The 72,089-nt window shown below is 38.6% G+C and overlaps 1 pseudogene; it reads right to left on the bottom strand.

Moving 5' to 3' along the window:
- Positions 1 to 47,992: 47,992 nt before the first annotated feature.
- Positions 47,993 to 64,658, bottom strand: LOC105941640 (large ribosomal subunit protein eL21-like; annotated as a pseudogene).
- Between the last annotated feature and the right edge of the window lie 7,431 nt (positions 64,659 to 72,089).

Here is a 72,089-nt window from a genome sequence, read left to right as displayed (position 1 = left end):
CATCTATTCTTTGGTGTGTTTTTCTGCTCTATGAAGAAGCTTGGCTCTGAAGACTCTCTTTGAGTTCAGTAACAGAAACATAATCAGGCTTTAGACCATAGGCGGAATGAAGACAATCATGAATTCTTTAATGCTCTCTACCGAAGAGAGTTGCGATCTCTGTCCTTCCTAGTGAGTGTAACTGGGTTTTCTGTCTGCATTGACCAACAAAACATGGAAGTAATTCTGGCACAGTTTTTGGACTCAGGTTTAATAAATTGGCAGTTCTATTTCTTACCTTTTAGAACACTTGCTCTTGGGTCCAAGCTAAAGTTTTCAGAAAACCCAATCATCCCTATGCAGAATTCCAACCCCATAGAGAGGCCCAGAGAACACAGCCTTGTTTCCCAATTGAAGTACCAGCCAACAGTCAGCAGCAACTTGCTAACCATGGCATAAAGCATCTTGGAAGTAGATCCACCAAACCCAGTCAAATCCCTGGCTGACATCATGTCATGAGGAAGAGAATAGTCATCCCCACCAAACCTGGCCCAAATTGCAGATTTGTAAGCAAAATGAATAATGTTGTTTTAGGCCACTAAGTTTTCCTGTGGTTTATTACACAACAAGAAGCACATTTCATGTCAGGAAAGCATTTTAGAAAGTAGGTAAAGGCTGAAGGAGGAATGAAAGTTTAGCCTCTACATAAAGTGAAGAAATTCTTTCTATCCATCATCTGCATGTTTCTCTGATGTCTAGCACCTTGTCCTTACGTCTTTTTTTTTTTTAAATATTGTGAAAGAAAAAAGTTAGCCTTCATCCAGAACCATCTGTCCTGGTTACATGTGGCTGGTTGACTCATATGGCTCCTTAGACCTCAAAACATTAGGAACAATGACTAAGCTAAGCAACTGAAGAGAGGCTCACATGTACTAGGCAGTTTGTTTCCAGAATGCCTGTTTGCCATTTGTAGCTAAAGCTTCAAAAGTCTTACAACAGAGCTATTCCTCAGAAGATGTTTCAACTGATCCATTTTGACTCTAAATAGCCCTCACCCCTCAAAGTGTTTGAGCAACTTGGTAGATATTTGTGCTTGGCTCACTTTCAGTGGCAAACAGACAAGAATCAAGATAACCTGGTCAGTTAAGTCAACTGCTTATTTAACATCTGCCTATGGAAATAAAGGGAACTTCAAAAAGTTCATAGAAAGATAAAATTTAAAAATAAGCTTATTTATTTTATTTCACCAGCTGTAAACAATGACCTCAATTGCCTTGTACCTACTATGATACTGCTGAGAGAGGATAACAGGTATTCTGGGCCAAACCAATGCTAACTCTGTGTTAACTACACAAGTGTCCCAGAGTAGTTGCCATTCTATTTTTTTCCAAGGTCTGGGAGGAAGGAAGCAGAGTGCCTGCAGTGTCACCATGGGTGCAGGCCTGCCAGGGTCACTCCACCACCATTGCTGCCACCACAAGCGTGTGTCAGGGGGCAGTACATTGCTATGGCTCAGGGTACTGGTGATAGGCCAGATTTGAGACCACAGAGAACTTGTTTGACATATGTGAAACGATTCCTGGGAGATTCACAGATCAAGCTGCTGAACCTACAAGTAATTAAGGGAGCTGAGATGGAGTGGAGCAGAAGGGGGAGTCTGGCCCGCCTCCTGACTTAGGCCAAAGCACGCACCCACAAGCATAACAGCCAGGGACAGGGAAAGACCAACTCGGGCTAGGTTGCAGTACCTGCTGGTGCTTGCAAGAGCTCAGTAAAATAAGCCAACCCCAAAGGAAAATATCAGATGTTTTCTCTGATATAAGGCAAACTTCATGCAAATACAAGATTGACAGATAGCTAAACATGTATGTACTTATATTCATCTAGAGGAACTGTAATAGAGACTAGCATACTGAGAAATAAAGATACAGTGCAGTGTGCACCTGTACTCCCCCTCCCCAAAAAGATAGAAGCCTAATCAAACTGTTAAATAAATCTTGACAATAAAATGCTGGACTCTTTACCGTTGTCTATAGCTACAAAGTCATGATACACTTAAATGGCAGAATGATAGACTTGTGACTGTAGCTGAAGTACTATATATTATTGTAATAATGTAGGGGGAAATTGGGAGAGGGGAGCAATTAATGAGGAGAATGGAAAGGAAATCCCTGAGCCTATGGAACTGCATCATTAAAAAAAAAAAAAAAATGGACAGAGAGCAGGACTTGTAAGGGAGCATGTGAGACCCGAGGCTGGGGGCAGATCAAGTCAGACTAAAATATTCACCAGTGCACACAAGAGCCAGGGCTGGAGTAGGCTTGGTTGAGGTCCTAGAAGATTGCCCTGACCCCCTGTCCTCCCCACCGCCCATCACTAGGGCACATGTGAGCCAGTTCTGAGGCAGGCTTGGAAGGGATCCTTAGGGGTCTTCTGACAAGGCTGCAGCATTCACCGGTACAAGTAAGGACTGGGACTGAGACAGGCTGGGCCAAGCCAGTTCACAGCTCCCACTGCCACACATGGGTGCAGGGTCTGCACATGGATCTGGTTGGGGTTCTTGAAGGTCACTGACCAGGTTGCAGCACCTTCTATCACATGCAAAGCTGGGTCTGATGACAGGCTGGAATAAGTTGCAGTACCCACTGGAGCACCACAAGAACCGGATGTCGGGGTCAACCCTGTAGGGGTTTTTAAGAGTCAGCCAAGTAGGGCCACTCAATTTGATCCCCAACCTCAGGGAATGCCACATGAACATCTGTACAAAGAACACATATTGTGGGACTGGACAATACCCATTGCTGACTCCATACAAAGAAAGACAACATACTGCAGTGTACATGAAACACAGGACAACCAGCCTATCAGATTCAACAGAAGAACTTGAATTTTTCACCAAAAGATGGAAAGAAGAACAGGATGAATAACGAATAATGCTACAGGCCAAATTCTCCTCCGAGCATCGAAGGCTTTGTACAGACTGAAACATAGACAGCTGGTAAGCATGGGAAGTCATAGCTCATACCTGGGACAGCAAAATCAAAACCATCTCGGAACAACTGAGATTACTCAAATAACATTCTTCACCCCAGCAGGATCCCTGGGACAAAACTAGTGCATCACCTCTGCTCGTGGACCCTGATGTGGTCTGGCAGCAAGGAGCAATGCAACATCACACCCTTTCCCCTCCACCATGGTCATGGGAGGGAGGACAGGGTCTTTTCCCTCCTCCTTCTCCACATTCCTTCCCTTCCTACTCAGAGACCTGCGTGGATCTGCAATCCCCTCACTTATGTAACAAACATTTTAAAATAAATAAATTTAAATAAATAAATTTGCTGTAATGCAGAAAAATTGAAACTCATGAAGTCTTTATAAGAAAAATTTCCATAAACTTTTTGAGGACCTCTAATGCTTGTATCTCCCTCCCAGTCAATCTTATGGTGTTGTGATAGTTCAACTGCTTGAGTCCTTCTCTGCTCTCTCTTAACACACACAAACACTCACACACACGCATGCATGCACACACACAATTTCTATCTCTCTGGATCTGATTTCAAATAAATAAACATTTCTAGAGCCATCCTCTCTCATGAGCACACTGCTAAGCTATGTTTCTAAGGCTTCCCTGAAATTGGGTAGATAGGACGGACTGATCTGTAGCCAAAACGAAGAAATATGAAATATGTGTGTAAAAGTATGCAATGCCACTCCAAGAATGAGCTGTCACAACCGTCATTACCACTACCACTATTCCTAGCAGCTGAGCTTGACCGTGCCCTGCAGGAATTTGAAAACCTTAGGGAGAAGACAGAGAGCTTAGCAACCTGAATCACAGAATAATAACACAGAACAAAGACATCACTCCACCTGTCTTATCTATTCATTGAAATGCAGGTGGTCATAAAATAAACTGAGTTAACAGAGCACTGTATTAAAATATAGTAGCCCTCCCTCATTCAATTTTGCTTTCCTTTTTTTTGTTGTTGTTGTTTCCACAGTTCTTGAGGTCATGTGGCCAACTGTAATCCAAAAATATTATATGGAAAATTTTACAAATAAACAATCTGAGAATTTTATTGTAAATTAACTTGTTTGCTCTTATGGAAAGCATGATGAAATGTTGCCTGTTCCTGATCCATCATGCCCAGTAAGTGATCATTTTATTGTCTGGTATATCAGCACTATGCCCATTATTACTACTTTATTTATAAGATCAACTGTTGTGTATCCTGGTGCTTGTGTGCAAGTAACCATTAATTTGCTTAGCAATGTCTCCAAGGTACAAGAACATAGAATTGGGCCTGGTGCAGTGGCTCAATGGCTAAATCCTCACATGGCAGGCACTGGAAACTACTTCCCTGCTTATGGTTTGGGAAGGCAGTGGAGAATGGCCCAAGGCCTTGGGATCCTGTACCTGCATGAAGACTTGGAAGAAACTCCTGGCTTCTGGCTTTGGATCACCTCAGCTCCAGCCATTGCCACCATTTGGGGAGTGAACCAGCAGATGGAAGATTTTTGTCTTTTCTTCTCTACATAATCTGATCTGCCTTTCCTAGAAAAATAAGTACATAGATTCTCACAATTTTATGATACTATATTGTTAAAACTATTGCATTTGGAATTTATAGGAAAAAAATAGTATATAGTATTTATGGTTGGGTGAGAAGTATCACTATGTCCCTAAATCTGTAAATGAAAGATGTGAAATTTATCCACTTCATATAAATAGAAAAAAGCAAATTGTCACAAATGAATATTAATCTAACTGTAGAAATGACAAATGTAAAATACATCACCATTTTAGAATGTATTTGTTTTAATTTTTGAGACATTTCATATTATCAATATATATATATTAACCACGAACTTTTAAACAATTTTGTTATTGGCCTGAAAATGAATAAATTACTTTCTTTTGAGTTCTATATGTAATTGTATCAAATTAAGTCATAAATATTATAAGCAAAAACAAAACAAAACAAAAGCATGTGGCCAAATGTTATCTTCAGGGAAAGAGAGAGAATAAGAGAAGAGCCCTTGCAGTCACTGTGGATTAGCCTTTTGTTTTTAGAGATTTATTTATTTTTATTGGAAAGGCAGATCAGACTTACAAAGAGAAGGAGAGATAGAAAATACTTTAATTCACTGTTTCACCCCCCAAATGGCTGTAACAGCTGTTGGTGAGCTCCTCCGAAACCAGAAGCCAGGAGCTTCCCCTGGCCTTCCACACATGTTCAGGGTCCCAAGGCCATGTGGGCTATTCTCCACTGCCTTCTTAGGCAACAAGCAGGGAGTGGGTGGGAAGTGGAGCAGCCAGGACATGAACCGGTGCCCAGGTGGAATCCCAGTGCCTCCAGTGTGATGATTTAGCTATTGAGCCATTGCACTGGGTCCTGGAATAACTTTTTAAGCATCTGAGTGATGAATAATTGGACTTAAGAATCTGTTCAGTCATTTCCAGTGTTCTGAACATACAGATTATAGCCAAATAACTCCAACCTTACACCTAAAGAAAAAGCAAGCCTTCTATTCCTGGGTGAAGTCTAAGGATGGAAGTACGAATTGCAGAAAAAAACATATAAAAAAGAATGGACAAAAATATTTTATTAGCATAGGCCATTTATTTTGTTGATTGCCTCCAAATTCTAGCATCTAATTCCTCAAGAGACAAAACCAGAAGTGATTAACTAATTTGCTTACTTTTCCCAAAATTCAATAATCTCTCTGCATTAAACACTTTATATTTCTAGTCTGAATTATACTTTCTTTGATAAAGATGTCAAAATCAAAAAGCCACTTAAGAAACAGCTTTCTGAAATGCACATAGCATTTATACTTTCATAGAAAAAAATTCATAAAAAATGAGTGGGAAATTGACCCTCTTAAGCAGGGCATCAAAGACAAAAATTGTAAAGAAAGTGAATTTCCTGTAAGATTTATTTATTTTTATCAGAAATGCAGATTTACAGAGAGAAGGAAAGATCTTCTAACCACTGTTTCAGCCCCCAAGGTGGCCACAATGGCCTGAGTTTAGCCAATCCAAAAGCCAGGAGGCAGGAGCTTCTTGCAGGTCTCCTACGCTAGTGCAGTGTTCCACGGCTTTGGGCCTCGACTGTTTTCCCAGGTCACAAGCAGGAGCTGAATGAAAAGTGGAGCAGCTGGGACATAAACTGGTACCTATAGATGGTACCTATATAGATCCTATATAGATGGGATCCCAGCACATGCAAGATGAGGGTTTAGCCACTGGATCACCACACCAGAACCAAGCAACTAAAATTCACACTTAAAATCAAACCTATGTACATCACAAAATAGTGCACAAAATACTTAAGATAATGAACTTTGGAAAATATTTGCAAATAATATCATCAAAAATATTTGATATCTATAGCTACATTTAGAGAGTTCTTAAAATCAGTTGTAAAATATAACTACAGAAAAGAAAACTGAAGCAAAGAAAAAAGGAAACAAAAGTCCTAATATTCCAGCATTATTAATATTTAAAAGTGGAAATTCACAAAATATTTTGTATTTAGTACTAAGATTTTGTTAAATACTCTAATTTTGTTAAGTCTAACATCCAGAAAATGTGATTTTCTCATGCACCCTACTACAAATTTCTAAAAAATGACTTGTTAACACCTACCAAAATATCATAAAAGTTTGACACAACTTATCCTATTTAATGAATCTTTATACATTCATTTTTCCTATGGATGAGATTTACCTTATTCACCCAAAGATCTGTGCACCTAAAGACACCAAGATGATAGAATTGCACTTGCATCCAAATCTTGTTATTATCAATTATTAACCAGAACAATTCTCATACTTATTTGGAAGTGAAGCTGTCAACAATAGAACTGAAACATACTTTATTAGGCACTCATGATTTAGTCTAAGAAGTTTCCCAGCAAATGTCTTGATAATTAAAGTGTTCCTGCCTATGGCATCCAACTTGTGTGAAGCTCATATCTTGAATTAGAGATCATTAGTGACTTTTTCCTGTCTGCTCATATAGTCTTGATTTTATATATATAAATGTTTACATATTTGTGAGCAAGGCAAACTAGAAATAGATAGAGTGCATGTCTCAAATTTTCCGTCTCAATCTCCTGTGTGGGTGGCAGAACCCCAGTCACATGGGCCATCTCCCACTGCTTTTCAGAGTGCACATTATCACCCTGAGAAAACATGAAGTAAAGCCAGGACTCAAACCCTGGGGCCTCTGAAATGAGTTACAGACACTATGCCAAATGCCCCTCCCACCTAGATAATTTCTTAATATGATTCCAAAATGGTAGTTCCTCTATGAGCCTATCTTTCTGTATAATTATGATTTTTCAATGAAGTGTGTCGACTCTGTTGTGGATTTCCACATAGGTACTTTATGCACAATTCTTCTCTCCTTTTTAGCATCCCTGTATCTTTTCTAACACAGGTACTTAACTTCAAGATCCAGTCTTTGGGATATCATTTTCTCCTATCTATTTTATCCTGAGTATGTCAAATGAATTTTGTATGATAATTATGTTCCTATATATATCTGAGGCAGAACTATATTATGGCTATTTCTTACTGATTATTTTCTTAGATGAATTATAGTAAACAATCCTTATCTACATTTTTATTTCGATAATAATCTGTATCAGAACTTGCTTAAAAAGTGTTCTGCATTCTGTGCTGCATCTCTTGAATTCTTAGGATAAAGAAAATGGCTCAGCAAAGAAACCAAAGAAAATACATCCCAAGGAGAGAGACCTAAAAATTTTAAGAATCAAACTCAAGGTATAGGTGAATAGAAAGCTGAGGCCAAATTAAAGGAAGTGAAGAAATTGTATTGGCAGAATGATTAAATAAGAATAAAATGTTGCACATAAAAGATTGATCCAGATCTTCCAAAAAAGAGGCAACAATAAGAAACATGAAAATTTCAGAATATTGCTTCCATAAGATTAAGGGGAACATGCCATCACATCCCAAGGTGAAAGTAACAGGTCAAAATGTGTAGTAAATATTCACTGAAAATAAAAACATAGCTGGAAATAGATGGCAGAAATAGCAAAGGGATATACTATCTTACTAATATATCAGACAATAAATACTGGGTCCGGTACAATAGCGTAGTGGTTAAAATCCTCGCCTTGCACACCCTGGGACCCCGTATGGGCACCGATTCTAATCCCGGCTGCTCCACTTCTCATTCAGCTCCCTGCCTGTGGCCTGGTAAAGCAGTCGAGGATGGCCCAAGGCCTTGGGACCCTGCACCTCTGTGGGAGACCCAGAAGAGCTCCTGGCTCCTTGCTTCGGATTGGCTCAGCTCCAGCCATTGCAGCCGCTTGGGAAGTCAACCATCAGATGGAAGATCTTCCTTTCTGTATCTCCTCTCTGTATATCTGCCTTTCCAATAAAAATAAATAAATCTTCTAAAAATAAATAAATCCTACAGCGTTTCCACATCATTTTTTCACTAAATCTTCAAAAACCAGATAAGTCATGGTTTCCTTGAGTTTAAGCAATATGTTAATTAGCTAAGGCCAACCTTTCCCAGCTGAACTCTAACCATGTCAGGCTAGCCTAAATCCTATGTTTATGATATTCTGTTATTTTACAAATTCAACATTCAGAAATCAATATTGATTAGCCAATATTAAAATTTTGACTCTAGTTCTAGGTCTCTTATCCACCACTTCTTGCACATAATTCATCAGTTACAGGTGTCACATACACACTACAGTCAGAATAAAAAGTAAACTCAAGTTTCAAGTGAATAACCTTGTGTACATGACAGTCATATTGCATGTTTTGCCAAACAAGCCAGTCTTTAGGCAAGAAAATTCACCATTAGTTTTCTTGCTACAGGTTACAGCGTTCATCAATAATATTTGGGCTGTTGGTTAACCTGAGCTACCTTTTATGTGAATGAGACTTTACTGCAGATTGAATTTGCTGTGCACGTAATAGAAACATTTTTGTCCAACTACTTAAAGGGATATCCTTCATCTTAGCATAAGTAACACTCGTTTTAAGGCTAATATCTGCTAGTTCTATGCTAACTTCAGACAGTTCCTTGGAGTGTTGTTTGTTTTTAATCTACAAGGAAAGAAGTTATATATTTCAGGGCTTCGCAACGCCAAATTTTCTAAAAACAAACAAACAAACAAAAAAACGTTATTTTGCTAGCAGGTTATGTTCCCTCTTCTGAAACATGGCAGTGTATGGTAGAGTGTTCTGAACCCAAAGCTGAAATAGAAGCTGATGATAAGGACATTTGGTCTTGCTGAGTCTACTTGGGCCACAGAAGGCAAACCTTGCTTTTCTTACACTTGCGTTATCCTAACAATGTGATCTAAGATTTTCATCAGAATCCAGCTCTCTGAAACTTAAATTCAAAGCTCTAAATCTTTGTGGAGAACCCCAGGCTTCAGACAAAATTTCCAATCCTATTATACTGAAGGAAAGCTGTTTCTAATCTAGTACTTTCACAAACAACATTCCTTTTATGTGGTGCTGAGGAAGTGCCAAATTCTGTACTTCTGAGTACTGTTTTTGCAATATACAGGATCAGATTCTGTGGTAGGGAAAAGCTCCTTTTACTTTTGCCATGATTAAGAATATTTCTTAACTAAACTATATGAAATTTTCCTGTTCTTTAGCAGCTTCCAGGCCTTTATCCTGTTCCATCTCTTACAAAATATAGGGGGAAGAACACTGAACTGAAAATGAAGTCTTCTGCACTTACTCTTGGAACTTCTAACCATGGACGTCACTAAAGCTCCATGTGCTTCCCAGTATGCCTCTAGAGGGGTTCAGATGAGCTTCATGGTTTCCAAGAGGTTGTCCTTGGGTTGTAGACAGCAAGTGCTCTAGAAAGAATAAAGACTTGTCTGCCACGAAGAGGAACTGGAAAAGGGGTAGATGGGGAGGTAGAAGCAGAGAAGAGGAAAAGAAAAAAAGGAAGAATAAAAGTAGAAAGAGAAGGAAATAAGAACTGAGAAACAAGTTCCACCCAATGACCTGCCTGTCGCTTTAACCCATTAATTGATGTTTTTTGTGAAATTGTACATAAATTTTAATTTTGATTACAAAAAAGAAAAAATGATGAAAAGGATAAAATCATTGAGCACAGTGATCTCTAAAGTCTTTAGAATGTTGAAATTCAATTAATAATCATGATATCTACCTCTAGTTAATCTTTATTTCCTGTTATGTATGTGTCAGGCATAGGGTAAGACATTTCTGTTCACCATTTTATGACAAATCTGCAAGGTATATGTTCATTTTTCCATTTCTCTTTGTTACGGCTTCTATGTTGTTGCATAAATGTCGAGACTTTGCACCATGATCTGTCAGGCCCAAAGAGCTTATATTTCTATCATAACTACAGGCTCCATATTCTAAGTTAAATTAAAATAAATCTCAATGAAGTTAATTGTAATATTAGCAGGATGTGGTAAGCAAACTAATACCCCTCTGTAGATGTCCAAATTCTAATCCCCAGAACCTGTGGAAGAATCTTTACAAATGTGATCCTAGGGTTTTGAGATAAGGAGATCAGTCTGGAAAACCTCTGCAGGTATTATGTAATCACAAAGTTCCTTATAAAGAAAAAGTCAGGGGCCCGGCGGCGTGGTCTAGCGGCTAAAGTCCTCACCTTGAAAGCCCCGGGATCCCATATGGGCGCCGGTTCTAATCCCGGCAGCTCCACTTCCCATCCAGCTCCCTGCTTGTGGCCTGGGAAAGCAGTTGAGGACGGCCCAATGCATTGGGACCCTGCACCCGCGTGGGAGACCCGGAAGAGGTTCCAGGTTCCAGGCATCGGATCGGCGCGCACCGGCCTGTTGCGGCTCACTTGGGGAGTGAATCATCGGACGGAAGATCTTCCTCTCTGTCTCTCCTCCTCTGTGTATATCTGGCTGTAATAAAATGAATAAATCTTTAAAAAAAAAAAAAAAAAAAGTCAGGAAAATAAATTGGCTAGGCAAGGAAGGAAGAAGAAAGAAAGAGAAAAATAAAGATAAAATGAGAAGGGGGCGAAATATAATTATATTCATTATAAGAATGGTTTCTGTGAACTATATTTAATTTGTTAAAAACTTACCAAAATTTTTTTATTTTATTATTTTATGATACAGTTCCATAGGCTCCAGGATTTCCCGTCCCTCCTTCCCAAATCCCATTTCCCACACTGATTTCCCTATATTATATACAATAGTGTAGTCCTTCATAAACCTTCATAAGTTCATCATCCTGCTATTTAAGTGTATCCTGACATTGTAGCTATGGACAATGACAGAGAATACAGCAAATTTTAAAGATATGGCATGAAATCAGACCAGAGTGTTGCAGCATGAATAAGACTCCACCAGCCACTGAGGTTTTCCAGAGTGAGGGATGGAGGAGCCAAAGAATGAGGATAGGCTATAGAATCTGACAAAACTAGGAAACAGATTCTCCCATGGACCTTCCAGAAAGAATGCAGACTTCTCAGTACCTGACTTCAGCTGGATGGGATCATTTTGCCTTAACTCCAGGATCATAGTAATACATTAACATTGTTAAACCCACTAAGTTTGAGTGATTTGTTACAATAGCAATAGAAAAAAAGAAAAATCCAAGAAATCTTGAGTATTTATCTGTAATTCTCTTTAAAGGACTCTAACAATGACATTATGGTAATGTGTGTATTAGGTCAAATTATGAGCCAGGTAAAAACTAACCTGCTATAGATTTACTGCATTTCAAGTCTTGCCTGCCATTGCCTTGTCAGGGACAAACCAAATGATTTTGCAGGTCTCTACGGTCCAGAGGCCAGACATTACCCACTCCTACATTAAGAATTTTGCTTCAGATGGGGTCAGCTGACTGCATATTCTTAAGGCCACACAAAAGAGTTGGTTCCTAGGTGACCAATGATACTGGTGTCAGAAGCATTTCTACTGGTAACAGAAGCACTGATGCTGGTATCAGAAATATGACTAGTTTGTGGTTCATGTCAAAATAGGATCTTATTGGCGAAATCAGTGGCTTGTTAGTTAGCCAAGTAAATGTTAGGGATATATTCTCATCCGGTAAATTTGAAGAAGTCAAGATATATGAGTTGGCTCATATATTTTAGAGGCATTTACTGGCCTTGCAGCATTTAAGGACCCCAGAGAAACTATCAGGCCCAGCCCTTCAATCTGGCTTCATAGCTAAATGATCTGTTGGAGGATCCCTGGTCTCTTCACATCAACTCTAAGCGAGGCAGAACCCTGCCTCCAAAATGCCATCATTTCTTCCACGATAAAACCATCCTTGCAAGGTGTTGTTAGTGCACAAAAAATCCAAAAACTAGGACTTCAGTACTGCATGTATGAAATATTTGATGCTAGATGGCTAATAGATGTTTGTTTGGTCCAAACTGGAAAACACATATTGACTGTTTCATGACAATGTAGCAAAGCTGTGGGGAAATACTTAACATTTATCAGCCTAAAAGGTTTCAGCAACAGACATTAATGAACAAAGAGAATTAAAAACAGAAAAATTAAATTGTTCTGTACTATTTTGCAATATTAGTTCATTTATAAGAGCTATGAACCTTTGAAAATCATAAAACTAAATCTTGCTATTCATTCGCAGCAGTAAAGATGGGTTGAATTATAAATAATAGGTGCAATAGTAAATAGTGAGACTATTATTTATTAGTCATGAAAACTTATCTGGATGTTCTTTCATTAAATTATGTCTTAGGGATTTCAGCGGAAGAAATGTGTCACAGATCTTCACACAGAGCACGTGCTTCCAAGAGGCTCTCCTAAACTGTCACTGCACTGTTTTGAGTTTTAACCATCTGTTGGGCAGTCGTGAGACCAACAGCGTTTGATCAGTGTTCTCAGTGAAAAGCATTTACACAGTTTACAGGCATGAAAGTAAAAAAAGTCAAGGAAAAAATATTTCGGTCAGGGGACCTGAAGAAAGTAAAGACAAGACAGCCAAGGGCTAACAGCGAAATCCGGTGCATTGAAGATCTGGTTGGTTTTAAATGACCACTTATTTTAACACTTTTGTGCACTCCAATAGGGGAAAAAGCCAGAAAGGAAAGTCAAGTTGGATAAAATATATTTGTCAGAGTCTTCATCATTATGGAGAGCTAATGACATTTAGGAAGGCATGAAAGTACATGGTAGAAGACATGATAAACCAGATTTCCACACACATTTGAAAACCACCCTACCAAATGTTTCATTGCAGCATGCTGTTTCAATTCTGCTTTCTGCAATATTTTGAGGGGAAGTTTCCAGGCAAAATACCTCACGATGGCTACTAAGAGGCCATATGGAAATAATGAACAGAGTGTCTCTGCTTCCACACACATGAACCAATCTAAATGAGTTGATTAATGTTGTCAGACTTCTCAATCAAAACGAGAAAGGGTGGAGTCAGTTGCTTCTTTGTTTAATTTCATAGAGTGTTAGGTTAGAAGGAACCTAAAAACCTATCTTTTCCAGCCCTTTTAGTTTGCTAGAAAATTAGTTTATCTGGTATCATATAAATTTCAAAATCAATCAACTGATAAATTTTACCATTGTTCTAGCAGATTTATTTGATATATTTACACTTTTTGGATATTAACCTTTTATGAAAACTTATACAATATAGGATAGCAGTCCAAGGAGTCATGTCTTAATTTGACAATTTGAAATAACAACAAAGGGTATTTCCATTATTGAGGCACATTTTTGCTTCTGTTCAAACAGTACATGCAACGTGACCTTTCCCACTTGCCTGCCTTCGTCTGTAATCTACCTGCCTGAAATATCATGATTCCAATTCTCTGTCCAGCCAGCTTTGAGCCATCCTCTACTGCTTTCCCAGGCCACGAGCAAGGGGCTGGAAGGGAAGTGGAGCAACCAGGACATGAACTGGTGTCCATGAACTGGCATGTGCAAATCAAGAATTTAGCCACTAGAGCCATCGTGCTACACCCTCCCCTAACCCCCATGACATTTCTCACAGTGACTTCACTAATGTGTTTTCCCACCAACAGTGTATAAAAGTTTTCAGTGTGTATTTTCTGAACAATTTATTTACTTTTAGTCAGTGTCAGCAGCACCTTTAAATGCCACAAGTTGTTAAGGTTGTGACAGTTTGCAGAGGTAGAGGTATGAGTTTGAGGCAAACATAAGCATCCTAGGGTATGTATCTTCAGCTCCTGGAGAATTAGGTATCAATCACTAGGGCATGTGATAGCCAGACTTATTCTTGGTGCTGAGGGTTACAGAGGATGTTGTCGCCTTATTCCACTGAACAAACCTAAGTGCTGTTGAGGCTTATGATTCCAACAGCTGTAATTCTATCACTGAGATGTGGAAGAGACATAAACCCTGCTGAAAAGGCATGACTGGTACTGATTGCTTGTAACAGCAGAAGCCCTAGTCCCAGAGCTGGGAATTGTGTAGGGGGTCTTTCTTCAGTCCTACAATGCGAGTGTAAGATATGCTAGGGATTTTGCTCTGGCAGATGTAGTCCAGAGAAGTAGAATGTACAAGCAGCTGTTTCCCTAAGACCCAAAAGGTTGGCTCCAATGATTCTATGGAATCTGATACTAGTGATCACTCTCCTATAGAATGTTATGAAATCATTACCCAGTTGTTTTGGAAATGGTGGAAAGGAAGTCACCAGCTTGGTTTAAAGGAATACAGGTAAGGCTCTTCAGATACCACAAGTGAATCTAACTTAGTTCAGTGATTATAACACCACCAGTAACAGACCTAGATGTGCAAGGCATGGATGTACCTTCCCCCTTGCTCCTATGCAATATGCAAGGACAGTGCTGGTGCTTGTGCTCTAGGCTCCAAGACTGTGAGCTATCAGGAACGAAGACAACTTCCTCAAGTCTGATCATGTTGGATCTTTTAGTGGCTGATGCTGCTGGTCCAGAAGCCAAGAAGAACCCACCTGGATCAGGCAAAGTGAGCCAGCAAGCATGATTCCAGGACTTATTCTGAGAATTCCCGTTTCCACGGAGCACAGATGGTCTGTTCTCCACCCTGAAAAGTGCACTGTCTCTTACTCTGGTGGCTTGTGGTTACCGCGAGCTTACTCATCAATCCTTAATCACAATGAATTCAACAGCAGCTGTACAAAAGCATTTTGGGTAGATTTGGGGTAAATGAAGGCAATGTCAGTTCCATTTCTGAAGTATGGCAGCCAACTCTCAGACTTGAAACCAGAAAAGGCTGTGGTATTCTCCTGTAGTCAGGGTCGCGGGTCCATACTATCGGTAGCAGCCTCAGCACCTTTTTCGCTTTTCCAGACAAGATGACATTCCTGGCTGGGGGCCACTGGGGTAGAAGCTATGGCCACCACTGGCAGAAGCAGTAGTGTATCTATTCTTTCTCTCTCTCTCCCTCTCTCTCTCCTGACTTATGGACTCTCTGTGGTTTTGGTCACTTCTTTAAGAAAAATTCCCCTCAATAAATCCTTTGAAAATGCAGGTCTACCTTCATTCTTCTGGCATTTTTCTGTGTTTGAGCTGAGTGCAACTGCTTTCCATTCAGCCATCAACAATATATATTTTATTTCAGAAAAAAACTTAAGTCCCAATGTGATTTATTCTTTTTTGAGGCTTTACTTCTACATTATTTCAATGGGTAACAACAAAACAAATAACAATATTTCCTATGTGAATTATTCTGGCACAATCATTTTCATTGATTTTTTTCATATGGATTTATAACTAACAAATACAATAGAGAACACTCAAATAACTTCCATAACTGTGATTTATATTTTGGTTTTCCTAGCAAATGTTGTAAGAATGGCTCCCTAAAGTTTTTGAGAGCATGTAACCATTATTAAAAAGATAAATGCTTGTTTTTTAATTAAAAATATTTGTGTGATTTGTTGACCTTGAGGGGGAAAGTTGTGGCCTTGACCCCCAATCCAAGTCTATAACTGAGATTATGAATAATGAAAGCCAGGACTACAAATGTCATCACTCCCTGGAAGAAATTGATTCAATAATGGCAATTTGATTTATAGGCACAGACTCCCAACATCAAGTTATAGGATCAAAAAAGTCATAGGCCGACGTTGTCACATAACAGTTCTGTCACTGGTATCCCATACTCGAATGCCAATTCTAAATCTTGCTGCTCTTCCTCCAATCTAGATCCCTGATAATGCACCTGGTAAGGTAGCAGAAGGAGCCTCAAGTATTTGGGCCCTTCTCACCATGCAGGAGACACGGATAGAGTTCCTTGGCACCTATTATCAGGCTAGGCTAGCTTTGGTCACTGTGACGATTTGGGAAGTGACTCAAGAAATAAAAAGAGTCATTCTCTCTCTCTCTCTCTCTCTCTCTCTCTCTCTCAATTCTTCTCTCTCTCACCCATCTGTGTTTGTGTCTTTTTTTTTTCTTCATCTCTCTCTGTGATAAAGACAATAGATTTTTTTAAAATCGTACATTGTCTTCTAAGCATGTCAAAACCACTGATGCATGGTATTTAAGTATTACAGGTAGTCAACAGCGTTATAATATCTTAGTTGTCGTACCAAAATGCCATAAGCCTGCCAAAATAGATAGATAGAGATAGAGATAGAGGAACAGAGAGAGAAATATATTTTAAAAATTATGACGAAATACTGAAGAATCTTCCTTTGGCAGGTAGGAATAAGTGGAATATAATAGCACAATAAGTTGATGTCAAGAATGCTAGTTTTCAAGGGAGGCTACGTGAAAAATGTCACAAAGTTTGTGCCTTACAATAGCAATTTATTCTGTCAAAGTTATGGAGGCTGGAGGTCCAAAATAAGCTTCACTGAGCCAAAATCAATATTCTGGCTTAACAGTACTCCCTCTGGAAGCTCTAGAAGAAAATCTGGATTATGTCTCATCCAGTTCCTGATGGCTTCTGGCATTCCTTGCCTTATAGCCATATTACTCTAACTACTCCTTCTGCGATCACACTCTTTTAAGTCATCTCCTTGCTTCTTACATGCACTTATATGTTTATATTTAAGGTCACACTGAAAATTTAGGTAAGGTCTTCTTTTCTCAAATCATTGGTGACATCCATAAAGACCCTTTGTCTTATAAGGTAATCAATGAATAAGCTACCAAAAAAGAATCACTTCTTTCAGAACTTTAATAAAATATGCACAACAAGCAGGGAAGTGCTTAGTGGTTAAAAAAAAGATCTGCCAAATTTCAGAATTTAAGAAAACATCAAGTCATTAGCTGACAGACTCAGTGTCCACACATAACAGATAACACAATACAAACATAGTTTTTAAAAGCCACAAAACAAGCAAGTCAAAATAGCACACATAGGAAAGGAAAAATTTGGCTTCCAGAGCTACAACATTATACTACTAAAATATTTCATTTTGACAACAATTTAGCACAAACTAATTGAAACAAGAAAATAGGTCCCATTCATAGGAAAAATTAAGTTATGTACATAGATTATGGTCCCATCAAACCCAGACACTGGATTTGTTAACAGGCTTTGAAACAACCAAGTAATTGACAAAGAACGGAAGGAAACTAAGTTAATGGTGTTTCATCTCTGGGACATCATCAAGCATTATAACTTAATATGCATAACGGAAGTCCCAGTGGAGGTGAAGAAACAAAGTGAAACAGAATATTTGTGAAAAAATAAAGGTTGTGGGCGTGGCCTAGCAGCTAAAGTCCTCGCCTTCAATGCGCCGGGATTCCATATGGGTGCTGGTTCTAAATCCGGCAGCTCCACTTCCCATCCAGCTCTCTGCTTGTGGCCTGGGACTCAAAGGCAAGGGAAGGGACTGAGCATATGCTGAGCTGGGAGTGAACTCATTTCTGATTCAGTGAACTGCAGCAACATGGCATACAGGTTCCACCCAAGACAGGTCTGGGTAGCCCTCAGACCTGATGGTCAGCAGATCAAGGACTCTAGTAGTGGTACGTCAGGCGCCATGTTGTACACTGTGGCAATAGCTTTAAGACTGCAGGAGAAAACAGTGAACTGCACATGTGCTGGTCTCGTGAGAACTCACTGAGTTCACTGGATTGCACTGGTCCTGCAGGAAAATAATATCAACTGTGGCATCGTATGGATCAAAATAGGTCCGTGTGGCACCCAGACCTAACGGCCAACAGGTTCCAAAATGATCAGTGCCACCAACAACCTAACTATATAGAACTCCTGGCATCTCTCTAATCCTGGGACCTGCTCCAACTGAAAGTGGGAGAAAGGTTGCAGAGACAATGGTGCAGCCTCAACACAGTATCACAAGAGGTGGAGAGTGGTGAGCCAGGAGCTGGGTCTGTGGAGACCACGGTGGAAATCTAACATAAGAACCCAGACCTGGAACTCGCTGAAGGGAGTGGCACAAGTGGCTGCAAGCAAAAAGTTGTGTACCAACCGCAATAAGTAAAATTGCATTGTAGACCTGTAGGTGACACAGCTTAGAAACCTGCCCCAAGGAGAAGACTCTGCTAACCAGAAGTACAATGACCAAGAGCAAAAGAAGAGACAAAGGCACAGTGAATACTACCAAAATCTCCCCTGCAAAGGAGCAAAACCCTATGCCAACCTCAGAGTTAACTGAGAAAGACATCGAGAAAATGGGGCACACAGAATCCATAAGACTCATTTTAAAGCTTCTGATCAACAATGAGAAGCACATACAAGAGTTCAAAGAATTTAAGGTAGCAATAAAGCAAATCAAGGCTGATATATCAGAAATTAAGAACACAGTAGAGCAAATTAAAAGTACAAAGGAGAGCCTCTAAAATAGAATGAAGCAAGCAGAAGAAAGAATCTCAGAATTGGAAGATATCTCCTGTCACCAGGGGGAAACAACCAAAAAGCTGGAAGCAGAGCTAGATCCAGCCAGAAAAAAAGTGTTCAAGAATTGAAAGACACTCTTAAGAGACCAAATATAAGAGTTATGGGAGTCCCAGAAGGTGCAGAAAGAGAAGCTGAGTTTGCAAATGTATTTAATGAAATAATAAAGGAAAATTTCCCTAATCTGGAGAAAGAATTGGGAAACTAGATCCAGGAGGGGCATAGAACTCCCAACAGGCTTGATTAAAAGGGATCCTTCACCAAGACACATGATAATCAAGCGCTCTTCAATCGAACATAAGGAAAATATCCTTAAATGTGCACGTGAAAAACATCAGTTGACCTATGAAGGAATGCCGATTAAACTCACAGGAGACCTCTCACAGGAAACTCTACAGGCAAGAAGAGAATGGAGTGACATATTCCAGATTCTAAAAGAAAAAAATTGTCGGCCTAGGATAACATACTCAGCAAAGCTTTCTTTTGTCTTTAAAAATGAAATAAAATTCTTCCACAGTAAAGTTAAAAGAATTTGCCTCTTCCAAACCTGCCCTACCAAGGATACTTCAAGATACTCTCTTGACAGAGAAGAGGAATAGCACCTACCAAAACCAAAGACAAATGTGAAGAACATCCCAGTAAAAGGACAACAGAAGACCAAACCAATGAACAACCCATTCCTAAAATGACAGGACCAAATTACCATCCATACATATTGAACTCTGAATGTAAATGGCTTAAGCTCAATCAAACTTCATAGATTAGTAGACTGGATTAAAAAAGAAAATCCATCTATTTGTTGTCTAGAAGAGACACACTTCACCAACAAAAATCAGCAGAAATTATATCATATGGGTTTTGTTGTTTTCTGTTAGTTACATCTCTTCAAAACACGTTCTTATGATTAAATCATTCAGTGACTCAAAGATCCTACAGTAGCATCATTTTCTTCAAGAAGGTTCTTGATTTTCATTTCTTCAGCTACATGTTAGTCATTTAGTAGCATGCTATTTAACTTCATGGTGTTGTTAATTTCTTTTTTCTTCCTGATGTTGATTTTGTTGTGTGGCTTTTCATTTACGGGGATGTATAGCAGCTGTGTAATGGAGACTGTCATATCTAGTAACATGTCATTTAACTTCATGGCATTGCAAATTTCTATTTTTCTTTCTATTGCTGATTTTGTATTATGACTTTTCATTTAAGGGGATGTACAGAAGCTGTGAAATGGAGACTAACATCCGGATGTGAGGATACAATGTAGTATGCATTTCTACTTCCAGACAAAGATGGACTTACAATGAAACTGTTCACTATATCTTGACAATAGGATTCTGGACTCTCTGCCATTGTCCATGCCCACAATGATGGACATATAACTGAGTATGAAGAACTATATTTTAGTAATGATATAGAGAAATGAGATGGGGGGAGGGAATTGTGGCTGGGATAAGGGAAGTGCCAGGAACTTATGGAACTGTATCATAAAATGATAATAAAAATAATAAAATGTAAAAAGAAAGAAAGAAAGAAAAAAGAAAGAAAGAAAGGAAGGAAGAAAAAGGAAATGAGTATTGCTGCTATTTATGAAATCATTAATTTATCTGCATAGTTTATAGGGATAATGCTGACTTGCATTGTCCTTTATCTGGTGAAAGGTAGTTGCTATCACCCATAGATCTTTAGCTAGTATGTGTGAGCAATAAAAAACCCACTATTTCAATTCCTGCTGGAAATCATTACCTAGCTTCCCATTCTATTCCCACTGAGAATCACTTGTTTATAGGTTAAATCTAATGGAAAATATTCATGATATTGCTCACTTATGTAATACTTAAGTTCCAAAAAGTTTCATTTAAATTGATTCATTTAAATGAAGCACAGTATTCAGAGTAAATCAGTGACAAACTCATCTACAATAAAGAACACCAATATTGTTTTAACATTTATGTTAAACTGAGTGATTTACAAGCTTTGTCTCCTTGAATGATCAAACACCTCAGTGAGGAAAGTAATAACCAAATTACTAAACCCACGATACTGATAGACAAACCTAGTCTTAGAAGCATGAGATGAACCATGTCAAATAACAGTCAGAAAACAGAGAAGCCAGAGCTTGCAGGGTGACATAGTGTATGAGGCCACTGCCTGTTGCATTGACATCTCATATGACCACGGGTTCAATTCCCAGCTGCTCCATTTCCAATCCAATTCCTTGCAAATGCAGCTGGGAAAGTAGAGGATGGACCAAGTTCTTGGATCACTAGCAGAAACGCCTGGCTCCTGGTTTTACATCTGCACACTTTCTGCCCTTACAGCCATTTGTGGAGTAAACTAGCAATGGAAGGTTTTTCTCTCTCTGTCTCTCCCTCTTTTTTTAAACTCTCTCATTCAAATAAATGAAAGAAAGAAAGAAAACAGAGATGTGAATATTTAAATCCAAGCTAGTCTAGTCTTAGGCCACAATCTTACTCATTACAGTATTCATATAACTGATTCTTTTAAGTGAAGCAGACAGCTTCATTATTATCTGCTTCTTTCATCACCAAGGAAAATTTTTGAAGATTAAATGGAATACCACCAGGTGTGAACTATATGCTAAATAAATTGCAGTATTCTTTCTTAAATAAAACTTCATGTTTCAAACTATTCAAAAATAGCTGTCTCATAAATATTTAAATTAGGAGAAAAATCTGAAGGAAAAAATTATAATAATCCTCATTAAGACTACTAAAAGACATGTTATTACTGAGCTACATTACTGCTATAATAACTCTCTCATGGGATGTGGTTTTTCACAATAATTACTTGAAATTTTATTATGTAGAAGAAAGATGACTTTTCACAAAGATGCGTACCAGCGTCCATTCATTTATTGTTTGGACACTTACTGAGTTTGCACAATGTGACAGGCACTGCCTTAGATGCTGGTGACATGTGATAAATAAGATGAACATACATGTTACCCATGTTTCCATGTATTATTTGTACAATCTATTTGAACAAAAGATCACTCTTCACTTTCTTTTTAATGAGAAAGCTGTCCGCTTTATTTATACAGAAGCAGTACAAAGTTTTTTCTTAGGGGCATTTTGACATAGCTTCAGGGGGGCACAATTTACAACTTTTTGAGAAATGATTGAGTAAGGATTCCACATTCCTTGCTTATCTTGGCTTGCCAGTCTTCATCTGCTCTCCTCAGGTCTGGGCTATAACCTAGGTGCCATCTGTGTCAACCAGACCCCTACTTTGAATTACGTATGAGTTAAAAGGACTGGGGCCTTGGTCTATGGGGATCGGGGTTATTGACATTAGTTGGCCATTAGGTCTGTAAGCTCACACAGTTTGTTAACCAAACAAGTAAAGCAAGGCTAAAAACGGCGGAAAGAATTGCAGTTAGCAATGAGCTAAGTTACTCTATTTAAGTTTCAACTCTACAATGGATGAGTGAGTGTTTCCAAAGACAATTCTACAAATTGTTTCAGTATTAGACAAGGCATTATCCATTCCAACGTTGCAACCAAGAGTTTCTCAGTAGACAACACATCTTATGCAGTAATACACTCCTACTACAATTCTTATTCTACAACTTATCTATCACTAAATGGGAGAAATACATCAAGAGAGAAAAAAAATAAAGATCTAAGACAAAAAGTTTTAAACATTACATTCCTCTACAACTGCAGGTTCTACAACTTCATAAGTGATCAAACAATAATCAAAAGTATATCTTTATGATGTTAGTAAAATCATCCTATATTTCCTCTAGCTAAAAATTTATGAAAACAACTAAAACAACTACATTTTCTATAGTCTAAAAAATTTCAAGGACAGGCTAACCTTTAAGACCACAGTAACTATATTTTTTGCCTTAGCAGGATGGCCTTTAGGGTCACAGTAACTATATTCTTTGTCATAGCAGAATGACCTTTAGGGTCACAGTAACAGGATAACTTTTAGGGTCCCTCTTATCAAGCCATTTCCCAGAAAGCATGCTAAATATCTGGGTCATATTTTATGGCAATGGGTAAACAGCACAGGCTTAATTATACTCCTGTGTGTAGTTAAAGGCCCACTCACCAGGACATCCTCAGTAACATTAACTCTTAAGCTCATGTTGGTTGTAAAAGCCATCTCACAGGGGCAGACAATGCCTCAATAGATTACAAAATTCTTAGTGGGGTGGTTGAGTGCCCATGCGAAAGGGGGTGAAAACTGCGTCAAGGTGGTCAGAGATGAATCCACTGGGCCCTGCCAAGCAGCTGGAAGCTCCCCGGTCCCTGCCAAGCAGGGAACTATTCTCTTCACACCTTCATGTTATTCACACCTACTGCACCAACCCCATCAATCATGGACTCCACCAGAGAGTCATAGCAAGGTTCCATCCACTTTATTTCATCTTCCAAGCAAAATTCAGTTTCTGCATGACCTTAACATGAAATCCTCATATGGACTCATGTGAAGATATAAACCATAAAACTAAAATAATTTACAGGCAGTATTATAAAATATTATGAAAGTTATCCTAATCTCAAAGATATTCACAGAAGCATATTTGTGCATTTCCAATGATAGACAATTTGCTTAACCAGTGTCAATCTTCATTATACTGTTTTTCATTCTTTGAATTAAACTTCTGAGTTCTAATTTTGACACTATTATTAAACAGAGATAGAGAATCTTTTTTATTCCTAAGGTATTTGAATGTTTGTAACATCATTTGCAGGATATACAATATAATCAACTTAAAATTAGCCTGCTATAGATTTGTTAAATTTTGAATTCACCCTGGGGACTCAACAGGCCCATCGCAAAAGGTTTAAGGTCTTAAACAGTCCATGGACTAAATGTCACCCATCCCTGATTTAGGAAGCTGTGTAAGGCTTCAAATTTCTCATTTCTTCAATTGTATTGTGCTTAGTTTATACTATATCTGTAGGATGACTTCCAGTCAGCTTTCTATGGAGGAACTTCCACGGCTGCATTTGTCATTTGCATTTCAAGTAGTCACTTACATTGCCACATGAATTGCTTTGGAACAATGAGAATTAATCAACTTTACATAACATCTTAGTCACAAAGTCATAGCATCTTGGAAGTAAGTTTTAATGACCATCTAATCCAATGGCAGCTGAGAAATTATCATAGTGTTGCCAGATTCGTGTGAAGGGTAGCACAAGAATAAAACATAGGCAAGTTCAATATAAGGATTAGAGTTGTATTAAAAAAAAATGTACAGGCAGAGGCTAGGTCATGAGACCTTTTGAGGGTCATGAGAAAACTGAGGATGAATGGTTAAGAAAAGAAACTCGAGAGAAAAAGGAATTAATATTGTTCAGAATCTAGAGAAGAGGGTCAAGGTTAATCATGGAAATGAAAGAAAAAAAATTTCTTGAGAAGTTACTGTAGTGAAAACAATAACTAAAACAGAAACTAGTCCTGCTAACTTAGACACCTTTTGAATGCATAGTACCATACTCATTACTCATATTACCTCATTACTGCCCATATCAAAGTTGTGTGATACATTGTGTTATTGTCTCTCTTTCAAAGGAAAAAAATTAGGTACAGAGTAAGTAACCAAATGCCTTAAGCCATGCCCTAAGAGTTTCTAGAGCTGATATTCTTATTTTGCTTATTTTGGTCTTCGCTTTTAACCTTTTCCATAATGAAGAATATTTAACTTCATAAATGAACAGGGCACATACTGGGCAAATGCTCATCTGATGACCTTCATGTTATGAGTGAAAAAAAAAATCATCTGCTCAATGAAAGGTCATGGATGAGACTGGGAACTGAGAAAATTAGGAGTGGTTCACAAAAGTCTCATAAAAGTAGAAAAAAAAGGACCCTGCTGTGGGTGAGAAACAAACAAACAAAAAAATGCTAAGCATCATCAGTGGCCCAAGTAAGTTTAGAACATTTGTGTCAGTAATGACACCATCGATGTGATTATGCAACAAATTTCAGCATTTCTCAGAAACTCAGAAGCATGAAGCAAGAAAACAAACCATTAAGCTATAGCTGGGGACTGGGAAAGGGAGTGGGAAAGACAGTAAATGTCTTAAGGGATTGAGGATGATGGCTGAGAATATTTGAAATGATTGATCATTGGTCCAGGCCAAGTTGGAAAGGAAGTAATACTAATGAATTTCTATTGAGTTAAATTTAGAATTAAAGGCACTTCCTTTTCAGTACATATATATAGAAACTTTTGGCATTTATCTTATCCATTTTATTTTCAACCCTTAATTATAAAAGGAACAAACTACATTACAGTTTGTCCTTTAGTTAGACATCACATACATATGTTACATAGTAAGTACATTCTGTCAAGAATCAAGACTTTTGGAACTAGTCCTAGCTCTGTTGTAGTGAACTATGCAAGCAGCTAAGTCACTCAGGCATCTTGTGTCTCGGTTTGTGCCTTGATTCAAAAGAGAATGAAAATGGAATTTAATGATTGAATAGCCTGTTTTATTTCTTCCCTTTAATGCCATAATAAAAAGTAAAATGCAGAAATCTGTATGTTAGTTTTCCAGCTTCATCCTAACTGTAAACTCACTGCCCTGAACACATATTAAAACATTTTTAAACCAAAGAGTTGCATATGCATAAATATTATGCTCATAGTTTCAACCACTAGAGAGTGAAACATGTTCTACAAGATCACTAACTCCTAAAACTTCTCATTTTTAGGGTCTCAGTAGTCTTAAAATGAAATGACAGAGTTGGATGTTACAGTAACCACTTCTCATCACAGTACCTGTATTCAAACTGGCTCATGGCTCTGACTCCACCCGGCTGCTTAAAGCAGCTCCTGGAAGACAGTGGTTATGGCTCAAGTGATTTGTTCTTGCCACCTGTCTGGGAAACCTGGATTAAATTCCTAGTTCCCACCTTTAGTGTCAGCCCAGCTACAGCCCTCAGTCACATTTGGTGAGTTCACAAGTAGATGAAAGCACTCTCTCTTGTTTGTCTTCTCTGTCAACTAAATAAATAACTGAATAATTTACGAATTATATGACAATCCACATCATAGGTCCTAAAATAATATCTAGTTTCAGTTTTGGCAACATTCCCCATGAGTCTGTATTTATTTTTCCAATATTTCAGTAATTTGACTTCCTTTCTGTATCTTTTTCTTTCTTGTGTGTCATATGGATTTTATGAATATTTATTTACAAATATTTACTACGTGCTTTCTGAATTTAAAATTACATTAATTCTGAATTAATTGATTTCTTAAGAAAGGTGTTCATTGAGTCTAGAGCTTTCAGGCCTCTGCTGGACTTAAAGAGGAAGAATACCCCCCCTGGAAGTACATCTAAGGGTCCTTAAATTTCCCTGTAGCTGTATGGGTAACACCTCATATACTTGATGGGCACATGCCCTAAATTGAAGCAGACCTGACTTCAAATACTAATTTAGTCACTTTACTGCTGAAATCTGGGACAGCATGCTCTCCATATACCCATTGTGACAGAGTTTGATTGCTTTTTAGTGATGCCAAAAGGATTAAAATACCCAAGGTAAGCTTTGGCACAGGTTGTGATGCCTCTAGTGGGCTATCCATGGAATTGCTTCACAATTTCATAATATATTGAAGTGGTGGGAGGTGAAACAGATCTTACGATGAGGGGTTCGGAGAGTATTTCTAATGGGAAGAGACTGATTGAAAAAAAATAGATATAGTGAATGAACAAGTGGTTTTTTATACAGGAACAAGTAGTTTTAATACATGCCAGAGACTGTCTTTCCCATTTGAGATATATGCCGTAAACGTAGTTCTGCTCTCAGAGAGATATGAAGAAAATCTCTCTGGCATGCATTTATACAATCCTAACAGCTGTCAGGAGTCCCAGTCCAGGAAAACTTACTTTGACTTTAAACCACAGTTGTATTTAGGATTTAGTTGTTTATGGAGGGTGAGGTGGTCTCAGCAAATTTCTTGATAATAGGGAAGCAAGAAGCCTTATCAGGGGAAAAAAAATACCTCATGGACCTGCTGCCGTGGCCTAGCAGCTAAAGTCCTCGCCTTGAACACGCCTGGATCCCATATGGGCGCCGGTTCCAGTCCTGGCAGCTCCACTTCCCATCCAGCTCCCTGCATGTGGCCTGGGAAAGCAGACGAGGACGGTCCAAAGCCTTGGGACCTTGCGCCCGTGTGGGAGACCCGGAAGAGGCTCCTGGTTCCCAGCTTCGGATCGGCACAGCACCAGCCGTTGTGGTCACTTGGGGAGTGAAACATCAGACGGAAGATCTTCCTTTCTATCTCTCATCCTCCTCTCTGTATATCTGACTTTGTAATAAAAATAAATCAATCTTTATAAAAAAAAAATACCTCAAGATGACACCATATCCAGTACAGACACCAACTCAAGGTTGGAGAAAGTAGGATCTTGAATTTATAGCTAGGTTTATTCTTTATATTCCAAAACTTGAAGTCAAAGGAAGAAAGGCATGTAAAAAGGAGGTATTAATAAAATGCAAAAACTAATTCACTGCACTGGGATATTTTGAGGATAAGATGGTGCCTTTGAAATTAACAGTCTTGTGGGTTGACTTTCTGCATAAATTAAGATTCAGCATCTAGTCCAGTTTCTACCACACAGTAAATATTTCACGGATAGAAGTGAATAGATGAGTATTGAGTTCCTTCTTCTATGCTTTGTCAACTCCAGAAATAAAAAAGCTAAATAACATAGTTTCTATCATTGAGTGACTACAGTTAGTACTTTTCAAGAGTGTATGTGATTGGGTCCGGATCGATGGCTCAATGGCTAAATCCTCACATTGCAAGTGCTGGGATTCCATGTGAGCGCCAGTTCACATCCCGGCTGTCCCATTTCCCATTCAGCTCACTGCTTTTGGCCAGGGAAGGTTGTCAAGGATGGCCCAAAATCTCAGGACCCTCATGTGGGAGACCCAGAAGAAGCTCCTGGCTTCGGATCTGCTGCATCTGTTGCAGCTATTTGGGGGGTGGAAGATCTTTCTCTCTGTCTCTTCTCCATGCATCTGATCTGCCATAGGCAAATAGTTATAAATTCATAAAACCTGGAGAAATTAAATTTAATGATGGGATTAGTGTGGACTTTGAGAGAGACATTTACAAATGAGACTTGAAAGGTGAGGAAATCAGAAGGAGAGAGGGGGCTTCCAGATGCTTACAACTTTTTATAAATTGGAGCATTAATGGCTCAACAATGCATGCTGAGGATTAAGACTTCCTTCTGTATTGATGAGATCAAATGGTAAAAATATCATTTTTTATGTTTTCTCTAACTATCCTGAAATAGTTTATGTCTTTTCATTACTATCTGAATATTCTAAGTGCTTATGTTCTGAGTTCAGGATTACCAAGCATCACGTAACCCTCCGTAGGTGAGTTACATACATAGAACCAAGTCAACTGTTTCTCAGTTCTCTTTCCTTTGGAAAAGGTTCTTCTCTAGGAAGTACCTTTGTCAATTAGGACAGTAAAGCTCTGCTGCATCCCCTCTGCATGATCTCCAGCAAAACCTGCACAGTGGTTGGGTAAGAGTTACATGTTTCCTTAGAGATGGACGAGAGTCAGAGACAAGATAAGAAAAGAAAGACAGGGAGGAAGCAAGAGTAGCAGAGCAAGAGGAAGGAACAGCGGAAAAGGAGAAGGGTGGAAAGGGACAAAAGAAGCAAGGAAGATTGAGATCGTTGAAAATGGGAAAGAGAAGAGGGAAGAAAACAGACACCCTAGTAAAAGAAATATATATATACGTAAATATATATAATTATATCACTAATTATCATACACAAAATTCATATCCTTTCATAAGAAAAATAATTGTAACTATTTGACTCTAATTTTAAGTTCTCATTTTTTATGTTATGATGTTTCAACATGAAACAGATTTGGTAATGTTATGAAATCCTACCTGCAACAACAGAAAATTATGAAAGCCATGGAAACAACTATCAGCAATGTAAAAAAAAAAAACCCCACTGGCAAACCCATAAAGAAATCTTGAAGTTGACTTCTCTTTTCAAACAGCTGGAGGGTATGATTTGGAGTGAACAGGGAAAACAGCTATTTTTCGGGAGATGTCTTCATCATTTTTACTAACATTTTGTTTTACTCTACAAATTTCCAAATTTTTCTCTCATACAATATTCACCTTAAAACTCCAGGACTAAAGTAAGAACTTGTGGGACTCAACTGATTACAGAGAAACTTGGAACAAAAACCTTAAATAGACCACTGAATGAGCTATTGTCATCATGGTTAAATACTAACATACCTAAGAGGGAAATTTCCAGACCCAACGGTAGCTCTGTTTAACACCTTGAGAAATGCCAAGCTGTTTTATGAAATGGCTGCACTTTAACAGTGTTCTCGCAGCGTCATCAGCACTCAAAACAGCAGAGGACACTCTGCACAGTAAGGATAGCAGGGTTCTCCCGTCAGCCATGTAATTATCTCTCTGCCATACATAGCCCTGAGAGTGAGTGTTAAAATGAAAATTACCATGTTGTGGTTTAAGTTTGCAATTCGATAATGACTAATGATATTGAGCATCTTTTCATGTGTTTAGTAGACACTGGCATATCTTCTGGAAGAAATGTTTATTCTCCTGTGTACACTTTCATTTGTCCTTTTATCACTAAAAGGTAAGATTGTTTTATATTTTGTAGATGCAAATAATGAATCAGATAGATAAATGATATTTTGTCTAAATTTACAATCCATATTTTTATTTTCTTTTAAAAATTTGGATGAATAGATTTATTTAACATGTTTCTAATTATTGGTGTAAAGTCGTTCACTTGTCTGTAAGGTCTGTAGTAATTTTTTTCATGCTGGTATTAACATTCTGTGCCCTTTTGTTTTTCTAACTGGGTTTTTTGAGGTATTCATTTTTTATGATTATTTCAAAGAAAAACTTTGGTTTGTTTGATTTTTTTGATTGGTTTCTGTCTTCAGTATAATTAGCTATTCCTCAAGTTTCTAGTGGAGAATATTAGAGGAATTCAAAGCCTTGTTTTATATCTCAAGTTAATTTTTATTTTTAAATATATGATCAATAACATTTTTGTATATTCAAGATATGCAATGAGATGACTTCATAAGTGTATATATTACATGATGATTACCACAGTCAAATTAATTAACACATCATAAGCCTCTAGATTTATTATGATGATGAACAGGATAAGAAAACTTAAACTCTGTTCTCTTGAATTTTTTTGTGGTATTAATGAGTAAGGATGTCAAAGCTTTTTATTCCATCCAACTCCCTAATAATGCACCTGGGAAAGCAGAAGAGGATGGTCAAAATGCTTGGGCTCCTGCACCACATGGAAACCCAGAAGCTACTGGCTCCTGGTTTCAGACTGGCCCATTCCCACCATTGCAGCCATCTGGAGCACTAGCTTGTGGATGCAAGGTCTCTATTTCTCTCTCTCTCTCTCTCTCTCTCTCTCTCTCTCTCTCTCTCTCTCTCTATCTCTCTCTAAAACTCTGTATTTAAAATAAATAAATAATTTCATTTTAAAATGTGTTCTTATTATATTTCAGGTAAAAAAGTTCTGGCTGTTCTGCATCCAATCCAACTCTCTACTAATGTACATGGAAAGCCACAGAAAGCAATGGAAGCTGGTCCAGGAACTTGGGTCCCTGCCATCCCTTTGAGAGAACAGAAGAGTTTCTGTCTTCTGACTTCAGTTTGGCCCAGCCCTGGCGCTCTCGGGAATTTGGGAGGTGACAAGAGTGAATGGAAGATATCTCTTTCTTCCTAACTGTATTTCTATATATAACTCTGCCTTTCAAATGATAAGTAAAATAAATCTTTAAAAACTCGAAAGGACATGAATATACACTTTTCCACTGAAGGCTATCAGTGGCCAACAAATTCATGAAAAAGACCCCAATTTCATGGATAATCAGCAAATGTGAATCAAAACAATAAAAAAATAACACCTCACATCTATTGAAATGACTACTGTCAAAAGACAAAAGATAACAAGTGCTGGTAAAGGTACAGAGGGGAGGGAGCCCTTGGACACTGCTGATGGGACTGTAAAACTGTGCAGCCTTTATGGAAACAGTATAAGCATTTCTCAAAACAAAAATTAAAACTAGTGCATGACTCAGCAATCTTATTTCTGGTTCCGAATCCAAAGACAATAAAATGTACACCTTCTCTTTATAAAAAGATAAAGATTTTTGGAAGACTTACAGAAAAGGATAAAGATTCAAAACAAATTTTTTTCCAAACTTTTTGAGTATTTTTAAAGATCCATCTTAGGGGTCATCAGATGGTCTGTCATGCACATTTTCTAAGCACTTTAACATGCATCTTCAGCTTTTGGATGCAGTGCTGCATAAATGCCAATTAGGCTTGAGTGGCATCATTCTGATTTTACATATCTTTGATGATATACAAGAAATTCTCAGCAAATTTATGAGAAAAATGTGTACCATAAAAAATGATTTTCAAAAATTCTTGCACCAAAATAGACTTAGCTTTTAAGTCCATTTTCCACAGATAAAATAAGTATTTTCCCATGGCTATAACTTTATCATTTTGACTTATTTCTCTAGATTCAAGTTTCCCTCTAAGGTATTTTCCCTTTAATACTTTTGGTTGGCTAAAAATTCTATTTTGGTTTAAATGTAAGTGTATTTATTTTCAATTAACCTTTGGCATTTATCTTTATTGAAATGGAATTGTTGGTTGAAAACTGTTTTTTTTCTTCAGCCCTCTAAATATATACACCATTTAATGTGTTCTGTTGCACATTCCAATGAGAAGTCATCTGTAACCTAATCATTATTTTTCAGTATATAAAGTGCTGTTTTTTTCTCACTGCCTTTACAATTTCTCTCTTTATTGTTGGCTTTTGGGTTCATTCCTTCTTTTCTTCCAGGATTTATTCATTCATTCCTTCCTCCTTTTTTCCTTCCTTCCTTTCTTTTTCTTTTTCCTTTTTTTATTTTTTTCTCTCATCTCTTTCTTTCTTTCCTTCTTCCTTCATTCTTTCCCTCCTTCCTTTCTTCCTTCCTTCCTTTCTTTCTCTTTCTTCATTTCTTTACTTCACATTTTGTATATAGTTGCCTGAGGTTCTTGGATCTCGCACAGTTAAAAAAAAAACATCAGATTCAATAAACTTGACTCCTTGTCATTCTATCATTTTAGTCTAAATGTCCTTCTGGTTTCTGTTAACCCTTCCTCTGTGTTCCTTAAGATTTCCACGCAGTGGTTTGGGTTTACACTGTGGATTCTCATCAGTGATTTAGGCTTACACCATCAATTTTGTTTTGGTTCTGTGACATCCTTTGATATTTCCTGCTTCTTTTCCCAATGTGAGCTCTGACTTTTAGAACATTTACCTAACAAATCTATACGTTTTCCACTGCCATTTTCCACAGGAACTAGTATTTTTATTTTATCGATAGTGTCATTTGAAACATGAGCAATATTATTCTTAACAACCAGAAAGTGGAAATGTCATTGAAATTTTGAACAGGTTAATAAAAGGAAGCATATCCATATTATATAATGTTATTCAGCAGTAAAAAAGAATCCAGTTTTTTCTTTTTTTAATTTTTATTTTCATCATCAGTCCCATAGTCTCAAAGATTTCCCCTGCCACCCTTTCCATTCCTTCTCTCCCAATGTTTTCCTCTATGTTATTACAATAATATAGTCCTTCAATAACAGTCACAAGTTCATCATTGGATATATATGAATCTCAAGAAATACAATGCTAGTGAAAAACGCTAGTTACAAAAGACTGTATAGTATATGGCCAATATCCTTTGAAATACCCAGAGCAGGCAAATCTACAGAAAAAGAAAATATGAGTTCTTAGGGCTAAGGGCAGTGAAGACAGATAGGAGCAGGAGGGACAGAGGTTGTCAATGCGTGTATATATATATATACATATGCTTTGTGTGATTATTTTGCCCACAAGTGGAATAAAAAGTTGGAATAAAACTCGTTAGAAACATATACAATCCTACCCTCAGCTCTCTGTTTCATTTGGGGAAAACTCAAATGTAAACCTAAAAAGAATTACTGTATTTCTAGTGGATTTAAAGAGATTACATTTTAAAATATTTGGAAAGTGTACAAATAATAATTCATGCCACAACCCCATTCAACTCACCTGACTTGACCTGTACAAAAGATAGATGAATGTTGTATGACAACAGCATTTCACTTCTGCAAATTTAATCAAGTAATCTAAATATATCTACTATTCTAGATGTTTCTTGACTGAAGTAAAACAATATATCTTCTTTTATGCAGCTATAAATGTTTTTAGCCCTATACCTGTTAGTAAGACTATGAAATGCAGTCTTTATTCAGTTGTCAGGGGTAGCAATGTACCATTATGGTTATACCTTAAAAGTATAATTGGGAAAAATCAATGGAAGGAAAAATTGGGGGTTACATAGACCATTCTCCAAAGTGGCACAGGGTATGTAAATATTTGTGCCGCAAGTAAATACCAAAGAGCAACCACATCAGAAGAGAATTTTAATAGCTAGATTAGCCATATGACCCATTTTGTGAATCTCAAGCAATTTCTTTCCACAATGGAAACATAAACAAAGGAATGAAGGCTTTATTTGAGTTTAGTAATAGAGTCTCTCACTTGCAAAGACACAGATATAATGGGTAGAAAAAATGTCAAGTTGCCCCTTTAGTATGCTTTCTGTTGCTTTATCTGAATGCCACCGTCTAGGTAACTTACAGAGTGAAGAGATTCTTTTAGCTCGTCGTTATGGAAGTTCAGAGTTAAAGTCTGCATCTGGTAAGGGCCTTCTTGCTGGTAGGTAAAGGAAAGATCAACTCTGCAGAATTCCACTGTGGAACAGGGAATCATACGGAGACATGGGCAAGCTCGTTATCTTGAATTTATTTTCCTCTCCTTTAAAAGCTGTTAGTGCAATCATAACCGTACCATCCCCATCCCACCCCGCCTACTCTCCATTACTTCATCTAATTTTAATAACCTCCCAAAAGCCCCACTCCAGATTCCATCAACTTAGGCTGTGTAGATTAGGTTGCAATGTGAATTAGGGAGGGATGAATAAACGGACCTTAGCACATGCCAACAGTGGGACCAGAACAAACCTTTCAGGGTGCCACCATCTCTCAAAAATGCTGGTAAGACATGTGGTGTCACAATGTATTATTCTGAACTAATTCTGCCAGAGGAAGGTCAGAACTTCATTCTCACAAGCATGAAGTCTCTGAATATATTTTTGCCCTCTCATGCCCTCAATAATTTTGCCAATAGATGGACTTAAAGAATGTGTTAATCATCACCATCATATTCCATCCTTCATTGCTTCAAAGAAGTGAATTCATTGCAGAGTAAATTATGTATACCAAGATTCATATTCACAGATTTGACTTTCAGATGCTTTTCAACCTTCTCTTTGAGACTGCTGGCCTAATAAAGCTGGGGAATGATCTTTTGAAGACTTAGTTATGAGACAAGCTAGCTGGCAGCAGTTATCATTCAGGATGCAGTTTTTCTTAACCCAGGAACCACGGTATGATCCTATTTTTCTCACAGCTGATTCACAAGTCTGAAAATCAGGGTCCTTAGTGACCCTCAGGCTGAAGTTTCTTTTCCATTCTTGTACTTTTGCTGATTTAGAAATATAAGTGACTGATTTAGAAATATAAGGTATGCTTCTACCACATAAGACATGAACAGCTCCATCGCAGTACAAACTGAGACTACTATCTGATCACTTTTTGTTCACGCAATAAAAGAACAGAAAGTAAAAGGAAAATAGAGTGACTTTCTGGCTTATCCAGAGAAATTTTACTTACTATTACACAACAGAAGCAGGAAGGAAATATATCTAAAATGAAGAGGTTCCTTTGGAGTGCATCTTAATAGTTCAGGTTTTGTGCTTAAAGTCAACAGAAAACTAACACAACTCAATGGAGCAGGGCTACTAATGGCCCCGATTATTCAATTATGTAAATCTGAGCCACCATAGCATAAAAAAAAGATGACATCTGAAGTGCTACTATGTTTTTGTTTATATTTTTCCCTTTTCCCATTTCCCTTGTACCAAGCATGAGATGTGTTAGTAAGGCATAATTATGCATTTCAGTATTTAAGATGCAACATGTCAAAAAGTTGCTCAGAAGAGGAGGGAAGATAGATGGGTAAACTGGGACTTTGTGTAAACACTGCTAGGGAGGTTAGCCTGCTTTTTGATTGTATGAAGAATGACTGCATATGTTAACACAAGAAAGGTTCTGTCATTCAATGTATTTGGATGTTATAAGGCACGTGTATAAATGACAACATTCTGGATTGTGCTATTGTTAATTTGGCTAAACTTCAAACTCTGATTTCCAGACTCCTCTGCCCAGTATGGTATGTAAAAGGGAACAATACAGTAGCAATAGAGTAGGAGCCATATAAAAAGTAAAGAACCTGGGTTTTGTAAAGAGGTAACTAATTTATCGAATGAACACAACTAATAACTGACATAGTTAGATTTCAAAGTCACTAACGAGGTAAGTGCCCACCTTGCAAAGTCCAGTGACATCAGAACAACAGCCAGGAGCCCTGAGCAGTTCGAAGAAACAGAAGAACAGTAAACTTCCTTCAGGACACGGGAGAGGAGCTTTCTCTGGTCCTTGACTGGTTCCGACTTTGGGTCCCCACCCTGTCTCTGGCAATGACCATCAGGATCGCTCCAGAAACCGCTCAAAACAAACAAGCAAACAAACTAGAATAGGTAGTCAGAGAACAAGGAAAGCTTAGAAACAGACAGGAAACGGTCAGCAGGGATGCACTTATAACTCACTGGGTGGGACACAAAGATTGGTTACTCCTTAATGGAGTATTGAAGGTTTCTCTGCACACCCCTCCTAAAATTGTTCACCTAAACTGTTGACATATGTCTTGTTAGAGTTATAGAGTTAGACTACCTGAAAAACAGCCAGGTTCAGCAAAACCATGCTTCAATGCTATGAACTGCTAAATACTAAAATTAAAATAGACACGAGACAGCTGAATAGTAATCTATATCCATTTTACGGTGTAGAGAACCTGGTTGTATATAAACTAATAATTGAAATGTCAATGTAGAAGTCACAGGATGTGGTTCAGAACTTGCATTCTTTTTTTTTTTTTTCTCTTTTAACATATTGGTTACTCAATACCATGTCAACTAATTCCACAACATTATAAATAGCTACTGATGTAATGTTGGGGCTTTTAATTGATCGGGATGATACTCTGCCAGCTCTACCTTCAGACCAGAGATGGTCTCCCCAAGAAACCGTTGAACTTATCTGGACAATAAGATGCTGGACTTTATGCTTGGTATATGCTTGCAATGAAAGAATCTCAACTGAATTTGAACTGTGGTAATGCAACAAGGTGGAGGAATCCACCATCTGGGGCGGGGGGGAACCCAGTGCCTATAAAACTGTGTCACATAATGCAATGTAATCAATAAAAAAAATTAAAAAAATTAAAAAGTAAAAAAAAAGACTTACAGCAGTCCTGTGACCTTAAGGAAGACAAGTAAAGAAAAAAGCAAGGTTGGCTTATATTCATTTGGCACAAAAATACTGAGAAGAAAAATGCATTTAGGTAGGTGTGGACAAAGAGCCCTATTTGCTCAGCTACAGACCAGATGTATTGATAGAATGAACAATACCATTACTTGGACACTGACCCATCTACAATGTCAGGGTGACCTGGAGTAAAGTTTTCACCCAAAACCAGCTTGATATTTCAGTGTACATTTTGTTTAAGGTATATTTGTTTCCAACTTGCCACATCTCAGGAATTGGAATTCATCAGAAGGTTAATGATCCGGTTGGTGGGAAATTCTTAGTGTCCCAGGCTAAGTCAAGATCAATGTGAAGGAGTTAACTGTTGTAAGGTCATCACTTTTGAAATAACAGTAAGAATTTTCCCAGATTTTCTCTCCAATTCCTAGATTTAGGTCCAAACAGAAGTCATCATGCTATTCACCAAGCAAAAGATATTTTTGGGTATTCAACAAGTAAATGATGACTTTTCAGAGAATGACAAAGGCATGAATTTCAGTATTGAAGATACTTCCCATCAAAACAACTTATAATACATAAATTAGAAATTGCCTCAGGCTCGGCACCGTGGCCTGGTGGCTAAGGTCCTCGCCTTGATCCCATATGGCCGCTGGTTCTAATCCCAGCAGCTCCACTTCCTTTCTATCTCTCCTCCTCTCAGTATATCTGACTTTGTAATAAAAATAAAATAAATCTTAAAAAAAAAAAGAAACTGCCTCATTATTTTTTTCAGTATTCTATTATGGAAGAATTGCAGAACTTAACTGCAACATAAAAACCTTGAAGGTTGCACAAGCAGTGATTCCAATTACATTTTTCTCAACCTGTACAGAAAAGAAATTATTCTTAGACACTGATAATACATTTTCATAAACTTAATTAGGTAGTAGCTTCAAATCCAACTATTGGTCCAGATATTGCTTTTTTACAAATCAATTTTTTGCATTTTTTGCTCCTACTAACCAGTCAAGTCATTTTTTTCTCCAAGCTTTTTAGTGAAGACCATGAGAAGTGATTTTCTTTCAGTTTGCAAGATGAGAAATGACACCTTAATGATCACACCTTGAAAGAAACAAAATTGAAAAATCTGTGAAAGGCAAGTCTACAAATTGTACAGATAGTTGTCTGTTTTTAGAGAACAGAATGTGTGGATATTTGTGTCCAGTATGAATACTCGAAAAAGAACAAACTGAGCAGAGGAGAATCTTAATAATTAGATTAATAGAACAAGCTATATCGTGAATCTCAGATAATATCGTTCCCCCAAATGGCACATGAACAAAAGGGATAAATGTACATTTTTTGTTCCATGTTTGTCTGAGTCTTTTCCCTATTCAAAACCTTATATCCATTGCCCAAGATATTTTGTCAACATGTTCAAAAACCTAGCATTCTGTTTTAGAAAATTTCTTCATTGCATGTCTTTCAGACTCTGATTTACTTATGCTTTTTTTCTTATGTCCTCCTGATGTATCTTTGGGCTTACTCCTTCCTGATTTCTTGAACTAAATGATAATCTTGTCAATTTTAGCCTATCTTATTTTCTATTGGTTTTAATTAAAGATGTAAGTTTCCCTCACAGTTAGTACTTCCCCTCTGCTTCACAAAGATTGACCAACATGAATCTTGACATAGTGTTTTTCAGCATCATTGAGTTATTAGTATTTATTTCCACCATGATTTACTTTTCAATTCAAAAACTATTTTGCAACATTATGTAGTTTCCAAGTATGTGGTAGGCTATAGGGCATTTTTGTTTTTGTTTTTGTCTTTTTGAGCTTATTTTTGTTAATTTTTAAATAACAAATTGAAATCAAAGAACATTGCTACTATTATTCATTTAATATTTATTGAAACTTCCTTTATGGCCTAATAAAATAAAACTGTATTTTTGTAACAGTGCTTCATTACTCAAGAAGACATACTATTTGCTTATTGTGTTTATACAGCAAATTGCAGTCTCAGGATTTTAAATAGATTTTTTTTCTTTTCATCTATTAATAACTTCTAAAAATAATGTGTTAAAGTATTATCTAATTGTTCATTGATCTGTTTCTCTACACACATTCTGAATGTACATGCATTCTGTACATTCTGGCCTAGAACTTTAAGTACATATAAGCTCATTATAGTTTTGTACATATACATGAACACACAAACACACACATATATATATATATATATATGCCTAAATTTATTTCTTTTGTTTTCCCTATTACCTGTACATAAAGTATTTTTAAGACTACATTGTCGGGGCCGGTGCACTGACTCAACAGTCTAATTCTCCACCTGCAAGGGCTGGCATCTCATACAGGAGCTAGTTTGTGTCCAATCCACGTCACAGTTCCCATCCAGCTCCCTATTTATGACCTGGGAAACCACTAGAGGATGGCTTAAGTCCTTGGGATTCTTCACCCATGAGGAAGACCTGGAAGTAGCTCCTGGCTTCTGGCTTTGGATTGGCTCAGTTGTGGCCATTGCAGTCAATTGGGGAATGACCCAACAAATGGAAAAATCTTTTTCTCTGTCTCTTCTTCTCTCTGTAAATCTTCCTTTTCTTATAAAAATAAATAAATCTTTTAAAATGTGGTGTTGTGTTGCCTTAAACTCTATTTTGTCGATTATTAAGGGGTTTATACTAGATACCACTTAATAATCAACTTATAGCTAACCAGCATATTTTTTTTTTTCATCCACAAAAGCCAGGGCCAGGACAAGCCAAAGCCAAGAGTAGCAGTTGTATCCAATCAGCCAAATAGGTGGAAGGGGACCAAACCCTTGGACCCTCCTCCACTCTGCCCTATGCCATTTAGAGAGAGCAGAATTGGGAGTGTAACGGCCAAAAGCAGAACTGGCACTCATTCACTTGGAACGTTAACATAGCAAGTGGCAGCTTTGCCTGCATACCAAAACACCAGCTCCATTACCCATTTCTTAACTGGATTGTTGGTTTGATGTGTTAGTTTACTGAGGTCTGGATATTAATTCTTTATTGAATGCATTGGCTGCCAATGATTTCTCCCATCCTAACAGCTGCCTCTTCAAATTGTTGATTGTTCTCTCTGCTATGTAGAAGCTTCTTGGCTGGCATGATCCCATTTGTCTATTTTTGTTTTTGTTGTCTGTGCTTGTGGGGGCTTATCCAAAAAGTCTTATCCTACTCCGGTGGCTTAAAGCATACCTCCTATGTTTTTCTCTTGTTATTCAATGATTTCTGATCTTAAAGTTTAGATCCTTGATCTGTTTTGAATTGATTTTTCCAGAAGATGTAATGTTTGGGTTTTTCAAATTACTGTGTGGGGAATTCCAGTTTTCCCAACATCATTTGTTGAAGAGATTGTCACTCCTCAATGGCTAGATTTAGCTTATTTGTCATATTTCTTAGATACGGATGTGTGGATTCAGTTATGGGGTTTCTATTCTCTTCCATTGGTCTGCCTGTCCATTTTTTGCACCATACTAGGCTTTCAGATTACAACAGCCCTGTAGTATGTCTTCAAATCTGGTATTGTGATGCCTCCAGCTTTGTTTTAATTACCTAACAATGATTTTGGTGTTTTATTTTTCTGTTTCCATGAATATTTTAGGGTTGCTTTGTATAGTTCTGTGATGAATACCCTTGGTATTTTAATTAGGGTCATATTGAATCAGTAAGTTGCTTTCAACATTATGTACATTTGGTTATATTAATTCTTCAATCCACAAACAGAGGATTTTTGCTTTTTTTATGTCTCCTATTTCTTTCATTCATGTTTTGTCATTTTCACTAAGGGGATCTTTCACATCTTTGGTCAGACTTCTACCATGGTAGTTAAATTTTTTGTAGTTATTGTGGAGGGGATTGACTTTACAAGTCCTTACCCAGCCAGAGCATTGCAACGTATAAGAATACTATTAATTTTTGTGGGTTGAATTTATGTCTTTCCACTATGAGTTCTAATAGTCTCTTAGTGGAATCTTCGTTTTTCTATATAAATGCTCATATCATCTGCAAACAGGATAATTCACCTTATTCCTTTCTACTTTGTATCCCTTTGATTTCTTTTTCTTGCCTAATTGTTCTGCTAAACATCCAGAACTATATTTAATGAGAGTGATGAGAGTAGGCTTGCTTGACTGGTCCCAGATCTTAGTGGAAAAAAATGCTTTCAGCTTTTTCCCATTGAATAGGATGGTGGCTGTGGGTTTTTCATATACTGTCTTGATGGTGTTGAGGTATTCTTCTTCCAAACTCAAGTTGCTTAAGTTTTTTAGAGTTACTGTACTTAATTAAATGTTTTCTCTACATGTATTCAGATAACCACATGTATCCTTCATGTTGTTTATCTGGTGTACCGCATTCACTGGTTTTGGATATTGAACCACCCCCTTCGCATTGCTGCAAATGACTCCAACTTGATCTAGAAGGATAACCTTTTTTTTTTTTTTGATGTGTAGTTGGATTTAATTTGCTGGTACTTTGCCGAGGAATTTTGCATATATGGCCACTGGAAAAATTTTCTTATTGTATCTTTTTCTGGTTTTGTAACTAAGATAATGCTAACTTCATAGACGTCTAACAGGGTTCACACCCTCATGATTATTTCAGTTAGTTTAAGAGCAATTGAAATTAATTCGTCCTTTAAAGTTTGGTAGAATCCAGCAACAAAGACATCTGCTCCCAGAGTCATCTTTCTTGGGAGGTTCTTCATCACATATTTAATTTTGGTCTTCGTTATTAGGATATTCGGGCTCCCTAGGCCTTTGTTCTTCAATGTTGGCAAATTTTATATGTCCAAAAACCTATTTCTTCCAGATTTCCAATTAATTAGAATATAGCTATCTGTTATATAAAGTCAGATATATAAAGAGGAGGGAAAGATCTTTTGTTTGCTGGTTAACTCTCCAAGTGGCCACAAGGGCCAGAGCTGAGCCTATCCAAAGCCAGGAGTCCCAAGGCTTTGGGCCGTCCTCCACTGCATTCCCAGGCCACAAGCGGGGAGCTGGATGGGGAGCAGCTGCCCGGACAGGAACTGGTGCCCATATGGGGTCCCGGTGCACTTAAGGCAAGGACTTTAGCCGCTAAGCTACCACCCTGGGCGCCCTAATGATTCTGTTTTGTTTTGTTTTTAACATCAGCAACAATTTATAATGTCATGGAATTAATTGACATAGTATTGAGTAACCAACATGTTAAAAAAAACAAAAAAAATGCAAATTCTTTACCATATCCTGTGACTCCTTCATTGACATTTCAATTTTAGTTTATACACGACCGGGTTCTATACACATTAAAATGGCTATAGATTATTATTCAGCTGTCTCGTGTCTATTTTCGTTATAGTATTTAGCATTATACAGCGGTGAAGCAGAATTTTGCTGAAGACCCCCCAATGATTCTTTATAATTCCATGGTATCAGCTATTACATTCTTTTTTATTTCTGATTATATTGATTTGAGTGAGTCTTTTTTTGATTAGTTGTACCAGTGATATATCACTTCTCTTTTTCAAAATCCTGCTTTTTATTTTACTGATCTTTTGTATCTTTTCTGCTTTAATTTTCCTTTTTGTTTTATTTATTCTCTCATTTTAGCTGTTTCTTTCCTCCTGCTAATTGTCGGGTTCAGTTTGTTCTTGTTTCTTTATGTTCTTGAGATACATTAGATCATTCATTTGATGCTTTTCCAATTTCTTGATGTAGGCATTACTTGCTATAATCTTCCCTTTTAACAACACACTTCCCATATCCCAAAAGTTTTGATGTGTTACTTTATCTTCATTCATTTCCAGGAATTTTTTTAACTTCTCTTTATTTTTTTCTGTAACTCTCTGTTCATTCAGGAATGTATTCAATCTCCATGTGTTTGCGTACTTTCTAGAGTCCCTTCTGTTGTCAAATTCTAGTTTCACTACGTTGCGGTCAGAGAAAAAAATGCATGGTATGATTTCACTATTTTGTTGTTATTGTTGAAATGTCTTTTATGACCTAATATGTGATCTCCCTTAGTGAAAGTTCCACATACTGATGGAAAAAATTTGTATTCTACAGCTGTGGAATGAAAGGCTCTGTAGATAGATATTAATTTCATTTAGTCAGCAGTATACATTAGTTCTGTTGTTTCTTTGCTGATTTTTGGTCTGATTGATCTGCACATTGATGAACATGGAACATTGAAATCCACTATTCTTATTACTTTGGAGTACATGTTTCTGTTGAGATCCAGTAACATTTGTTTTATAAAACTGAATACCCTGGCACTGGCCATATATACATTTACTATAGTCATGCATCCCTGTTCAATTGACTTTTTAGGCATTACATAATGATCTTTTTTGTCTCTTCTAAGTTTTTGTCTTAATGTATCCTTTGTCTTATATGAGTATAGTGACTAGTGTTTGCTTCAATTTCCCACATGAACAGAAAATTGTTTTCTATTCTGCTACTCTCAGTTTGTGTGTATCTTTATTAGTGAAATGGCTTCCTGTAGTCAACTTTCAAATGAATCTTATTTTTATCCACTCTGCAGTTATGTATCTTTTAATTATTACATTCACATTTAAGGTTATTTTTGATAAGTAATGAATTGTTCCTACTGTTTTTCCATATTTGGTCCTATTGTTTAATCTGAATCTCTGATGTTCTTTCACTAAGGGGCTTTTGGCCTCACACTCTTTCATGACTTTGGTTGCCTCTTTCCGTTTCTATGTATAGCACAAAATTAATATCACTTGGAAGGCTGGCTTGGTTGTCAGTTTTTTCAAGTTTTGTTTGTATTGGAAGGCCTTTATTTTACCTTTGCTTACAAATTAGAATTCTACTAGGTAAATTATTCTATTTGATAGCGTTTTCCTCCCCTCATATGTAGGGTTTCTGCTGAGAAATCTCAGTCTGACAGGAGATCCTATACAGGTGATCTTACATTTCTCTTGCAAATCTTACAATCTTCTCTTTTTATCATTAAAGAGCAATGAGATCCCCCCATGATATGTAAAACTAAAAATAGAAACTGCACTTATTTGGGTGACACTATTTTTCTTCTGTTAGTTTAAAAGGTAAGCATCCAGTTTTAATTCTTATAGTCCTTACTCTTAGCAGAAGATTGTTTATTTATTTTTATAGTTTATTTGAAAGACAAAGCTTTGGGGCAAGGAAATCTTCCATCTGCTGGTTCATTCCCCAAATGGCTGCAATATCGGCCAAAGCAAGGATCCAAAATCTTCATTCAGGTCTCCCATAAAGTTCAGGGGCTTTGTGAGTTGAGCACTGTGCTTGGCAGTAGAGACAGAAATGTCAATACACAGACATGATTTCTGCTTCATGGAGATTATATTGTTTGCTGAGCATCAGGGTGAGGGACAGGTTAGCATGCAAGTGTACATGTATGATGTCTTCAAGTTAATATGGAATGATGATTTCAATATAGAGAAAGCACAGAGTGACAAAAAATGTCCAAGTAAGGGTCTCTTACACAAGTTTAAATAACTAGATACCATAAGAAAAATCAGCATCTAGACGGAAATGAAGGGGAAAGTAGCCATAAGGAGAACTGAGGTTACAGAGAAGAGATTTCCAGATAGCATATAAAAAGCAAGATTTGATGATAAGAAAATTTATTACATTTTTTAATATTATATCATATTGTATTTTCTATATTTATAGGTCTGGTGACCAGAAGTTAAAATAAAATTGCCACTCCTGTTTTTTGTTTCCCTGCTCCATTTAATTTAGTTGTGAGAATCTAGAATGTCAAGTAAATGTAGGAAAGCATAACAAATGAATAGCCAACACTAGATTTACTTAATGTTTGTGGGGAGGAATCTTGAGGAGGGGGTAAAAAAAACCCCAAAGCCTATGGAACTATACCAAAAACTAATAATAGAAAAATAAAAAAAAACTTTAAAATCATACTTTGGAATCTTCTTTATCGAAAATAGTTAAATATGTTGGCAAGTGTGTCACAAAATAAGTGCAAAACACAGATCAATCTGTGTCAGTGTTTGCTAGAAAATAAAGCCATTTCGCTAAAATTGCTGATACTGACAAAGTTATTACCAATATTTTATAAAAGTTGAGCAAAGTTAGTTACAAGATAGTTAATCTAGCCAAAGTACTTAGAAATAAGCTGTCTTTCAATAAAAGGGGAATCTAAGGTTCTTTATCCCTTCCTCTTTTCCAAAAATAATGATTTCAATCTTATTCTGAATGTAATTTCTTGTTACTTTCCAAGCATTGTTTAATGATCTCATCTACATAATATTTACACACAAAGGAATAAATTATCAGCACATCTTGTACTGAGGCAAAGCAGGACGCCCAAAGCAAAAAAGATTTCAGAAATTATTTTCTACATTTTTGTGTGTGATCTTTTATTGTTTCTATTCTAGAGAACCCTGATTAATATACATATCATATATATATATATATATATATGTATGTTTGTGAGAGACTTAGCTCATTTTGTGTTACTGTTTTTAAAAATCTGAATAGGATACTTACAAGGCAAAGAAGCTTGTTTGTATTTTAATCATGAACATCCAAACATGTCTGGACTATGTCACAACGTGATCTAAACTGAATGAATACCAGCCACATGCAGAAACATTTCGAAGTTCTTCTGGCACACCTAAATGTTCATACATAACCTAAAAAGGTGCACATTGCTGGGTGCTCTTATTCATGTGTATCATCATCAGCTATAATTTCTAAAACTACAAATGCTCCCAAGCATGTCTTTTTCTTTTACATCCACACACATAAAATAGTCCCTATTTCTCTCTACCATTTTTCTTGACATGTGTAACCTTCTTGATCTATCAGTTTACTTTGTCACTTAGTCTAGGAATAAGATAAAGAAAATGTTTCATTACTCTTAATAAATGGTGATTGGCATTCAGGCTCAGTGCCAAGGAGACCACATGCAGAAGCGGGGTCTGAAGTACTCCATTATCCACATCCCTTCACCTGTTGTGACGAAAAATTATGAGTCTAGTGTTTTCAAATGACCGTAATGTTTTCTGGAAGGCCATAAATACACAAGGTTTTAAAAACTCACTGTTTTTAAAGCTAGAAAATAATTTAAATTTTTCTAACACTCTAACGTTTTAATGAAAAATATCAATGATCAGGTCTTACTTGCAGTGGACCCATTGGAGACTCAGAAAAATGTTTCAGTGTTTCAGTTGCTCATGTGATTCTATCAAAGTCTAGCGTAATTAAGACACATAAACTTGGGCCCAGCACAAAAGTCTAGTGGCTAAATCCTCAACTTGCATGCTCCAAGATCACATATGGATGCTGGCTCATGTTCCAGTTGCTCCACTTCCCATCAGCTCCCTGCTTGTGGCCTGGGGAAGCAGTCGAGGATGGCCGAAAGCTTTGGGACCCTGCACCTGAGTGGGAGACCTGGAGGAAGCTCCTGGTTCCTGGCTTTGGATCAGTTCAGCTCTAGCCATTGCAGCCATTTGGGGGGTGAACCAGCAAATAAAAGATCTCTATCTCTTTCTCTGTAAATCTGCCTTTTCAACAAAAATAAATAAATCTCAAAAAAAAAAAAAAAGACACATAAACTTAAAGAGTTCCAAGACAATCATCAAACTCTAGTGACAGGTAGTTAAATTCTGGGTTCTTAAGCTCTCCAAAGAAATATCTGCTTGCCTACTTATACAGCAAACAACAGATATCTGGTCCAATGTTAACATAATCTCATTCCAGGCAGTAATAAATGGAAAAGTTATTATCCTTCTCCCTTCAATCTTCACACACATTGAAGCTCCTTATCTTCCCCTCCACCTCTCATCCCCTTCCTTTTCTGTTTTATCTGAAAGTGTGTCAGTCCTGTATCATCTTACAGCTTCCCAGTAGTAAGAAAGTCAGACTACTCAAAATCAACAGGTTAAAAACAAAGCGATAACCTGCTAGCCAAGGGAAACAAGGAAGATGATTAATAAAATTCAATAATGTAGTGACAAAGCTAAAGCAAATTTTTCTCAACAGCTTCCTGGTATCCAATGGTCTAACTTTATATGGCTGTGCAGAACGACTACTCTTTAGGAGTTAATTTATAGTCATTTCATGAAAAAACAAAGATGCTAGCAATTCTAACTTCTCCATAATTAAATAATCATTTATCAACATTATCTTTTGACTTTTAAGTATTATTAGTCTTTCAATACAAGTACCATTTATTTTACCAAATTAACCTTTATAATATGATGAAAAACACATGGTGTAAGTCACAAGTGAACTACATTTAGAAAATGATATTGCAAACTTATTAGGTTAGGGCCAAAATTAGTTTTTAAAGTTCTTAATTGATTGACTAGCATAAATCAGACAGATCCAACAAAGTGTGTGAAACATTTTTTAAAGCATAACGTTATCTTCAAATAATGCTTTTGAGATGGGACTAAGAAAGCATCATAGGTCCACCAATTCACTCTTTTTTAAAAAAGATTTATTTTATTTTTATTGGAAAGTCAGATATACAGAGAGGAGAGACAGAGAGGAAGATCTTCCAAACGATGTTTCACTCCCCAAGCGCCTGCAACTGCTGGAGCTGAGCCAATCCAAAGCCAGGAGCATCTTCTGAGTCTCCCACACAGGTGCAGGGTCCCAAGGCATTGGGCCGTCCTCGACTGCTTTCCCAGGCCACAAGCAGGGAGCTGGATGGGAAGTGGAGCTGCCAGGATTAGAACCGGCACCCATTTGGGATCCCAGTGCGTGCATAGGCGAGGACCTTAACCACCACGCCATCGCGCTGGGCCCAATTTACTCTTGAATATTATCACTTAGTGTCAGGTTTACCCTACTCGTGGTCACTGTCTTCCAAAAAAAAAAAAAAACAAACAAACAAACAAATAACAAAACTCAGGAATCCAAGTCTTTTTTTTTTGTTGATGTTACTTGTTTCTTGCATTTTATGGCAGTGAGGTTTTTGTCTAGATGTAGGAGTAGTCTATAATAAAAACACTACAGATATTATCCACTAGTTACAGCTTTCAGTATAGTAAAAAAAAAAAAAAAAATCAAGTCTTTCCAGAAAAATGAACTTAATTACACCACAGCATGTAAGCAAACAGGGGCAACACAAATAGATTCCCCCTCATTCAAAAAGGGTTTTAGAATTTTCAGAGTTAGGGTAAAAAGGATTAAACTGAGTGATGGAACAGCATGGGTGAGGAAAAGATGCATTTGGTCCATTGCGCAGGTACATTAACAGACTTTGCTGTACTTTCGTGCTCAAAGATGGCCATGAAACCATCAAAGGGATGTACTGTTTAGTGTTAAAATTGGTTACAAGGGAGCTCTCTGGTCAGCCTGAGTGGACCTCAGCAGAATCCAGCCTACTATTGTGACTGTAACTGCTTCTGGATGCTTCTGTCTGGGTCTCTATTAAAAGATAGCTCAGTGAAAGTGTACCAAAAACAACTATGTGATAACAGGCTGCTATGCGATTGGTCAGCAAAGGACTGTTTTTCAATTAATGTAATAGGCAGCTAAAGGAAGCTTGCTTTTAAGCAGAGGAGAGGAATTCCTTATTGTCCCACAATTTTATGTTGTTTCTCTTTTGTTTTGTTTTGTTGAACAGTTCAGAGGTCTTTTATTTTTCTTTTAAGCTCATTATACCATGAATTCATAGGGGATGGGCTCCAGCAACTCAGGCCCCTTCCCACTGCTTCTGATAAAGGAAACTTCTCTGGGTCCAGCAGGCTGGGCTTTAGTGGAACTCGGGTACATTTCTCTTTGTCTTGTTTCTTTCTTTCTTTCTTTCTTTTTTTGGCCGTTTGCCTTCACCTATTTCAGGAAGCTGTCTCAACTCGGAGAGTGTCTAATATATTCCATATGCACATTTATTCTCTTGGCAAAAATTGTGCCCATAATTTGTTTGTTTACAACAGGGCCAACAGCATGCTGAATAACACTGTGGACTCTTCCAGTTTTGCTATGTTAGCATTTGTGGAGCATTCCCTTTTGAATAGTACCGAGCCCCTTGATGTACACAATGTCACCCTTCCTGTAAATGCACGTGTATCTGGCCAAAGGAACAACTCCATGTTTTCTAAAGACCAGAAAAACATGTAATGTGTGCCTCTTCTCTTACCCTTTGTGTTTGTCAACTTGGGAAATTCTTGAAGATGCCAACTCTAGTCAAAAACACTGTCCCATAGCATCATATATAACCAGCCACAATGCTTATCATTTCACAAATGTCAGTTAGTAGTCTACTATGTACCTGCAAATTACACTGCACTAGGTACTAAGAATAAAGTGATGAACCAGTTCTTACATAAATATTCTTTATTGGGTACTATATCATATTTAGTATTTTTATTAAAAGATTAATTTTGGGCCCAACATGGTAGCCTAGAGGCTAAAGTCCTCAATTGCATGCACTGGGATCCTATATGTGCCCAGTTCTAATCCTGGCTGCCCTTCTTCCCATCCAACTCCCTGCTTGTGGCCTGGGAAAGCAGTCGAGGATGACCAAAAGCCTTGGGATCCTGCACCTGTGTGAGAGACCTAGAAGAGGCTCCTGGCTCCTGGCACACCTCTGGCCATTGCAGCTGCTTGGGGAGTGAATCATCGAATAGAAGACCTTCCTCTCTGTCTCTTCTCCTCTCTGTATATTAGACTTTCCAATAAATATAAAATAAATCTTTAAAAATAAATAAATAAATATAAAAGATTAACTTTGAAACACAAAAGCAAATCATTGCTTATTGTAGATATTTTTGTAGTCTACATTTTCTGTCTGAATATTTAGAAGTTTCACATATGCAGAAAGGACACCCAATTAATAGCATTAAGTACATATTAGAGGTAGGTATGTAGTGATATATTAAGAATCTGAAAGCCCTAGAGACCTATCATTTAATCGAGCAGTTCCTGAATCAACTAGCATAGCATATTATTAACCAGCCTTTTACCCCCAAGCAAAATGCTTGTATACAGAAAACATTAAGTTTGAAATAGCCCTGGGGGATATTTTATTTTAATAAAAATATGTATCTGTACACACACACCCATGTTGTGTATGTATGTCCTAATTGTTCACTGAACAATCCTAGAAACACATAAAACTTCCATGAACACAATCAACTGCAACTAAACAAATCCAGAATTTCTTGCAGAACTTGTTAATTCCAAGTCTGGGACAAAAAAAATAAAAGGAGAACCAGGACTATCTGGACCCATTGGACATCAAGAAAATTATCAACAATGCTCAAAAGCCAACTTAAGGAGGATACCACTAGTTGAAGATTTGGGACAATCAGAATCTCAATTAAAATCATGAATTAAAGTCTACTAGATACAATTAAATCCATGAGTACATCATAACAACTTTAGATTTATAAAATGATGGCCAACCAATTTACTTTTTTGAATAATGGTTGAAAGAAAAGGAGTAATTTCCTACCTTTCTCAAAACATGAAACACTGAGTAGCCAAACAGTTGAAAAGAGGAAGCATTTCTTTACTTTCCAATTGTAAGATGATAATGAAATTATAGAACTAGGCTTCCCCATGTGAAATAATAAATTAAAATTTTGAACTGGGAGTGAAATGAGCTGTACTCATTACCATCAATAGCCTTTCAAAAATTGGGTGTCATCAGTTCACTGAATCCAGCTGTCAGTTTGCGAGAAATGTACAGAACAGGTCCCAGAGAAATGGCTCAATTGGCTAATCCTCCGTTTAAAGCACCAGAATCCCATATGGGGCAAGTTCATGTCCCAGCTTGCTCTAATTCTTAACCAACTCCCTGCTTATGGCTTGGAAAAACAGTGGAGTGTGACCCAAATTCATGGGATCCTACACCCACGTGGGATACCTGCAGAAGGCTCCTGGCTCTTGGCTTCATGGTGGCTTATGAGTGAATGGCTTCATTGTGGTTAATTAGGGAGTGAATCAGCAGATGAAGCATCTTTCTGTCTCTTCTTCTCTCTAAATCTGCCTTTCCAATAAAAATTTAAAAATCTTAAAAAGAAAGAAAAAATATACAGGGAACATTGGAATATACTGAACTGTACCATGAGTGAGCAGTCAGTAAACTCCAGAGCTGGGAAATACCAAATGTGAAGTACAACAGCCCAAGTTATCTAAAATACCTATTGTAAAGGAAAAATAAAAATCAAAGATAAAGTTGTAGAAGAGTTTCAAAGTAAAGTCACTTTTAAAAATTTTTTTTTACTTGATTAAGCAATCATCCTGAAAAATAGAACCATCCAGGAAATGGCAACTCTAAATGTCAGTGGTGACTTTAGGAAAGGAAAGGAAATTGTAATTAACATTTGATGTATAGAGTGGCTCCTGAAAGGCTGACAAATCTCTATTACTTAGCCTGGTCAGGACTTACAAGGTCTTGACTCATTATTTGCATTGTAGCATGTTTGCATCAGTTTCTTTCAGAGATTCTGTGGCAGACAGCAGAGCACAGGTATCACGGGGCTAAGGCAGACCTCTACCCCTGCTCTTCTGGGAAGGCTGTGGTTGATGGCCCAAAGATTTGGATCCTGCCACCTATGTGCAAGACTGGCCAGCTCTGGCTGCTCTAATCCATATGGAAGTGAACTACCAGATTTTTAAAAAATCTCTCTCCTCCTCCTCCTGTTCCCTTTCTTCTACTTCTTATTACTTTTCCCTCTTTCAAAAAATAACCTTTTTTAAAAAAGAAATTATGACTTTTTTAGTTTTTCTCAAGAAACATGTTGTTACTATAAAATCTAAGATTACAGCAAAGTCATTTTCACTTGAAGTATTTTGCACGCATAGTGCCACATGAGTTACACCAAAGATGGTGATAGAGGAAGGTCTTGTGCCGTATTGGGTTAAGTTCCCACCATTAACATTAATATAGGTCACATCGTGGGTACTCTCCTTCTGATCCAGCTCCTTGATAATGAACCTGGGACACCTCAGATAATGAATGAAGTGCTTAAATCTCCACCACATGTGTGAGACCCAGATGGAGTTCCTAGATGCTGGCTTCCACCTGGCTCCCAGCCTCTACTGTGGTGGTCATTTGAGAACTGAACTAGCAGATGTTTCTCTCTCTCTCTCTCTTTTTCCCACATATATGTGTTTGTGTGTGTGTGTGTCTCCATATCACTCTACATTTAAAATAAACACACAAATCTGAAGAAGAAAGAAGGGAAAAGTATAAAACAATTTGTGGTGCATGAAATGGGAGAATGAGCCACAGCTGCCAGGACAGCCATCCAGAGAAGCATATGTGCCAGAACTGAGCAAATCATTAACTAGGAAGTGATGCAAAAGGTTCAAGAGCCAAGAGAGTTTAAATGAACTAGGACTCAAACTGGAAAAATGAAACAGATGGAATGTTGCAGAGATGGATTGTAGGTCAAAACTGGGAAAACAGAGATAAGGTCAGTTTATAGTAACACTGAGTCCAGTACAGAAATAAACTGAACACAGCCCAGAAGAACTATGACAAACAAAAGGCAAGGACCCCTAGGATTTTTTAAATAAACAAAAAATATGGGTGGCCCAGATATGATTTTGAAACTAGAGGGAACTTCAAGATTTTAATAGGCATGAGCATGGAAATGGCCTCTTTTAGGGAAAGATTTTTTTAAGGCCAAGATTAATACAATAGCTATAAATAAAAACAAAAGCTTGAAAGTCAACTTTAATCAAATGATGATGACCATTTGTTCCACCTTTTCATCTTTTCAAATATTTATTTTATTATTTTATTGGAAAGGCAAATTTATAGAAAGAACGAAAGACAAAAAGATCTTCTATCAACTGGTTTACTCTCCAAGTGGCCTCAATGACCAGAGCTAAGCTGATCCAAAGCCAGGAGCCAGGAGCTTCTTTCAGGCGTCCCACACACAAGTAGGGTCCCAAGGCTTTGCATCATCCTCTGCCGCCTTCCCAGGCCACAAGCATGGAACAGGATTGGAATTGGAGCAGATGGGAAATGAACCGTTGCCCATGTGGGATCTCAGTGCTTGGAGGTGGATGATTAGCCATTTGAACCATCATGCCAGGCCCTGTCCCACTTTTTATAAATCAAAGGACAAAAAACACACTGCTTGATAATAATATCTCAAAACACAATAAAATTCAAAATAGCCACTTTTGTTTAAAAGTAAGCTGATTTGTTAGCTGGCTGGTTGGTTGATTGGGTTTTTTTTTTTAACTATTTATTTTATTTTTATTTCTAAGACAGAGTTAATGAGAATTGCATTGAAGGGAACACAGAGAGAAGAGGTATTCCATTCAATGGTTTAGTCCCCAAATGGCTACAATGACCAGACATGAATCAATCCAAGCCAGGAGCCAGGTCTAACTCCTCAAGGTCTCCCACTTGGGTGCAGAAGTCCAAGGACTTGAGTCATTTTCCATGCCTTCACAAGCCATAGTCATGAAGTTGGTTTGAAAATGGAGCCACCAGAAAATGAACCAGCACTCATATGGGAGGCCAGCACCACAGTCAGAGGATTAGCCGTAGGTGCCACTGCACCAACTAGGCTGGGCGTTTTGATTTCCCTGAGTCAATACAATATTTCAAATGCAGTGTACCTCAATACGTACTTAACAAGCAAATTTAAAGCGTGATTGTGTGTTTAACCTATATAACGTTCTTTTGTCATGGGAGAAATTTCAGTCTGTTTGATACCTAAAGCACCTTCCAAATTATAAAAGAATTTTTTTTCACATAAATTCCCGTATAACTGTGATCAGAAAAAGAAAAATTGAATTCCATTAAATGTTTTGAAAGTGGTTCAATGTAAGAACAAACAGTCCTTTGGATCTCAGATTTCAATCTTGAGTGATATTTCATTCAAATATTTCATTCAAATTTCCAAAATACTTCTGCCACATGTACCTTGCCCAGAGCTGGCTGTGATAGAACCTCTTTAGCTCCTTGCTCAAGAGTCAGAAAGTGACCAAACCACTTACACAAATAATAGATACAAAGGGATTGCAGCAACTAGAAACTGCTAATTTGCATTTTCAGTCAATGGACACATAAAGTGAAAATAACTTCTCATTTGACAGGATGTCAAATGTGATGTTTTTAATAGATAAAGCTAATACAGAAGGGTGATATCTGGGTGTCACATATATAGGAGAGCAGGATACATCAACAAATCTTATCATCAATGTATATCTTAGAGGAAAGATATTATTTATTAACTGAGGACTAATTATTAGTCAAGGACTACCAAATAGTATTTTTTAATTAAAAAATTAATTTTTTTCTGCATGTCGTTCACTAAATTATTACATTCTTTAAAGAAACACTCACAGTGAATAGCATCAGGTATTTCGTAGAATGGTTAAGATACCACTTTGCTGTCTTCCTTCCACGGGTACCTAAACACCTTCATTCTGTTGGGTGCCTAGGTGGCCTCCAGGGGCCTAAGGGTTCATGCTGAGGGCTTATGGACTGGAGCAAGCCTGGGAATTCCCACACATGTCTGGATCTCAGCAGGCAGGGGAGAGGGGAGAGGGGAGAGGGTTTCCAGGTCGCCATGCTGGCAAGGTGAGCTGGTAGAGAGGGTTTGAGACTCATTAACATGCTTGAGTCCTGGCTGGGCAATGGGGTGGGGTCCCATGCCAGCACGTGTGTCTGAGGACTGGCTCTGGTACCCTGGGTGGGTGGGTGGGCATGACTGCAGGCCAGCCACCCCACTAGAAAACCAGGTTAAGGAACCCATGTGCTCACAGGTGTGAGGGCATGTGGATTGCTCAGGGAAGATGGTATAGGATGTGTGCAAAAAGGGACCATTAAGAGAATATGTTACAGGTTTGGAAGGACTTCTGGGGCACTTCTGTAGACAAGACCATTATACTTGCAAGTAAATGAGGCATCTGAGGTCAAGTAGTTTCAAGGAAGGAGAAGAACTTTCTGTGTCAGACAAATGAACTCACCTATATGGGAGACTTGAGGTGGGCTAGTAAATATAAACCACTGCCAATCACCACTCACAAGCACATACTAAATTTAGGACTGGGAGGCCCACTTAGCAGGGCTAGATCACAGTTCCCACCAGTAAGTATTGGAACAGAGGAAGGGCAATGTTAGCCTGGGTCATGACACTAACCAGCAGGCAGAAGAACCATGTCTGGGGACATATTCTGTGGGGGATATGAGGGCTCACACCTATGGAACTACAATATCCACTGCTTTTCTCAACAGCTGGGAATGACGATGGGCTCATCTCTGTATGACCATTGAACCTCAAGCCACTCATAGATACTGTCATTGGAATAGGGTAGGCTGGTCTAGGATGCAGCACTCATAGGTGCACCCAAGAATAGTGTGGGGCGGGCTGGGCTACCAAATCCACCAGCACACACAAAGGTTAAGACAGCAGTGGCAGACAATGTGAAGTAGGGGTGTAGCACTCAGTGGCACAGAGGAGATCTATGTCTGGGAGTGAACTTTGTGGAAGAACTTGGGGAACTCCCCTGATGGGCTGTAGCTTCTGCTGGTGAAAACATGATTTAAACCTAAGTGTTATTCAGGCCAGGATAGGCTATTCCACTTGTCAGCAAATGTGTGGGCTGGCTCAAGCAGGAAGAAAGGGGAGGAGAGGAGAGGATAGGGATTGGACCAGGAAGGATGGGACCAAACCTTAGCACACTGGCACATTCAGGAGCTGAGATATAGTGAGAACCAGAGTGAATGCAGGACAGGCTGGGCTAGGTCTCACCAGTTGAACCACATGAGAGTTGGGTCTGGGGTGGAGCTGGCAGGACTGGGCTATAGCACCTAATGGTAAGAGCCAGAATGAGTGTTGGCAAGGTAGACAAGGCTGCTGTATTTGCTAGGACAAGAGGTGGATTATATCAGTCTGGACCAAGGACCCACTGGTGGGCATGAGATCTGCAGCTGGAAAGAGATGTGCTAGAAGAGCTTGGGGTACTGAAATCCCTACAGGTGAACACAAGAACTAAGACTGGAAGCAGCCCAGACCAGGCCAGGTTACAGTACCCACCAGCATCTGTGTTTGTCAGGTCTGGAAGTGAGCCAGGCTGGACCAGTTCATAGCACACACTAGCATATTTGAGAACCAGTACGGGTTGCAGGACAGACAAGGTTGGACCACAACACCAGACAGTACATATTAGTGCTGGGACTGGGGACAGTCCAGTCTGGGCTAGGTGTAGTACCCACAAGCATGAGCTGAAACTGGGGACAGGCAGAGCTGAGCCAGGCTGCAGCATCCATCAGCAAATGCCAAGGTGAGACAGGCCACACCAGACTGGGCCATAGCACCCACCAGCACACGTAACACCTACCACCGCCCCAGGGAGGGGCAGGGCTGGTAGGAAGGCAGCAAGCACTCTCCTGCTGGGTTGCTGGGCCCACTGGTGAGCGAACTGGGCAGGGTTACAACACCCATTTACCTGCATGTGAGCTGGGTTGGGGGAAAGTCAGGGTGGGCTAACTAATTGTATCTACTGATACGTGCATGAGCCAGAGTAAGCGCAGGCTAGTCAGACTTTTTGCTGCATCAGCTGACAAGTGCCAGGAATGGGAGCAAATCCTGTCATTAGACTGTGAGATATGGGGAGGGCATGAGTCTAGTAGGGAAACTGGACACCCCTCTGATGGGCTGAACCTCCCACTGGTGACCGTAAGAACCAGGGCTGGTGATGGCCCTGGATGCACAGGTGATAGCACCGGTTAGCGTAAGTGTGGGCTGGATAGCATGGTCAGTTGGGCTGAGCTAGGCTGTAGCACTCATTGTTGTGTACAAAAGCCAAATGGGATGCAGGACAGACCAGACCATTCTGCTGCAGATATCAGCATACACAGGAGCCCAGACTGGAGGCAGGACTGGTAGAGGGTTATTGGGGATTGTTCTGACTAGATTGGAGTTCCTAGTGTAAATGAAAGCCAAGTATGTGGTGAGCAGGGTTAGGTTGGGCTGCAGTACTGATCAGTTTGCGTTAAGAGATTGGCCTGGAGACATAACTGACCCAGTAACTGCAACCAAACTGCAACCCCGCTCTGGCTGGCACATATAGGAGTTGGTTCTGGAGTCACTTCAAATGAGGTTTCTTTAGTGACTCCACCAACTGGACTGCTGGACTCAGAACTCCAACCATTAAAAAAATAGCAGGATCTGTGGTCTGACTATGGAGTGCATGTGTCAGAACTGGGTCACCTCAGTTGCTGAAGATGGTGTAGTAGATGGCATTATCAGATACACATAAGGGTTATGGAAGTCCACTGGGGTCTGCAAAGGACATCTAGTACCATAGCAGAGGATGAACAGTGTAACAAATTAGACAAATCTCCTGACCAAGCGTTGACAGCAAGCAAATGGAGTCTTTAAGGTGGACTGTATCAGTCAATGGACCTTGGAATGACTTGCTCAACCTTGGAGCAATGAAATCAACAGCACTTCAGAACTATCAAAATCACTTAAGCAGTAGCCTTACAACATGTTCCACATTGGGGACCCTGTGATGATATCAGTTGGCTGTCCTCCGTCCACAAATGCTGATGTGGGTAGAGTGCTGAGCGTGACTCTCCCCTTCTGTCCTCCCTTCCCCCAGACACAGGAAGAAGAAAAAGGAAGTTGAAAACAATGGTCTTCTCTGCTTCTCACTATTCCTCAACCTTCCTACTCTAATCAGTGGTCCACATGGGCATGCATCCTTCACTACTATGTAAACATCATCAAAAATAAAAAATTTTTTAAAAAGATAGCAATTGGGATGCCCACATCCATATCAAAGTGTCTATGTCCAAGTGTAAGTTCTGGTCCCAATTCCAGGCTTCTGCTGATGCTTCAACCAGTAAAGTCTCTGCCACCCGAGGGAAAGTCCATTTCTCAATTCCATACTCTTTGCTGTGGCCTGGACCACATCAGTTATGAGTATTTGAAAATAAAAAAAAAGAAAACTAGTAGATGGGATATCTCTCTCTCTCTCTCTCTCTCTCTCTCTCTCTCTCTCTCTCTCTGCTCTGTCTCTCTCTCTTTCCCCTACCCCATTCATTCTGCCTTTCAAATAAATAAAAAAGAACTAAATAAAAATTTACACAAATAAGACATTGAATTTTTTTTAAACAAGAAAAATACTCTAATGTAGGAGATGTAGACCTGGTGACAGTGTGAATTATTTCCACAGCAGTCCCTTGTTCGTATGTTTGAGAACAATAAATTCTAAGGCTGCTGTGGAAAAACACAATATTTTCAGCAATCAATCAGAAATCCACATGTTGACAACGTTCATGTCCAGCCAAAATGGATTAACAATAAGCAGCTTTACCTCACACCCTAAGCAAACATAATACCAAACAAACTATATGAGAAAAGCAATTTCCAGATATTGGACAACAGACTGCAAGAGACTTATTTATGGGAGTATAAAAACAAATTATGTGAGTTCTACTTATTGCCTAAAAGAATGTGTAGACTGCAATAAAGAGAGATGTTGCCCCAAATAGAAGAGAGTAATATTTCTGGATTGAAAAGACTGAAATCATAGCATAGAGAAGCCAATTAAGCAGGGCTCTGTGAGACAGAATATTAAACATCAGGAAGCTGCACAGAGCACACATTGGGTCCCCTCCAGTCTTGACAATTACAATGTGACATGCAAGAAAGGAAACTGCCCCAGGCCAGGCAAAGAACCAGTAGACCAAACAATTCCCTGAACTCACACAGGCTTGGGAATGTTTTGTGTTCCCATCAACCAGAATGGAAATACTATGCTAATACCCAGAGTATTGGGCAGAGTCCTCAAAAGATACTGCCTTGGTAGTGAGACTAAATTAACCCTAGACTAAATACTCCCCTGGAACTGCCCTAATAAAGCTGAAAACAAGCCTCCAGAGAATCAAAGTGACTTAAAGTAAACGGACCTCCTGCACACAAGGCAAAAACCAACACTATGTAAAGAAATATGAAGAAATCTAGCACCCCATAATACGAAGCAAGTCTGGCATCCAGTTAGAAATTTTCAGAGCAAGATGGCCTTAAGTAATCTGTTCCAGTGATTGTTTCCCTACAGACCCACCAATCTAGAAGCTATTTTTGCACCAAAGCACCTCCACAAGATTTAATTGGAAAAAAAAAAAGTTAATGAAGCCAGTGAGAAGTCACAGTGCCTGGTTTTAGTTTATCCATAAAGGAAAGAGCTGTCATATCACCCTTCCCCAAAACCCAAAGAGTACAATATGGAAACTGAGTCCTATTATTCCAAGAAGGGAGAGGGAATACCTACCACCAAGCACATAAAAACAATGAAACCAGGTGTCAGACAGGTCTCATAGCTCCAACCACTAGGCTAGCATTGCAAACTGCTGATGTGTAGCCTGCTTAGCCCAAGAGCAGCCAAAGGACTGCTTCTAGCAGCAGTTCCCCAACTTCAGGTAGACAGTAAAGCAAGACTCCAGCCACTGGGGGAAAAACAGAAAATTGAGTACCAGACTTTGCCTTGGAGCTCAGAGACAAGCCAGTGTGCCGAGATCTAGCACCTGCTCATGCTGAAGTCCTCTAAAGGCCAGTGCTAGTCCTCCGGCATCCAATGAAACCTGTGCATTGATGAGACAGAGTCAGATTTCCACCTGCATCACCACCAGTCATACACCGCTTTAACGTGCCTCCTGTGCAGGGCCTTGCAGCTAGGATATTAAGCCATGACAAAGCTTAGTGTCAGCCAGGGACACTGGAAACCAAACCACTGTCTCAACCACATCTCTTCCAGTCTAAGATAGAAAAAATCAAAATTCCAGGTGTTTTGAATACAGCAGAGATATGAACATGGGGCAGTGTTTTGAAACTCCTTGTCAAGTTAATAAAATTTGACACTAAGAATATCTTTTTGGCACCTTTCCTGAGGTTTGTATCTGTTGATAACTCCAGAGGCACCACAATGCCAGGTAGAAACCTGAGGATCTGATTGACTAGACTACAGCCTATCGAGCATCACCTGTGACTGTGGCATTCTCTGGCAATGAGATCAAGTTTGTGGCAGAAAACCCATAGCAGCACGCATCTCGGTTCCAATCCCATACTGACACAATCCCAGTTGGGTATAGACTCCAGATGTTGTCTAGTCTGGCAATATTGGTAGCCTTGAGACTGCCATTCCCATTGCTCCCCCAGCCTCAGGTAGCACAAAACTGGAGGATAATTACCAATCCATGACGAGATGATTGAGGTGAATTCCAAATATTACCAAGGAGTTTGGGACCGGTCCCTTAATAGGGAAGCCCACAACTGGACAGATTACCGTTATCTCTGACCATAGATTGGTGACTAACAACAAGGATCTATCCCATTTCCAGATACAGTTTTTAAGGGATGTCATGCATTTTTTTCTTGACCGTCCCCAGTTCATTCTGAACAATACACCAATGGCAGATTAGATTTATGTCTGGATTTGAGGTGTTCTCCAGAGTTGAGATAGCAATAACATACCAATCATGAACCTCCAGAAAACTTGGACTGAAGTTATCATCTAGCAGTGCAATAACATAAGTAACCATAGGCACCAGGAAAATTAGTAAATCACTTGAAATTTCTGAAATGAGAGACAGAAGTGATGTCCACTTACTTGGTCTAAAATAAATACTCAATCCTTCAGTGCACAGATTGTAGTATTTGCCAACAAACACCAAGGACTCTCCAGGAAATCTTGACCCATCCAGCAAACAAACTGAGAAACCACAACTGATACTATAGCTGCTGACAACTGCAAACTTTGGAAGGAGAATACAAAACAGTACTTTCAAGGACACCAAAAGAACTTCGAGAAACAGAAATGACTTAACTCTATAACTGAGAAACTTAAAACAGGGATTGAAGGAAGTTTTCAAAATCAAACAGAAATACATGAGCTGAGAAACGCACTAGTGAAATTAAGATTCAATAGGATCAGAACTAGGATAGTGGTTAGTTAAGACTCAGGTGACTGTCTACCTGTAGAGACACCAATGTGAATGGCTTTAAACATACTAACACATTCACAAGAGCTAGAGAAGCCAGGTGAGAGATCACAGCACTTCATCCTGTTACAATTATACAATCTTACAATTAAAGGAGGCAAGACTGAGTTACCTGTACCACCCTTCCCCAGCTTCCAGGAGTGTGGCAATGATGGATACCCCCAATGTGGGAGAGGGAGAATGAACAAAATCCCATTGTCAAGTTCACTGTAAAAGATTCAGTTGGACTAAGCACCTCTGTTCTAGCTCCGAGGCCCATTTCAGTTTGATCCAAGATCGAGCCCATGATAAAACCCAACAGCCTCTTGGGTAGTACTCACAGACTGAGCCTCTAGACTTAACCAACATCGCAGATAGAGCTTGACTCTGGGATGGGGAAGTGGTGAGATTCACTTTGACGTCTGTAGCTGCTTGCCTCAGGTGGACTTGTCAGTCAATTCCAGAACTTTTCAGGCATCTGTGACTATGTCACCCAAGTCCTACCAGCCTAGGACCAATCTTACTAGCCACAGAGTGACCTTTACACTCAAGGAGCCACACAACTGTCATGAAACTCACTAATGTTAAAGCTACACTTTTTATAAGCTATACAGTTAACAAGGGGTAAATTTCCAGAATACATGAAGAACTCCAACAACTCAACAGAAAAAAACTAATATGAAAAGATGAAGTACATCTAAATAGACATTTCTCAAAGGAAGAGATTCAAATGCCCATTAGGTGCACACACACACACACACACACACACACACAATGCACATTACCACTGATCAAAAGGAGAATGCAAATCAAAACCAAACTGAGAGATCACCTCACTGTAGTAAGATTGACTATCATCAAAAAGGTAAGTGCTAGTGATGCTGACATGAAATCTAATTTCACTTGTAAAATCTAAAAATGGAAATTACAAATAAAATGATGGTTACCAAGGGGGTAAGAAAGGAGGTTTGGTAAAATATTACTTAATGCATTATAGCTAGATGAGAGTAAGAAGTTCTGGGGTTTTACTTCACAGTAATGTGGCTATAGTTAATATTAATATCTATTTCTCTATTTAAAATCTAGAATTTGGAAAACTGAAAAGATGACATTAATGAGAGAGTAGATCAAACAAAAGAAAGAATCAATGAGCTCAAAGATGAGCTATTTGAACATTTACAGTGTTGGAGAAAAAAGAAAAAGCAATGAGAAGGAATGAGCAAAGCCTATGGTGGTCCAGGAACTTTCATCCCTGGTTAACCATGTGTGTGGGCTGAAAAGTAGGACTGCTGGGTTGAACCAGGCTTCAATGCCCATTGACATGTATAAGAGCTAAATGGGATGTGGGACAGACTGGACTAGTCTGCTGTACATACTAGCAAGCACGGGAACCAGGGTAGGGTAAAGGCCTATGGGGGTTCTGGGGAGTCGCCCTGACTCCATCAACTTATAAAATAAGGAGTTATTGATGGTGGAAAGAGATATTGAAAATATACAAAGGGCCCGGCTGCGTGGCCTAGTGGCTAAAGTCCTCGCCTTGAATGCACCAGGATCCCATATGGGCACCGGTTCTAATCCCGGCAGCTCCACCTCCCATCCAGCTCCCTGCTTGTGGCCTGGGAAAGCAGTCGAGGACGGTCCAAAGCTTTCGGACCCTGCACCCGCGTGGGAGACCTGCAAGAGGTTCCTGTTCCCGGCTTCGGATCGGCGCAGCACCTTCCTCTCTGTCTCTCCTCCTCTCTGTATATCTGACTTTGTAATAAAAATAAATAAATCTTTTTAAAAAAAAGAAAAAGAATTTATCTTGGGCCCAGTACAATAGCCTAGCGGCTAAAGTCCTCACCTTGTATGCACCAGAATCCCATATAGGCACCAGTTCTAATCCCAGTGGTCCTGTTTCCCACCCAGCTCCCTGCCTGTGACCTGAGAAAGTCGAGGATGGCCCAAAGCCTTGGGACCCTGCACCAGCATGAGAGACCCAGGAGAAGCTCCTGGCTCTTGACTTTGGATCAGCTCAGCCATTGCAGCCACTTGAAGAGTGAATCATCAGATGGGAGATCTTCCTCTCTGTCCCTCCTCCTCTCTATATATCTACCTTTCCAATAAAAACTTTAAGAATAAATAAATGATTTATTTTGAACAACTTTCCCTGCATGATTCCAGACAACAAACCTGAGATTCAATAGCTTTGTTATTATTGTCACTATTCAAGAATGCTATTGATCTTTACAATGCTACAGGAGAAAAATAGCATGCTGAAAAGAAGCATAAAAATAAAATCAAAAGGAATAATAATATTCTGTGGCCTAATAGCAGTAGCAGCCTTTTGAAGAGTAAACAGGCTATATCAACTGAACTGAAGTTTCATTTTTGAATTGGTCAGGACAAACTAAGTAGCTGCAGTAACAAACAACTCAAAAGTTTCTTGGACTTCAAGCAACAAAAGTACATTCTTTGCTCAAGTATAGTCCATCATTAACCCAGGATGCTTTCCAGGGCAGCTGTTCTTTCCAGCTGCTTCAGCTGCTCCATCTTGACACGTCTTTCCATCATATCATTGCCAAAGAAAAAAAAATTGGGCTAAGAGGAAGGGTCGTGGAGAAACACACCCAACTCTGACAAGTTCCTTTCCAGTTTCCTCTCTCCTTTGTTTCAGTAGCAGCAGCAAGTCACATGGCCATCTTTACAAGAGTTTTCCGTGTGGAAACTTTAGCTAAAACTGTGTTTCTTTGTTTTATTTATGAAAGGAAGATGATATATCAGCTTTTTTAGTTGTAACTTTTCCTAGAATATGTTAAGTAACTGTCCATGACAGGAATGCAGTATTTTAGCTACTTCAAATGTTTTTGTTAGATTAAATCTACATTAGAGAAGCTATATCTCATATTCATTATGAAATAAATCAGAAGAAATTCACACAATATGTGTTCAAGTCACAATTTAGTAGACACATATGAATGTCAGTTCTATGTGTGGATTCCAGTTCTAATGTCACTATTAGCCAAGTAATTGAATTAACTGTAGGGACTGTTGTTCCAGTAAACTTGGGGAAATACATCTCAAATAAACATTGGCTTGATGAGCAAATGTAATAATAAAGATGAAAATGCTATTAAATCTCTCAATCAAAAAAAATAATGTGTCACTTAAAATATGATTATTTGAATGGTTAGACTTGACCTAAAAAGAACACTCTGGGCTCAGCGCAATAGCGTAGTAGCTGAAGTCCTCACCTAGCATGCACGTGGATCCTATATGGGCTCTGGTTTGTGTCTCACTGGTCCTGCTTCCCATCCAGCTCCCTGCCTGTAGCCTGGGAAAGCAGTGGAGGACAGCCCAAAGCCTCGGGACCCTGCATCCACGTGGGAGATCTGGAAGAAGCTCCTGGCTCCTGGCTTTGAATCAGCGTATCTCCGACTGTTGAGGCCACTTGGAGAGTGAATCACCAGATGAAAGATCTTCCTCTTTGTCTCTCCTCCTCTCTGTATATCTAACTTTCCAACAAAAATAAGTAAATCTTTTTAAAAAGAATATTCTGTAAAATTTAAATTTCATTTATTGGTAAACATTTATTATATGTTTCCATATGCTAATATAATATATAAAGATATGTAAAACAATTTGGTAGGGGTCCAATAATGTTTAATTATTCTTTTTTCTCATTTTACTATCAGGTAGGCATATCCATTCAAGTTCTTAAGTAACTCTAAGTGAATAGCATTTATGCAATCCCCTCTATTAGATCACTCCAAGTTTTGGCTTCCAGGGGAAAGTATGAGGTGGTCCAAAGTGGAAAACTGTTCAAATTAAATCCATGTGCTGATACTAACATAATAGAGCTAACTTGGACATAATAGGGAAAAACAATCAGGACTTTACGTAATACATCTTGTTCAAAGACATGAGTTCATGTTAAATGAAATGTTTGGCTTTGCATTTGATGTTTTAATTCTTTGGATTGTCTAGTTACATTAAAAGCTAATTATTTGTCTGATATCATCATTTCAATAACAGAGTCAATCAAATATGAAGATGGGGAATCAAAGCAGAAAATCAAAGGAGAAGGATATAGAACACAAAACAAAAAAAAAAGACATCAGAAAAGTGGGAGACATGAGTGCTCAGCCAAGCTCCCATTTGAAGTCTGTGTCTTTGTAATCTTATGAGTACATACACATAAAAACTTTTTCTCCAAACAATAAAATTTACAATGTTGTTTTTCTGAAGAGCAAGTCTAACAAAACAAAAAAAAAGACCAGACTAATAGATAACTTCATAATTGTTTAGGATAATTTATTGCTGACTTTATTTATGCTAAGAAAGTAACTCCTACCACAGACTGCCCTTCTTACTCTTCTCCATTTTCGCTTCTGACTGGACAGGACAGTGTTTCCAAAGAACTCAGCTCTCCTGGCAGTCTTCCTACTCTCCTTCCTCCTCACTAATGTAAGCTTCTGAAGTGGGCTTTTATTCAGCCTGTGATAAGAGAATACATTCCACACTAAATCAAAGAAATAAAACTTCCGAAGTAGATTTACACTAATATTGACGTTTCATGAGGAAACATTCTCCCTCTTAACAGCCAAGTTTCTGTCTCCGCCTTTCAAGTAAAATGAAAATATGCAAATAATTGCTTTAAATCTAATTATGGCACCAGAAGAGTAAGCACCAAATTTAAAGGAAAATAGTAACACATTGTCCAGGCTGGACTTGGAATCATGAGAAAGTGATAGAAGATTTCTTAAATGTGTTTTTAATTTTGGTCACCAGAATACAACAGTATTTTACTAATGAGGCACATTTTCTCTGTAGCCTATATGTGGAAACTTTGTTTTGTGAAATTCTCTGACTCATCAGTTCTTTTTCCCCTTAGCTTTTTTTTTTTTTTTGGAAATGAAAGAAACACTGCGCATATCTACGTACATACTGAGTAGCCAAAAGCTTGTTTTGGCTGGGCCAGATATTAGTATGTGTCAAATTAACCAAATCAGCATTAGGCAATAAACATGTGGGACATGCTGTCCCTCTATAACCTAACAATTAAATTAATACAATTTTTCTCATGGCCACAGTGTTTGAGGCAGAGCTGATCCAAAAATTTCAAAAGAGTTGCCAGACACACCTACTACATACTACATTCCTGGGAAATTGGACCTTGAGTAATCAACCATATGGCAGACAATCTGGAATGTAAACCTGAAATCTAGACTTCCAGAACTGGCTGCAATCCAGCCTGATCCTCAAAAGATCCACTGCTTACAAGGTGAGTAACTGTGCCATAAACAGAGCCATACAGCTGTCGATGGCACAAACCACTGTCAGTCGAGTAAATACCAGTTACCAGAAGGAACACTGGGTTTTCACACCGTCTCCCACCCAATGGAAGATAGGATGGATGGATTGATTGTTGCCCCTATTGATTTTGTGCTTTGTACCTTTCAGTGGTTCTCTAAGTGAGGAACAGAGTGGGCCTTACTCAAGCATCTTTAATACAACTTATGGACTGGAAAAGCTTCATCTCCATGGGAGTGATCTTCCCTTTGAGATTTCGCTGCTTCCTCTTGTTCTACCATTAGTCACTGGTTGTGTTAAATGAAGCCTTTTACTGCCAGATCCCATTAAATATCAATTGCTAAAAGGAAAGTATCACACTATGCTGATTTTTTCCTGTGACGTTTATTATTCTTTGAGCATCAGACAGGCAGAAAGGAACAGTTCGCATCTACTGATTCACTCTCCAAATGTCTTCAATGGCAGAGCCCAGGAAGCAGGGATCTGGGGACTCAGTCCAGGTCTCTGTGACAAAAAACCCAGCTATTCGAGCTATCAACATTGCATCCCATGGTATTTATTGGTAAAAAAGTCAGAATTAGAAGCTAGAACCAGGACTAGAAACTGGAAAATGGAACTTGGGCATCTTCACCCAACACTTTGACCACTATGTCCCATGAACATTTTGAAGAATCCTATGATTTCAAATATTTTGCACTAATTCAAACTTTTCTCATTTCATTTGTCTACAGATTTTTTTTTAATTTTTGATTTTTATGACACAAGTCCATAAGCTCAGGCATTTCCCTTTCTGCCCTCCCCATTTTTCTCCCCCAACCCACTATTTTCCCCTATAATAGTATAGCCCTTCAACAACAACCAGAAGTCCATCATTGTGCTACTTAAATGTATCATGACATTGTAGGTGTAGACAATGGTAGAAAGTCCAGCATCCTATTATCAAGATGTATTTAACAGCTTGATTGGGATCATCTTTTATTCGGGAGTAGAGATGCATACTGCACTCTACTTGGGCACCTGGAAATGAAGAGCTGGGCAACATTACAGAATGGTGCTCCACACTATAGAACACTCTACTTGGAGAAAACATTCCTCGCAGAATTGCCTCCACAATGGTATCTTCAGAGATGGAAGCCAGACTCTGGCAACCGTGAGTGCTCAGGAAAAGTCTGTCGACTGCAAGCAGGGAAAAGTAATGTACCAAGGCATCCTACATGCTATAGGAAATCTGGAAAGAACAGTAAGCCAGAAAAAAACAAAAGAACCTTTCCCTCTAGTGTGAGAATACAAAGGAGAAACATGTAACTACATGATTGATTAAGCAATCAATATCAAGTGAATATAAAAAGGCACACTGGAGGAGCAGTTCCCAGAGGCCTCCCTGACTCTGAGACTCTGGAACAGAGACCTGTAGGAAATGGCAGTGCACAGGCAGGAGGTGGGGGTGCACTGCAGGATGTCTGAGGGGACTGCAAAGGCCCTGAGGTTTTCAGGGCTAATCTGGTCTCAAGGAGCACCGTGAGAAACACATCACAGCAGGTCAGAGACCAAAGAGCCAATTCAAGCAACCAGGACTCAGTCCATGATTGTCGCTTCAGAAGGTTCAAAGTTGACTCTGAGCTGTGAAGATTCTAGAAAAAGGGAGATACTGTCTCCCTTGCATTAGAAGTAATCTCTCAGGAGCATGGATTTGAGGGAGACCAAGATGAGTAAGCCAGTTTCTACAGAAACAAAGAGCTGGCCCCACATTGAGGAAGCATAAAGGACAATCTATGCGATCTGTAAGAGCCTTATTAGAACTCTTACTGTCAACAGTCAAGTTTGGACCCAAGAATGCCCTATGCTGCCATGGTAACTTCTCTTTTTCCTAAGAATACAGAATCTAAGAGACATAACAACTCAATACAACAATAGGGCTTCAGATTTCTATAGCAGCAGAATGTCTCCCAGTTCTCTAATCCGTGTCTGCTCCCAGACTAAGACACTGTGTGAATATTATAACCTCAGCTGTGGCCTTCAAAATGACCAGACCTGAGCAATGGAAACCATAAGTTATATACTCTCTATCAGTCAAAACATTTGCAATCATTTAACAACTAGTTTTAACAGGGTCAAATATGAATGAAAAAAAAAAGTAATTTCAGAAATGTTTAGGTCAGGATGCCCAAGCATTGGAAGGCCTTGAGGAATTGAGCCTGAGCCCCTCTCCTGGGAAACATTGAGAGAGGCAAGCTAAAAGAGAAAACCCCACAGATCTCAAGCTCAGAGGACCTAGCTTCTGGTCTGAACCTCCACCATTCCCCGGTCACATAAACATGAGCAAGAGCAAGAACTTCTCCAAGCCTCAGTGTCTCTAGCTTTAAAGGGGAGGTAACAGCTGACCTGTGAGTTTTATTAGAACACTTAAAACATGTAGTGATGTATAAACTATAAAGAGCTCTCTGTAAATTCAATTCCATGCCACACACAGTAAAGCAAAAAAACTTTCAGTAGGTAAGTGGCCACTAAAGGTAGGCACTAAACGCCTCAATAAGAACATCTAGGAAGCTGACAATTCCAGATCAACGGTATTTCTGCTCTGCTTTTTATGACTATTTCCAAAATAACTTTTATCCTGCCTTATGTGAGCTCCTGAAACAGAAAGTAAATTAAACTGATCTCGCACAACCATCAAGTGACCCTGCACTTAGTGAGTTTCACTAGACACATGATCTTATTACAAACAAAAGCTGTGCAACGGGTAAGATAAACAGGGATCACTATATAAAACCTGGAAGCTTCTGTTTAATCTTTGGCAAGCCCTCCTCTCCTCAGCTGTCCCTTGCTCAGTAAAACCCTAAATTCCAGGGCTCAGGATATTCTTGTTGTTCCCTGGCCACCCAGAGGCCCCATCAGCCTGGACTGCCAAGCAAAAACTATTGGTTACCCGCATCCACTGTCAACCTTCTTCATACCCCACCAAAATTGTGTTCTCATACCAAATTGCCCCTGTTCCAAGGTGCATCATCCTTTGTAAGACCTACCCAGCAGTGATCTCTCCCAAGTAAGAGACTTTCTTTGGTAACACTTAAATCAGGAGGGCAAGAAAATCTTGACAGGAAATTTTGCAAAACTGGACCAAGAGGTATGTGAGGCACTCATGTAGCTCACTGACTGCTTCATGTATGAGTGCCCAGCACCTACAGATGATTAGGAATCAGTCAGAAATGGAGGGAACTACAAAGATCACAAATGCAGTGTGCAAAGAGGAGTTCCAGGAGGACAGCAGGTCAGGGTAGACAAGCCAGAGCAAAGTCTGCTCTCTCAGCCGAAGTCTACTCGACCTACGTCAAGCACATTCATTGCATTATACTGCAATGGATATACAGCAAGAGTACACTGCACTAAAACACTTCAAAATCAATCAAAATCTTACTGAAAAATTTACAGAAGATAGACTTCTTTAAAAAAAATGTTTTCTTTACTTGGAATCAGAGTTAAAGAGAGAGAGAATCATCTTTGGTCCACTGGCTTTTTTTAATTTATTGATTATTTTTAATTCATTAATTACATTGTATTATGTAACACAGTTTCATAGGTACTTGGATTCTCCCCACCCCTCCCCAAACCCTCCCACTATGGTGGATTCCTCCACCTTGTTGCATAACCACAGTTCAAGTTCAGTTGAGGTTACACTGCTTTTTTTAAATAGCCAAGGCTGTGTCAGGCTGAAACCAGCAGCCAGGAGCTTCACTGAGGTCTCCCATGGGAGTGGCAGGGGTTCAAATACTTGGGCCATCTTCCATTGCTTTTTTTTGGGTCATTAGCAAGAAGCTGAATTGGAAGCAGAGCAACTGGGACAGGAACCAGTGCACATATTAGCTAGTGTCACAGAAAGCAGCTTTACATGCTATGCCACAACACCAGCCAAAGATGACAGAATTCTTTCTCTCTAAGATCTAGAATGTTGGATTTTATACCATTTTATATATATAAAATAGAAGAATGATGGACTTATGACTATTGTTGAAGGCCTAAACTATTATTACAATATAGGAAGAAACAGAGGGTTAGGAAATGAAGGAGGGTAGAAGGGAAAATCCGTGAGCCTACGGAATTGTATTGTGAAAAACAAAGAATTATATGTGTGTGTGTATTTCACTCAATATATAGTTTAATATATTTATATATATTCAAATATATATATTTCACTCAAGAGAGAAGGATGAACAAGAAAACAACTCATTAAAGTACAAGGAGATAAAGACTCGCTACTGATCTAATCAAATACTTCTAATTCCAGATACAATCCAGACACTAGAAAAGTTTTATCCCCTACCAACTCATGTACTATGTGCTAATAATAGCCCATATAACCAGAATGGGAATTGTCAACTTGTGCTCATGAGGAACAAAATCCTAGATATTTCCAAGTTGAAAACTAACCACTGAAGCCTAATCCTCAGAACAGATGGGACACAGAATAATAGAATTTAGCTGGGCGTTCTTAACCACAACAGGAATAATTGCGAGAAATAGCTCAATTTACCGGAGCCACTTATTTCCAGCGTGTGTGTGTGTGTGTGAGTAAATCCTTAATAAGAGCTATTTTACACAGGGCAATGCAAAAGCACAATATTTACACAGAATTATCTTCTGTTGTGATTTAAGATTTACTAACGTACAGGAACCACCTAACAAAGATACAGGAACCTAAGATGCAAACTGTCAATACACATTTGAATTAAGCAGTGAAACAGAAAATTCCTGACATAAAAGTACATGTAAGAGAGTATGGTAGCTCTGATCGGGTAAGAATAGTAAGGGAAAAGAGTCACTTGGAAACTTTGATCAGATATTTAGGCAATCCCATCGAAATATTTTTAATTTTTATTTATATATTTTCATTTTCATTTGACAAGTGGGAAGAGAGATCTTGTGCATACTAGTTCACAACGGCTCACAATGTCAAGGTTGCCAGGCTGAAGCGAAGAGCGTGCAATCCATTCTGGGTCTCTCTATTGGCATAAAGGACCAAAAACTTGAGCCCTCATCACTGCCTGCCCACGATGGGTGTTATCAGACAGTTAGACCAGAAGTGAAGAAGGTGGGCCTGGAACCAGGCACTCTGATGTGAGCATGGGGAACTAACTGATAAAGCAAGCACTCCTTTCCCCATTGACTGGTAACAGGGATGCAGTGGCTCCACGTGATTGCATCGTGCTGCCCATCTCCAAAACAATGAACAGTGAGAGAAAAGCAAGGTTTGAAAGGAAAATCTTAAGTTTTTAATGGGATGTTTTGAACTGCAAACTCATTTGGCATCTTAAATTTCGGTAGGAATCTAGGCTACAGATGTTGCTATGGCTACAGACATTACTATGGACAGTAACTCATTTGCATTTCGGATAAACTGGATAGTCAGACCAGAGGGCCTGCGGTTAAGCCTTGAGAAACTGCTGCATCTAAAAGCCAGGAGAAAGGATAATTGAGAAGTGGCTGCAGAGCTGAGGGGAAAATCAGATGCATTAATGCAATGGAAGCCATAGGAAGAGGCATAGGCCTGAAGCAATGTTCCTTGAGAGAAGCTGCTAAGCCCTCAAGTACAGTAAGCAGGGCAATGGTCCCTTGGATTAAAAAGTGGAGGTCCGTGGTGACATTAGCAACAACTCTTTCAGGAGAAAAATGAGAGCGATCAAAACAAGAGTGAATTTTGAAACCCATTTTATGGCCTATTTGTTAATTATAATCTATCTGGGTAAATGGGTAAACAAAACAAAATTCCCATCTTGATTGGGCTAGCATTCTAATAAGCAAAATACGGTAATCACAAGCTATGTCAAATCATGTGCAGGAAGCAAACAAGTAGTATTAAAATCATAAACATGTATCCACGCATGAAGGTAGAAAGTAGAGACAGTCATCCTTAACGCATATTTAGCCATTAAGTGTGACATAAAGAATAAGAATAAATTAACTGCAAAAGGACAAGAATGGAAGAGTAATGAAGGGACAACAATGACAGAAAAGGGAAAAACTGAGTGTGAAAACTCTGAAGCATTGGGTCTGGGGCTGTGACAAACAGTTAAGCATCCATCTACAGTGCCAGCATCCCAATGGGCACCAGTTCAGCTCCCACTGTCCCATGACTGATCCAGCTCCTTTCTAATATTCCTGGGAAAGTAGTGGAAGATGAGCCAACTCCTTAGGCTCCTGTACCCTCATGAGAGACCCAAAGACCCGGATGAAACCCCTGGCTTCAGCTTGACCCAGCTCTGGCAGTTGCAGCCATCTGGGGAGTGAATAAGAAGGTGGAAAATTCCTGCTTTCTCTGTATAAATAACTCTTGACTTTCAAATAAATAATTAAATAAATCTTTTTTTTTAATCCTTTAAACTAATAATTTCCAGAAGACCACAATGGTTAGTTCTGAGAGCACGGGAAATTCAAGTAGGAGCTAAAGATAGGACTCCATATGATATGGTAAAAAGTTTGGCTTTTTGTTTACTGAATTTTCCATAC

Source organism: Ochotona princeps, chromosome 2 (genome assembly GCF_030435755.1).
Source record: "Ochotona princeps isolate mOchPri1 chromosome 2, mOchPri1.hap1, whole genome shotgun sequence".
NCBI lineage: Eukaryota > Metazoa > Chordata > Mammalia > Lagomorpha > Ochotonidae > Ochotona > Ochotona princeps.
Note: the sequence above shows the minus strand (reverse complement) of the source record. Positions and strands in the feature narration are given on the sequence as shown.